The sequence below is a fragment of the Talpa europaea genome (genome assembly GCF_964194135.1).
Source record: "Talpa europaea genome assembly, chromosome: X".
NCBI lineage: Eukaryota > Metazoa > Chordata > Mammalia > Eulipotyphla > Talpidae > Talpa > Talpa europaea.
Window position 1 is genome coordinate 20,377,878 of NC_140081.1, and position 72,089 is coordinate 20,449,966.

A 72,089-nucleotide genomic window follows, 5' to 3' on the forward strand; every position below is an offset into this window, starting at 1 on the left:
CTGTAAGGTTATCATGCTCAGTGAAATAAGCCAGAAAGAAAAAGAACAATACTGTGTGGTCTCACTTACAGCAGGAATGTAGAAGACCCAAATAAGGGAGCAGGAAAAAAACCAATTATAATAAAGTAAAAATCAAAATCAACAGGCAACTATAAACCAGAGACATACTACAGGGGTAGGGGAACAAAGTAGAATCAAAACAAGGGTGGTGGGAATTTTACAGGGACTATATGCAAGATAAAAATGCATACATTGTACAAAAATGAAAAATGACGTAAAAATATATATATAATATAAAAAAGTAGGTGCTTTTGGGCCTCCCCTGGTGGCGCAGCGGTTGAGCACTGGGCTGTGAAGCTGCCTGCAGCCTCTGCAGCGCCGGTTAAATCCCCAGCTGCCAGCGAGGGTCCCACATGGCGCGCGGGCCTTTCCTGCTGCCCGCTGCTCCCCTCAGCAGCGTATTTCATCGGTCTGCCTGTTCTGTTCACCACTCTGGCTCTGGTGAATTCTCTCACCCTCCTGTGCTTCTGACTGTACTCAGTGCTTGTATAAATAATCTTTAAAGAAAAGTAGGTGCTTCATTAGTATGAATTGAAATAATGTACTGATTTTAAAAGAGAAGAAAACCTTCACTAATAACTATTAAACAAATGTATTTTTCTCTTCTGTGAATACTTTCCTGTCCTCAATGCTCACATAGCTTCATGTCTATCAAAGTGCTTCTTCTCTTTATATTCAATAGTGGCATTATGATTACTCTCCAGCATCTGTCAGCAGTCAACACCATGGTCAAATCTGGTTAAAACTAGGAATAACAGCTTTTTTCATTAATAGTCAGGAGCTTTAAACAACATAAACATCCAGCAACTACTCAGTGGATAAGCACACGGAAGGAGAGCCATGTGCTGCGATACTACTGAGCAATACAAAGAATGAAGTACAGATACATACGACATGTTGAAATTTGAAAACATCATACAAATGAAGAAAGCTAGTCACAAAATATCACTTATTCTCTGGTTCCATTCATATGACATGTTCTAAAAATGGAAAGTCTATAGATAAAGAGATTAGTGGCTTCCTAGGACTGGGGATAGAATGAAGGATTAGCTGTAAGTGGGCCTGGGGGATCTTAATGTACTGGAAGTGTTCTGAAATTTATGTAGTGATGGCTGCACAACTTGGTAAATTTACTAAAAATCATTGAATTGTACACAAATATAAATTAATTTTATGGTGTATAAAATTTACCTCAATAAAGCTGTTACAAAAATACTAGTATGAATACATATTCAAGATAAAGTTTCTGTCTATCACCATCAGCTTATGAGTTAACATACCTTTATTTCATATAAAACCTTAATGTAGAGACATTCATCTTAGAAACACTTGATATTATTATTATGGTAACTATTTGAGATTTGAGATAACAGTTTAAGAAGCACTTATTCAATGAATAAGCTTTTACCATCGGGAGATACACAATTCATTTTCAGCGTAACTGACTGTATTCTGGACTGAACCCTTTCTATTCCTTGATTTACGTATATAAAAATAATATGATGTTCCCTCTTGATAAACTATTTAAATATTCACATTCAAATGGAGTATCTTCCAAGCACGAATACCCACAATTAAACTAGCTAAATAATGTACTGAGATGATTATTACTCTAAGAAAGCTTTTTAGCAATGTTTGGTTTAAATTGATTTTGTTCAAATAACCTGGAAATGTAAAGTTACATTGCCTCATTTATAAACATGTCAAGATCCTCTTATTTAAGACAGAAGTAGATTAAAATATATTACAAAACTAGATATAGATATATAGTATAATGTATTCATTGATGATTATCTGGTAATATTTACAATGCAAATTTTATTACTAATCAGTTAAAATTTAAATTTTTTCCTAAATATGTATGAAATGAAGAAAGTCATACAATTTAGGTATGCAATAAAATCCTTCACATATACTAAAATAGCTAATTTTATTTTATTTTATTTATTTATTTTTTAAAGATTTATTTATTTATTTATACAAGCACTGGGTACAGTCAGAAGCACGGGAGGGTGAGAGAATTCACCAGAGCCAGAGCGGGGAGCAGAGCAGGCAGAAGGGCCAAAGTACACTGCTGAGGGGATCAGCGGGCGGCAGGAGAGGTCTGCACTCCATGTGGGACCCTCCTCCGGTGGCCGGGGAGCAGCCGGGGATCGAACCGGCGCTGCAGAGGCTGCGGGCAGCTTCGCAACCCAGCGCTCAACCGCTGCGCCACCAGGGGAGGCCCTAAAATAGCTAATTTTAAAACTATTTTTCATAATTCAGATATTAAGGTAGTAAAAATATATATTTTAATATAGTAGAAACAGAATCTTTTTACATATATATTTTTTAGAACGTAAAAGTGAAACTTGTAGATTTCTCACCATTCTTATGATTTGATTTTTCCTATCAGGAATTGCTGAACATGGTAATTTTTGGTATATTATTTTCCTAATACCATACTTCTCACTTGTTTTAAAATGTTTTACCATATTTTTGAGATTTTTTTTAAACCAAAGTAATATTAACTATTACAACCACCATTTTTTTTTCTGATATTCTTTAAATACTTTAAAATAAGACAAAATATCAGTCTTAAAGATTAAATAAAGATAAACTCTTCATCTTTAAAACAGTAATTCCCAGCAAAATAAGTCAAAATGATAAAAACAAAGAGCAAAAGAGACATTAACCAAAATAGAGAGACACCCCACTGATTGGGAAAAAACATATTTGCACTCCAGTCAACTGATAAGGGACTGATCACAGATATATACAAAGAACTCACACAACTCAACAAAAAAACAAAATAAACAATGCCTTTAAGAAATGGGGAGAAGAACTTAAAAGACATTTCTCCAAAGAGGGAATACAAATGGCCAACAGGCATATGAAAAAATGTTCAACATCCCTGATAATCAGGGAAATGCAAATTAAAACCACATTGAGATACCACTTTACACCAGTAAGAATGGCACATATCAAAAAAACAAGCAACAACAAATGTTGACAAGGATGTGGTGAAAAAGGAACTCTTACATTGCTGGTGGGAGTGAAAACTGACTCAACCACTATGGAAAGCTGTCTGGAGGTTCCTCAGTCTACTAAATATGGAGCTACCATACAACCTGGCAATTCCAATACTAGAGATCTACCCAAAGGACACAAAAAACATTGATTCCAAAGAACACCTGTACACCTATGTTTATTGCAGCACTATTTACAATAGGTAAAACCAGTAAACAACCCAAATGACCCAAAATAGATGACTGGATCAAGAAGATGTGGCATATATACACAATGGAATTATTATTCATCAATCAAAAAGATAAACTCATGCTATTCACAGCAACGTGGATGGAACTAGAAGGAAATATGCTCAGTGAAATAAGCCAGAAGGAAAAAGAAAAATATTGGATTGTTTCACTTATAGCAGGAATGTAGGGGAACCAAATAAGACATCAGTGCAAAAAAATAATAACAGTACAAAACACAAAAAGCAAAAACGGACAATCATAAATCAGAGACATCCTGCAGGGGAGGAGGAGGGAGAGGGATCAGAGGAAGGAAGGACCACAAGGGACTGAGGTGATGGTGCACGGGTGCATTAGTGAAGGAAACTCTATGGGGACTACAACTGGGGGGGGGGAGCAAATATTCTTTAAAAATGAGCAATGATATAAAAAATTAAAAAAATAAAAAACAAACAATCATTTACATAACAGACAATTCAACAACATAAAACACTTTCAAAATTTAGTGTCGTGGGCCTCCCCGGTGGCGCAACGGTTGAGCGCTGGGTTGCGAAGCTGCCCGCGGCCTCTGCGGCGCCGGTTCGATCCCCGGCTGCTCCCCGGCCACCCGAGGAGGGTCCCACATGGCGTGCAGACCTCTCCTGCCGCCCGCTGCTCCCCTCAGCAGTGTACTTCGGTCCTTCTGCCTGCTCTGCTCCCCGCTCTGGCTCTGGTGAATTCTCTCACCCTCCCGCACTTCTGACTGTACCCAGTGCATGTATAAACAAAAACAAACAAACAAACCAGCAAACAAATAAATAAAGCATGCCTCTATAAAAAAAAAAAAAATTTAGTGTCGACAAACATTCTGGTTTGTTTTGTCTTTTGCTTTGCAACAAAGCAAAAGACAAAACCAACCAGAATTATGAACACAGAATTGAAGCTACTAAAGGGGGAAGTTTCAGTCAGGGGTGGGGGGTGGGGGTGGGAGAAGGGGTGGGGGCCCAAGGGTCTGTGGTAGAGGACTACACTTACTACACCTTGCTTTACAATTTAGGAATCATAAGTCACAAGCTTCATGAAAAAAATATTAGACAAATTCAGCAATCTTTAAAAGACAATTCCATAGTTACTCTTTATTTCCCTATAACTTAGACACATAATAAAATATTTCAAAAAAATCCCAAGCCACTACTTGGGATTGAATGTCATGATGAAGTACTGTACATGCCCTGTTATGTGAATGATACACCTGACAACCATAAAGAAATGAGAAACAATATGCTCTCAATTTATGATCTGTTATCATAATATAGATGGGATATACACATTTGCTGCAACATTTCATGTTAGGTAAAAGATGTGTGGTTTTAAGATGTCCATTCAAATAATAGACCATTTATGATAAATGTATTTGCTGAAAGTGACATTGGTCTGAAAAATTATCCACTGTATTCAAGATTACATTGGAATTGTCAATGTGATTTATATACCCTTTATTTCTAAATTTGAAAGGAAAGTTTTCATTTTCTAAAGCAACTGATTATGATGTTTTTGGTTTAATTGCCAAGTTAAGTTTATATTCAGAGCTATGTGACTTAATTTTTCCAAGAGACTTATGGGAAAACAAATGGACAATTTCAGAATTCATGCTCTGTAAATCAGTGCTTCTACATCCTCAATGTTTATAAAAATCATCTGGTTACTTTATCCAATTTCATATTCTGGTTAAGTAGATTTGAAATAGGGCTTGAGATTCTGCATTTCTAATTAAATCTTTGGTGATGTCAAGGCAAAAGTCCACAGACTACACTTTGAATATCCTAGATCTAAGATATCATACTGAATAATCAAGACTTATAAGTGAGAAAAAACTTAGAGTTCATTATGATATGATTCTTAAATCTGGTGGGAACAGAAGTAAAATGTAGTACTGAGTGAGAGGAAACAGCACTGTATGTTAGAATGCCTGAAAAAAAGTTTACACCTTCATCTTCATTCTGCAGGTCTAATTAGAGTCTATTCTCTCCGCCTATATGCAGCCCATCTTGAATCCATTCTGTAAATGCTACATCAAGCAAGATAAAATCTGGAGGAAGGGGTATGTAAACTTAGATTGGAATCAAATTTACATCTGTACTCTAACATTTCCTTCAATTATGAATTTCGGCAACCAGCTGTTATAATAGTAGTGCCTGAAGTTTTGTCAATATAGACATTATAGACCGCACACATTTTATGGACTACCTTAAAATTATGACCATTCTTAAATGTATGAAGGTCTAGGTAGGTATGTAATAAAAGTGCATATATCACTCTATTACAATTCTTTTAATATTCTACAAACTGTATTACTATATGAGCTCTTCTATAGGTCTTTAAATATTGTTTTTTTGTATTTGAAAATATTTTTCTTAGAAGTGATCCCTTGGTGTTACCAAACTACCAAGGGGATTTATATCACAAACAATCATCTCAACATAATAAGCCTACCTTCTGTTTATCTCTTCTAACTCTGATTAGAATATAATTTTCCTAGCAGGAATTCGACGCCCTGCCACTCATTCTCAGATAGGGCAAAGTTTCTGCCCTTGATTTTCCCTTAGAGCCCTCCACTTTTATGATTAAATATCTGAATAAACCTTAACTGAAACAGATCTTTTTAAAATTATATTACCTCATCATCCTGGGAACCAATTACTCACCCATTTGCTTTATTTCCCACTATAATACTTACTAATTCCTGAGATAATATGTGTATTATTTGGCAAAGAACTGCCTTATCCTATATAAATGCAAGCTTCATCAGAACATGGATTTTTGTCTTTTATTATTGTTTACTACTTTAAGCCCAAATCTAGACCTGTACCTAGTCTCTACTGTACTGAGCATTTACTTTTTTCATAGAAATGAAGGCAGGCAATAACAGAGCAAGGAAGAAAACAACAAAGGAAGAGCTCCATGGGTTAAGCAGTGATAGATATATACATATGAGATATAGTATCTCCCTCCCCCAACTCCGAGATCAGGATTGATTATTTTAAGACTCAGAACATATACACTGGATCCTTACAATCTATACTCCATTCTGCTGCTAAATTAACATTACTAAAATGCTGAATTGTATAATTTGAAAAAAAAATAACCCAGCAGAATGGAAAGCCCAAAATGTGAATTATCCCAAATGTGGAACAACATAAATATCAATAAAAGTACAAAATTAATAAAATTATGATATAAATCTTAAAAATGTAATGCCAAAGAAGCAGATACATAAGATAATGTATTGCATGATTTTATTTTAATTATATTCTAAAAGTAGCAAATCAATTAATGATAAGAAGAAAACCAGGGATTGGCTGTGACTAGAGGGTGGAAATTACCTGCAAAGCAGTTATGGTTATTTGAGGTGATGAAATATGAGGGTGATGAAATTTTGTAAATTATTATTGTGGTGGTGATATCATATATTTCTAGGAAGAAATTGAACTATGCCTTCAAAATACATGAATTTTATATAAATTATACCCTGAGAAAACCATAAAAATTACCATGTGTAATTCCTCTCATCACTGCAAGTACACCCTTTGGCAATATGAGCTTGTACTCTTCCAATCAAAAGATGAAATTTATTTCTCCACCCTTTGCTTTGGGGCTTAATCCTATGATTTCCTTTCGTCAAAGAAAAAACAACACTGCGAGGTGGTAAGACTATTTATCCCAGCTAACATGAGATTTGTCCCTCAACACAGCCAAATAGCAAGCACAAAAATAAGGACTTGCCTTTTTAAACCAGTAAGTGTCAGGGTGTTTCTTTCCATAGCAAGCTGTGATTTACACAGTAGATATGCTGTTTTAATAATAATTTAGATATCCAGGAATTATCTAGTAACAGGTAAATCTGGCTTCTGGGAAAGAGGATATTATATCTGAAATGTGTTATAATTCACCAACATTTCTGTCACACTGGTCCATTTGTGGCCTAGGGCATTGAAGGCATCAAATATCCTGTGTAGCTAATTTCCAAATGGAAACATATCATCAGCTGATAAAATGTTACTTGAGTTTTTATGTATCTAGTAATATTTTCCTCACAGTGCCTTTTAATTGTCCTCATGGAAAGGGATTTTGGTCTAGTTAGTTCCATTTGTTTGTACTATCATGCTTATTGAAGTATAATTTACAATAAGCACTCATACTTTGTAGGTGTACACATGTGTGAGTTAACACAATATATTCAGTCCTATAACATATATGAAATTCAAGCTATAATGTTTCTACTATCATAAAATGCTCTGTATCTTCTGTATGCTAATTATTCAGCCCTGATTCCTCTGTGCTAATTTTTCAGTCCTAATTCCATCTTTTAGGAATCACTAACTAACTTGGTTTCTGTTCCTGTAAGTTTGCTATTTTTTTTCCTAGAATGTTAAGTTGAAACATACAATGTAAAAGTCTCATATCTAGATCCTTTCCTTTAGCATATTTCTGAGAGTCATCTATGTTATTGTGAGCATCCTTAGTTTTTCCCTTTTTATTGTTCCACAATTCTTTAAAACGGTTTTATTGAAATAAGCAAAGACTATTACCAAAATGTATATAACTTTTTGATTTAACACAAATGCAATAGACCTACATACATATCATTTAGGGCAAGAAAAGTAGTTATCAGCATAGCAGAAGCCTCAGTGATATAGAGCATCTCAAATTTGAAAACCATTCTCCTCTGCAAAGATAACCAAGTTACTAACATTTAAAACCGTATTTGCCTTGCAGAGTGACATCAGCAGAATTGTTGACTAAGGCTTCAGTTCTTGTTTCTCCATAGAAACAAAGTTGGGGGGTTTACACTAAACATACACACATACACATACACACACACAGTTTGCATCATTAATTCAGCTATTAATTGTTTTGATTCATACTCCAACATGGATGAATCTTCAAAACACTGTATTAAGTGATTAAGCCATCCATAAAAGGTCAAATATTGGATAATTCCACTTATATGATGTACCTAGAATAGGTAACCTCATATAGACAGAAAGTAGAAGAGATTACTAGGGACTGAGTGGAAGGGTTATAGCGATTTTTTATTTAATGGTATAGAGCTCCTGCTTGGGATGATAAGACATGGATACTGGTGACTACTGCCCAATATTCTGAACGTGCTTAATGCCACTAGAGTGTGCACTTAAAAAGGTTAATTTGGTAGATTTTATGTTACACATATTTTACTACAATAAAAAATCCTAATTGCCTTGTTTAAAATTTATGTAAATTGAATCACAAAGTTATACTTTGCTGGGACTGGATTGTTTCCGTTTGTTTGTATAGTTCATCCGTGCCAGAACATAGAGTTGCAGTTCATTTACGTTCATTGTTGTACAGTATTTCGTGCTGTGGATATAGCACTATTTACATATTAATTTTATTGCTAATAGACACTTTGGCTGTTTATAGTGCTCAGCTATTACACATACTGATGCTATAAAGCAATACTGTACCTTTCATAATAGGAAAAAAAACAGCTTGGATTTGTCATCATAAATCATAGATAAATGGAACAAAGCACCATAATCATTCTCAGAGGCAATTAGTGTGAAGAAATCTTAGAGTGCCGTTCACATAAACTATAACATACTTCAATTTAAATATCCCCAATTTACCTTTATTTTATTCTTATTTGCATTTATTAATTTGCAGTCTTATTTGTACATGATTTGCATAAGTGTGTGACAAAATGTAGATAACTTTCCTATGTACTTGTTTTTGTCCCAAATAACATACACCGTGTTCTGAAAATTTAGGTTCAAAGTTCAGGAAAATATTTCACTGAGAGAGTTTAGTCAAATTCTTTCTGATTCAAGATTCAGCACTCTACTTCCAGAAGATATTTATCTAAGTGCTATAATAGAGATTTACACATATATATGTATGTGTGTACACACAGTTTTACAGATATTAAGTAAAGACTTAAACATACCTGTCTTTTCAAGTAGAAACTTTCTTTATATGATCTGAAATTTTAAAAATTCTAACTTTTTCTTTCATATTCCATTTTGCAAGAGGTTGTCAATGCAATCCTGACAAATGTATGTATAATGACAATGTAATTTCCTTTCTTCCAGGTTGTTGTGAAATCACCTCTCTAGAACTGAGAAAGTACTAACTTCTTCGAAAGCATTTTATTCAGTTAAATTGGCTTTTGAACCTTATTGCTTCCATTTTAGGCTAAATCTGCTAAGTTAACATTGGCATGTCTTTGCAAACACTTCATTGATGATGGTTTGGATAAGATGTGTTGACTTTCAATTCTAAAGTAACTCAGCTTTGAATCCTTGATCTGCCTGGTATCCATGGTTACCATAGGCTGGCCACAGCATCTTTCACCATCTGAGTAAATTCATGTGACTGGAGATAACTACACTAATCACTAGTTCAGAAAATTTTAACCAGAGTAAACAAAGAGAACGGTAATTGTACATATTTAAAAATCAAGCTGGCAATTCATGTAATATTAGAAATTTATAAAGTGCATTGTATAGCACTAAATACACAAAACACTGAGTATGGAGGATAATTCAAAAATTTTCATTATTATTATAAGGAGGTAAAAGTGATTAAACCTAAATGGCTAGAACATGAGCTCTAATGACTTCAAAGATGAAAATGTAACTACTCTCACCTTTTTAAATTGGAATGAAATTTAGTTTCCACATATTACCTAACACTTTGGTTTGAATCAGAAAGTTTCTAGTATGGAAGACATTTTAATTGTCCACATGTTTTAGCTGTATATTCTCATGGCTGTAAGATTAATTTTAAATTTTGTTACTATACTATATAAGCTGATCTTTGCATTCCTAGTTTTGCAAGACTGAAAAAGATAGAAATGAGATTGATTATAAGCCCTTGAGCATTTTCTCAAACAGGATATTAAGTAATTATAAAAAAGGCATTAAAGAACTTCCCTAGTCTTAGAATGAACTGATTGTTTATCTTCTCTAGTATATTATTTCAAACACTAAATGTGTTGAAAAGTATATTATTGTTGAGATTGTATGATTTATTGGCTAAATAAATTTAACATCTTCTGGCACACTTTTAAAGTTTATCAATCACATCAACTATTTATCCAAACCAAGTTGTTCTGACCCCTGTGAAGTCTGTAAAATAGCCTGCAAAATATAGCTACAGAACTCACAATTGTCAATAACAGGTATTTAGTGATCAAATCAACATATATCTTGGCAATTATACCACCCTCTCCAGCCACAGTTTGTGTAAAATACATCTGTTTTCTTCTCATAATGCAACTATATCCATTGGTTTGTCATGAATGGGATGAAGAAAAATAAATTGTACATAACATCTTACATTACTCTAAATCTTGAGGCTTAAGAATTTTTTTGTATTTTGTTTTCTGTTGCACAGTACTATTTGCAGCATGCACAGTGCCTGATGTGGAAAGATCTGACAATGAGGTTTAGGGTTAGAATATGATTATTGTCCTTTGCTAAAGGACTCAAATAACTTTTATTTCTGAAATTGTGTTTAGGGAGATGTTACTAGCTATTTCCATTAATGTTAGTGTTCTGGTGTCTAATCAATTTGAAAAATACAGCTAACTCTAATTCTTGAACATTAACAGAGACTATCAGAGTCTCTCAATTGCCTATAATATGTATTTTTTTCCTAATCTATGTATTCTCAAACATATTTGACCTTTGATTCCCCCTTTATAAAAAAGCTATTATCCTTTTGAACATACTAAGGAATTCTTTGGTAGAGGTATATATCTTCTAAGTTGTTGCATTCCTTAAAACTATTAACAGCTGCTAAAAATATGAGAGAAAGTATATTCAAATACTTAGTAGCATAAAGTAATGACTGCATTTGGGTTAGCTGGGTTTCACTTGATCTGGGCCAGGATGTTTCTCTGCTTCAACTATCACTACTATTTCCTCCTCTTCTTAAAGGAGGCTAGGTCAAGAAAGAAATCAATGCAGATAAAATTTTAAGTACCATCATAGTCAATAAATATAGCCAACCAACTTTGAAAGCCACAGGGATATGGTGTAAATTATTATTCCTCTGAAATTATTCATATTCTCTTCCATATAGGTAGACTTGTAATGTTCTAGACTTTGGCATTTTTCTTTGCTAAAAAGGTTTATTTTGGTTAACAGACAGTGAGCAAACACTATATTTGAAATAGCCAAACAGAAATATTTAGAGGTATTACAAATTCCCCCCTTTCATTCTTCCTCAGTCCACTAAACAGAATGAAAAAATTCCAAATTGGAGTTCATCTGCTAGTCTAGAATGAAAAGACATATGGAGCTGATGTGATCTTAACCCAGATTCTGAAATAAGCCGAGCAAAAGGCATGTTGTTGCAGAAATAAATATCTGTTGTCACAGGATACTGAGATTTTGCAGTTGCAGAACAGACCAGTACATAAGATTAATAAATGAGTGTGTGAGGATTCTTAATTGGACTACAACTGAGTGCTAAATTAATGCAGAATAACAACCAGAGAGACCTGAGAAAACGAAAAGGAACATATATCCCCCCTTTTAACCTCTTCACTGCCAGTTTTGTTATTGGCTTAGGTTTTATTATTTTCAATACTTTGTTGAAAACTGAAATATGAGCTAAAAGGACTACAGTTGAGGATCTCTGGGAAATATCTTTTAAAAAATACCCTTGCTCCATTATACCAAAAGAATCTAAATGTATCTTACATATTCCAGTATTTTCACATTAAAATCCAGGTATTAGGCTTCTTTCTCCTAATTCAAAGCAACCCACACAGAACTCAGACTATATCTGAATTTATGCAATTCACTATCTTTACAAAGTGTATCTTAATAATAGACCCATTCCACACTTGCAGTCACTGATACCTGAAGTAATTAATCTCTCTGGCCTCTGAGGTATGACATCTTAATAACAAACAAAACATAAGATGGTGTACAACTTTCCATTTACCATAAATGTGGCTATATGAGATTTTGTAGTTTCTGCACTATCTGAAGTTGTACTGCACTCTCTGAAGGAAATACTCTAATGTACTTAGCTTTCAATTTGGGGCTCAGTGTGTCTCAACTGATTTTTCTACTTCTCCACAACATGAACTTTTTGGAGCATTCCTTAGAAATAAACTAAAGTATATCATTTGTTAATCTAAACATATTTATGCATTTTAACAAAGTACTATGTACATAGTTTACTATCTTTTTTCATTTTATTTTAGTATTGTTTGTAGTAGATTATTTATAAAATGTGTCATAAGTTATCTGTACTTAACCCTTGGATATCAGACATCCTTTTGAAAATACATTGTTTATTTCCTACCTATAGACTAGAAGCAAGGCAGAGTGACAGAGAATAGAATTTGGAAACTCCATATACACTTAAACTGGAGCACAGTAGAGATTTTCAGAATAGGGTAAATAGTGCACACCCCCTACCATGGAAGCTTAGCTGTTTATGTTACATGTGCCTATGAAAATGTACATTATTCTCCCTGCTAGAATTCTCGTATAAATCGTAAAACAGAATATTGTAATTGAAAAACACACAAATCCATGACCCATTTATCTAAAACTCACCCTTAGAGTGAACAGATAATTACTAAGTTACCAATCATTACAGCTTTTGATGCTAGGTACCAAATCCCATGCCCTAATTCATTGTCTCTCTTATGAATATATGTCATTAGCACATATTTTCAAAAATGAGTTATGGGAGATTATACTGTATTACTGCTTACATAGCTTGAAAAGTATTTTTTATCATGATTATAATTCACATAAGAAAAAAATTTAAGATTTAGCAGTATATTATTTTCTTAAAAAATTTTAAACTTTAAGAGGGCCAGTATTTAATATTCTCCAAGCACAGGCTCTCAAAATAAGATATATAGTAATTTATTCTGTGGCCCTGCCTTGCAAATTCTTCTGAAGCAAGGATTTGAATATCAGAACTCACTTTGGGATCCTCATATCAGTTACTATTGTGGTTACCAGAAGGAAATGGTTAAGAAGGTTAGGTGAATCCATCAGATAAAAGGGGTCAGCAGGATGATGAAGGACAGAATTAGAATTTCAGTGGTGAATTTAATGTAGTATATACAGACACTTAACATATATGATTCACCTGAAACTTACACAATGTTATAACACAACACAATTTTACTTCAATAAAATTTTTTTAAATCTTTAAAAGTATCTCTGCTATTCAGTTTCCCTGTCTATAAATAATGATTGTGAGGAATAATTGGCAATGCCCAGGTAAAAATTAGTAACACGGAGACTAGTTATTATACTTAGGATATTTTAAAGGAAGACAGGATCGAGTCCTACCTTCAAGTGTTTACTATTCTCCTATGATAAGGTATTTGTAGAACATGAATCAAATGGATAATAATATGTTAAGTAATTAGGTGCTGGTTGAACTATAGAATCCTTTAGAAATTGCCTGAGTATTTACTGCTTATTTTGAGATAAGTATACCTACCAAGGCATTAAATTGTTATTAAAAATAGAAGCAAAACATAGAACAAGGCCTTATAAACTGAAAATGCTAAAATCCCAAGAAAAACACCATTTTCTTTCCCATTTTTTATAGTCCCATAATTCATAGAAGCATATAATACATGATTTGGAGGAATATGAAAAATTAGACATTAAACAACTGAGACTATAAATACTTAGAATGAAGATAATGAATACATTAATAATCAAAATATCAGCATAAAGTCAATTAGGTTAGGGACATAAGGAAGCCATGAACATTAAATTAATGTTCATATAATAATCTTTCTGTTTTCACGTTCTGGAGTCCAAGTTATTTTCAATATAAAATTTATACACTTTACATATTCAATAACATGCTTAGCAATTGGCAACTATTGGAATTGTGTTATAACAGGCCTCCAAGTCTTTTGCCATCTTCAATTTTAAATTTATTAGGAAAAAAGAAAAATATATAGTACTATTCTAAAAAGGAAAGATAACCAAAGTGTGCACACAGCCAAACCCTAGACTCAAAGCTGTATTTCCTGCTTCCACACTTTTCTTTTTTTTTTAAAGATTTATTTTATTTATACAAGCACTGGGTACAGTCAGAAGCGTGGGAGGGTGAGAGAATTCACCAGAGCCAGAGTGGGGAGCAGAACAGACAGACTGACCAAACACACTGCTAAGGGGAGCAGTGGGAGCGCAGGAGAGGTCTGCGCGCCATGTGGGACCCTCACCTGCGGCCGGCTGGGGATCAAACAAGCGCTGCAGAGGCTGCAGGCAGCCTCCCAGCCCAGCACTCAACTGCTGCACCACCAGGGGAGGCCCTTCCACACTTTTCTTGATGTATATTAGGACAATATTTTTTTCATTCTTGAAAAAACATACATGAACATTCTATTATCTTGAGTGTTTAAAGTAGAGTTGCTTCAAAGAGTTTAAAGTTCATACTCATTTGCCTATTGAGCTATACCTTGGTACAAAGGTTTGTTTTGTTTTTTTTTAAGATTTATTTATTCATACAAGAACCGGGGTACAGGGGTACAGGCCAGATGCACGGGAGAGTGAGAGGATTCACCAGAGAGCAAGGAACAGAACAGGCAGACGACAGAAATACACTGCTGAGGGGAGTAGCAGGTGAGACAGGACAGGTATGCTGCGCTATGTGGGACCCTCGCTGGCTGGCCAGGATTGAACCGGCACTGCAGAGGCTGCAGACAGCTTCACAGCACTGTGCTCAACTGCCTGCACCACCAGGGGAGGCCCACAAAGGGTTTTTAACTACTGCTGATTGACAGATCACATCAAGTTTGTTTAATTACCCATGCCATTATCTATGGGCATAAATCTGCAAATATTAAAAGTTACAAGGTTATCCTGATTTCTCTTCTAAAGATTTAATGTTATCTACTTTAATCTTCTGTGGCAGTTAATTCTAAATCCTTCAAGGTAACATTCCTTCTATTGATTATACACTAATTATAAAAACACTACACTAAGCTTTCTTCATTCATATCTATAGGTTTTTTATAAGAACACAAGATGTTATTAAATATTCTGATACATTTATTTTTGTTCCAAGGATAATGATTACTGACCACTCACTGGAAAGACTTAATATAAACCTTTTGATTAAAACCAAGGATACACATATATAAATGTACATTCATCATTCATAATCTTTATTCACGCATACACATGTCTTCTTACATACATACATATGTAAATACTACAACACAAGCATTCCATTATTTCCTTAATTACTTTTTCTTTATACTCATATTCAGACAATAGTGCTACAAGATGTCATCACCCTTTACTGTAGCTTCTAATTATAGAGAAAAGTAATTCTGACTTGAAAAAGACAGATCTGGGGCCTCTCTATGGCAACTTAGAAACAAAACTGCAGCTTGTGTCCAGTAATAAATTTATTTAACGTTAACTCAAAACTCTAAAGGTCACATGGGAATATATTAAGTCTGACTCATAAAATTATCAGTGTTAGACCCTTTTGATCCAAAATGGCAATTTCACAAGATTTAATCATAAGAAAATTTGAAGAACATAAGCACAGCAGTCCAATTATGTTTTAGCCAATACTTTTTCCAAATTTGTATAGTGGTGTATGGTCTAGGACAGAACTTAACTACCTCCAAAAGTGCAGTAAACATCTGGAACAGGTCTGTGAAGAGCAACAGACATGAGAACATGTGTATGGCTTCCTGAGAGAGCTCATAGCCAAGTAGATGTGGCTTAAAATTGGGTACAAGTTATCCACCTAAACACTGGTGAACAATTTCCTTTTCTCTTTTATGTATCTATTTATTTGCTTAAAAAAATAAACAGATCCTGCCTAGAATAAGGTTTGTCTCTGACTACTTCATCTCTAGGCTTCTGAATACTACACACTAGCCCTTGCTAAAAATGATTTCAAGGCACCCATAATTTTCTTACCTAAGCTACAATAACCTTACCACAGTGACATTGCTCTAGGTTAACAAAGGATTACTCTCTATGAAAAGAATAATTTGAAAAGATAAATGTACACAACCCTGCATTCATAGCAGCATTATTCACAATAGCCAAGACATGTAAACAACTTAAATGCCCATTGACATACGACTGGATGATGTTGAAGTGTACTCAATAGAATACTACTCAGCTATTAAAGATGAAATGTTGCCCTTTTCAACAACATGGATGGAATCTGAGAGTATTGTACTAAGCAAAATAAATCAGAAAGTGAAAGACAAGAGTTGGATTCTCTTATATGGTGGTCACCAGCAGGGGAGGAAAAGAGCATGGAAAGAAAAGTTAGAGGGGGTTTAATCTGATAATGGAAATGGCACTAGAAATTTGGTGGTAGGTGAGGTGAGGCTTGTACACATACACAAGTGTGAAGCTTTACTCTTGAAAATTATATAGTATTTGAATCATTAGTAAATCAATAAAACTTTATTAACAATGTCATTCTGTATCTCTTGAAATTTCATTGTATCCCACATCATCTCTCTGAAAGCAAAACAAATATACACCCTATATATTTGTGTATAATAATACACTACATCCTGTTTTGCCTCTACCTAATGTGAACAAATGTAACCTATCATTGAGGTGGTGGGCAGAAATCTAAGATGACTCCCAATAAGTCACATATTTGCATACAGAGGTATGCAAATAGAGGGCAGGAAGAACCCATGTCTTCATTTAGCCAACAGAATATAGCAAAGTTGCTGGGATAGTCACTCCTTAGATTAAATTTCACAAAATAAAACTCCCTTTCAGCAGGAAGAGCAGTCTCCTAATGACCAAGGAGAAGACAACTGTGAGTTAGTAAATGAAGGTTGTTTTAAGCCTGCAAATTTGTAATAATTTCTTACCAAGTAATTGAATACTAATATAATTCTCAATTAAGTGGTTTTTACATACACTGCAGTCTCTAACGGTCATCTATCTTCTCCCTTATTCTCATCTATCTAGTCTATATTTCTTCCCTCATGATTCCTTTACCACTAATTTTATTAGGCATATTATTCTCATTTCCCCAAACCTCTCCTATATATTCACCCTTTACCTTGATAATTTTAGAAACATAATTTATGCATGGCTCACTCATTTCTGAACAATTTTATCACTCTACTACTAAGGAGACTACTTTGGTATGCATCAGAAACCTAATTGGAGGATGTCTTTCTCTTGAATCTCTCTTGAATCCCCTTTGCTACATTCAAACCCCATTCATGCCAAAATTCACCCTTCTTTGAGAATCATGTCAATATGCTAGTCTAATTTTCCTATTCTAGTACCTTCCTCAACTTTCCTGTATTACTGGTACCTAACTGGAGTTATCCTAGATTTTCAGAACCTGGAAAATATTAGATTTTGAGGTCCTGAAATACAAAAACACTCAATAAAGTAGACGACATTCCTGATAATCTTCAACTCTAGTTTTCTTTGCCATATCTGCCTTTCAACCACCCTTGTGATTACTTCAAAACTTTTACCCTTTAACTCCATTTACTACTTAGCTCTATGTTCTTCTGTTCAACCTATTGATTATCTAATTTTACTATTGGAATTACCTAGGAAACTCCTTATAAATCTTGATGTTCATATTCAAACTATTTTTCTCCTCAGCTAAAGAATTCTAACCTTATAATAAGATCAGATCAAAATATTTGCAGAATATAATTCTTTTTCCCTTCCATGCTTTTTAGGCATAGGCAGTTTTATTTTCTCATTATGTTCTCCCCTCCTTTATTTATCTTGCAGTATCCTGTTATTAATTCAAGGTTCACCTCCTCTAGGAAGTCTTCCCTGATCTGGTTTAGGGGAATGAAAGGCTTCCTTCCCTATGGGAATAAGTTTCTTGTCCATGGTACTGACCTTGGACCTTTCACACTTCTGTAGTACCTGCGTAAATTCACATATGCAAATATCTCCTCTTCTAGGTTGACTCTTGGTTTCCTAGTTTTAATGTTTCTAATGCAAACAATATATGCTATTATCTTACAGAATAGATGTAGCCTCCCAGTATTTTAACATTTTATATCACTTATACCTTACAAAAATGCACAGCAGTACAATGAATTAGCATTTATAAAAATGGGAGTTTGGGTAAATAATCATTCTCCTCTACCTCTAAATTAAAGATGTATATTCTTGCCTCTGATATTAGGCCTTCACCATGTGACTTACATTGGCTGATGAAATATGAACACAAATTTTAAATGTTTTGCATGACTTGGTTTCATATCACATAATTCTGTCATTTGCTTTGGGAACAGCATTGTCTGAATAGTTCCTGTATCCAGAAAAGCATGTCCCATGGAGCAGAGATGGACACTCAGTCTTTATTCAAGCCCAAGTAAGTTCAGCTGAGCATAGCCTGCACATAAAGCGCTAAATGAAAGAGCAGTGTTTGTTGCTGTAGATGATTAAGATTATTGGTTATTGTAATACAGCATTATTACAAGAGTTGACTAATACATGAAAAATAATAAAGATTGTAGAGGATCATTTAAAATTATTGAACTGAAAAGAATGACTAAGCCAGGATATAAGGTCAAGAATACCTTATCTCTACAACAGCTGTTAACCTCAACCTATATAATCCACTATGCAGGGAAACAACCTTAGAATAAAATAGTCTCTGAATAACTATTTTTAAGAAGGCATGGATGAACTTACCATCATCTGCAAAGCAAATTATCACTTACTTTGCAATGACCACCATAAACTCTCAATGTACCAGTTAAAGTCAAAATATACCGAAAACAGATTTTTATTTTAAAGTATTTGTATAGAATTTAGATAAACTTTAAGCAAAAAACTGACATGACCACATAGGTGTTTTATAAACAGAAACCTAGAAGTATGATAATGAGCACAAGAACAGAAAATTAGTGTCCACGTAAGAACTGAAACAAGATACAGTTAAAACAATAGAAAAGAGGGCCTCCCTGGTGGTGCAAGGGGTTAAGACACAACCTATGAAGCTATCTGCAGCCACTGCAGTGCAAGTTCTATCCCCAGCCAGGGAGCTACCCACATGGTGCAGCAGATCTCTCCTAACTCGCCCTCTGCTCCTCTCAGTAGTGTATTTCAGTCATTCTGCCTGTTCCGTTCCCCACTCTGTCTCTGGTGAATCCTCTCACCTCCCACAACTCTGGCCTGTACCCCAGTTCTTGTATGCATAAATAAATAAATCTAAAAAAAAAACAGAAAGGAGTTGAACAGATCCAAGAATAACAGGGAAAAAAAAAAGAAGCCAAGTCTTCAGAAAATTACCTAGAAATGAAATAGTTAAGACAGAGATAACTCTGATGTTTTGAAAGGACATCTAGGTGAGCAGTGCTGTTGTTTGATAAACTATAGAAAATAGTAAGTTTGCAGAAGGAGCTAAGTTGATAAGTACTATGCATAAAATGCAGTACTTTTGATGTTTGAATACATTCAATTAGAAATATTTAGTGGGGCATCACAGTTCTGTAGACTGTAAGAGATGAAGCAAGATGGATTTGCATAATAAAGATCATCAACATTGAATTGATAACTGAAATGGAAGTGAATGATAAAGTTTATATAGAGTGAGGAGGGTAATTAAAACATCCCTGAGAAATACTAATATCTGTAGGTGAGACCAGTAAAATATAATTAAAAAAATACTAAATGAGAACTGCCAAGACAACCTAATCAGGAGAAAGTTAGTTTTCATAGGATTCAAGAGATGAAAACATTCTCAAATAGAGTTTTGATGGAAACATATGGTGACTGTTGCTACCCTCTCTGCTTTTAAGCCCTCTTCTGGAAAAAGTGCACCTAATTTCCTTGGGGAAATTATCACCTCTTATTCTCAGGCCAGGATTTTAGATGGTGTTGCCATCTAGCAACATAATTCTAGCTTCTGGGTATATCTGATTTGCTTATGGCTACTTGAGAAACTTTGTCTTCCTGTCAGAGTTATTGATTCACGAATGATAATGTTACACAGCCAAAGCCAAAGACAGTATTATGATTCTTTATCCGAGAATTCTCTAACAGAGACTGCAGCGATTATGTAATAAGAAAGCACATTGTTTTTGGGAATCACAAGATGGAGCCAAAAAGGAGAAAAGCAGGGTCAAGAGATGATATAACCTGCCTTGATGCTACCGGTTTTATTAGAGAGATCAATGAATTCTGCTTTTGCATAAATCAGTCTGAGCTGGATTATGGTGGTTTTGCCACTTTAAAAAGGAAGGGTTCTAGAATATGCAAGGTGCTGTTCAAAAGTGTGAAATACAAACAAAAATAAGAGATGAGGACAGAGACATATTCAGCAACAAAGATTACTTGTAAACAGCCAGGTTTTTTTTTTCATTGCTGTGAATGAAAAAGTGAATTGCATTAAGTCATCGAAAACTATTCTACCAAGAAATCTAGGAAATGGGACATGTAAAGAAGTTTTACAAGGAAAACTATTCTACCAAGAAATCTAGGAAATGGGACATGTGAAGAAGTTTTACAAGGAGATAGAAATTAGGACAAAGTTGATGCCTAGAAATTTAGAGTTTCAGTCTCAGAAATCTAGTGTTCTTGCAAGAAAGCACCCATCAGGTGTTGAAGTCAACTTGTAGTAGTCAACTATAAAACATGAGTGGAAAGTATTGTGTAAATGTGATTATTTCTAGCTTGCATTCGACAAGATTCTATTTTCTATACCATCAGAAATACTCATTTTTAAAATCCCTACTACACCAGGATTTTCCTATAAATAGGATACATCAATTGCTTTATTATAAAGGATGAAATATGAAGTAATACATCATCATATACAGCAGAGCTGTTCCTGATACTGTCATCAGTTATGAATAATAGTAAATTCACTAAGATGATCTCAACAATTAACAGGTTATGATCAGATGGATGAAAAATATGATGAAAATTTAAACCATAAATTAGTGCATATATATAATTTTTATATATAGCAATAAAACACACAGAATAGAGGGGTATATCTGCATTCCTGAAAAATGAATTTATATAGAGTAACAATGAACCATATGAAAGGATTATTAGGAGCAATCCTAGTTATAGCAGCAACAAAAGAATTTAGTACTTAGGAATAAACTTAAGTAGGTAAATACCTGTACACAGAAAACAAAACATTGATAAAAGATGACACAAATAAATGGAAGACATCATGTGTCGAACATTTTATCATTTTAAATTGAGGTAAAATTGGTTTACAACACTGTATATGATTTAGGGGTGTAGGTTCACACCTCTTTCAATATATGTTACCACAACTTGTTCAATAACAAAGACCCTATAATTCTCCACAATGGTTCATTAGATCTTTTACCTCTTTACCCATTTTCCATCCTTCTCTACTGGTAGACTCAACTCTTCAGTCATATTTCTAGAGTATCTTTTGGTATAATATGCTCATATAGTGTCATCCACCACTTTTCTGCACTGATGCTGTTTTTCAGGGACCTTGCCTGTGTCCTCTCTTCTGTAGGGTCATTTTTGCACTAGAGTGGATGGAAAGAGAAATACACAGGGACCCGCCTAGCATGCTTTCTCCTATTATTCACTCCCACTACAACTGCTTTCAAGAGCCACTTTGAATCTATGAGTAGTACTAGGTTAATACTGTTCACTCTCTGCCAAGCAGACTTTTTTTTTAAAAAGGGGAAATTTATAATTTACTATATAAAGCGTTCCGTTTTAGTCTAAGACACATCTATAATACACTTAAAATGTATTAAAGAAGTGAATAAACTTGAAAGGAATTTTTCACCAGCTAAAATAGTCCTGAAATCCATTCTAATTTATTGTCTGTACACTAAAGGGAAAAAAAAGCAGTAGATAAAATATTTACCTTTACATATTTTACATGAACAACCTAAAATTAAGGATACAATTTAAAACTCAACCCTACAACTATCACAGCTGGGAAAGTCATTAAGAGGCAGCTGGTGGTTGAAACTCTGCCAAACTGAATCTATCATTTTCAGTTTTTGCTGTATTAATGGGAAATTTAGTTCCCAATATACAGACTCTTTAAATCCCACCAATTCTTCCAACTTCTTGGTCTTAAACATATTGGTAACCTATTGTCTGTCTTTTACTTTTTTTAATTGAGGTAACATTGGCTTACTTAATTAAGTCACTTGAGTTTGATTTTGATAATTTTTGGCAAGTATAATATTATGGTTTCAGAGTCATGACTTTAAACCCTATGGTCAATACAACTTAAGTTACAGTCAGATTGCTATTTAAATTAGACAAGTGTTTATTTAGAAATTGTTTGGTAAATTTTATATAAAGAATTTTATAGAGTTAATGTAAACCAGAAGATCATAGGATTATTGAAAGGCTCAGTCTTTCAAGAAAGTTCTTAAAATTATTATTTCCACAGCAATACTGTTTTAATGCTGAAGCTAGTAATTCAATTATGTAGTGATAAAGAAATGTCACTATTTAAGCAGTTTTTACTCACAAAATATATTATTTGAAAGCATTGTGGAACACTGAGTTATTCTGAGACACTACTATATTATAATGTTGATTTAAATTGCCTAATAAAAGTCAGTATGATTAACTCTGCAGATATAGTGAATAACACAGAAATCAAATAAGTATTTTATCTTTGAAAAATTAACTTGCATTATTAAAAGGATAATGGCAAAAAGGCAAAAAATCACAAATATCTACCCCTAACAATGTATTTGTTTCTATACACACATTTTTTAGGGTTAAATGGAAATCACTAAGTCATAAAAAATATGCAAATTATTTTAACGTTTGTTTTTATAGTTGAGGTTCTTCAAAAACAGCTTTACTGAGGTATAATCAACATACACAAAACCTGGGCATGATTAAGGTATACAATTTGTTTGGAGATATGCATATAGCCATGAAACCATCACCACAATCCAAATAAGCAACATATCCAACATCTCCAAGTTTCCTCCGATGCGTTTTCTTTCTGTGTTAAAGACATTTAACATGAGATGTACTTTCAACAAAATTTTACATGTACAATAATGAAATGTTTCCTCTGTAATTGTATGGTAAGAGACCTCTAGAACTTGCTCATCTTGCATTCCTGAACATTCTACCTATTGAACAGCACCCCCCCCAATTCCCTGTACCCCCAGTCCCTGACAACCACAAGATGACTGTTTCTATTAGTTTCACTATTTTAAGTTCTTCCTGTAAGTGCAAATATTTAGTATTTATCCTCCTGTAATTGGTTTATTTCACTTATCATAATGACCACCAGCTTCATCCCTGTTATTCAAAAGGCAGGCTTTCTTTAAAACAGGTTAATACCCTATTGCATGTATATATCACATTCTCTACCTGCCAAGATACTTAGGTTGATTCCAGGTGTGGCTACTGTAAATATTACTACAATGAACATGGGGGTACATGGGGGGTATTTCTCTTCAACAAACTGATTTTAATTCTTTTAGATATATACTCAGAAGTTAGATTGTTGGATAATGTGACAGTTATAATTTTCATTTTTTGAGTAATTGCTAACAGTTTTCCATAGTGGCTGTATCATTTTATACTCTCATCAGCAGTATACAATGGTTACAATTTCTCCACATCTTATTTAATATGTATCTTTGTTATTCAATAATAACCTTTCTAAAAGGTTTGGGATGATATTTCATTTTGTTTTGATTCACATTTCTGTAATGATTAGTGATGTTGAGCTTCTTTTCAAATCCCTGTTAGTCCTTTGTGTGTCTTCTTTGGATAAATGAATTTGCACCTTCAAATGCCTATATGACAAACATAATAAAAGCACAGGCAACAAAAGCAAATATCAACAAGTGAGACTACATCAAACTAAAAAGTTTCTGCACAGAAAAGGAAACAATGAAAGTGAAAAAGTAACCTACAGAGTGGGAGAATTTTTTTGCATATGATGCATCTGATCAAGAGTAAATATAAAAATATAAGCTGAGTGAAATCAAAAAGTGAAAAAAATAAAGAACTCTTACAACTCAATTGCAAATAAAAACAAAACACAAAAGGTAATAACCCAATTAAACATGAGCAAAGGACCTGAAGAGACATTTACACAAAGCATCTGTTTTAAAAAACTGGTAATATGTTAATTCAAAAATTTGTATTAACTCTACCCAAATAGATACATCATTCATGTTCCTTAGATATGAAAAAAAATACTGAATACTGTAAGATAATTACATACAAAACCCATTTTTTTTAATTTAGCAAGCTATTCATTCTTTAAAAAAATATTCACCATAGTACCGCAGTAACTAGTTTTTTTTTCAGCTTTTCTTTTTAAATTTTAAGTTTTGTTAAATAAGTTATCTTTGGCCCAACACTTATATTTTATTGTTATAGGATTAACTATTTCTGTTATCCTAATTGGCTGAATAATGACTAGAGTTTATTTTTATTAATTTGTTACTGAAATTCTCTTGAAAATCATTTTTGACTCGAACCTATGGACAAAGATGACACAAAATGCAGATTTTTCTCACATCAAAGGCTTCTTAAAACTGCTTTTTGTGTAGCATCTCTCACTCATTCTAAGGACTCACTAGGAAACAAGTACCTGGTTTCTTAAAGGAATTATCTATTAGCACTTTCGCTTTTGTGCTCTGTCAAACTAAACAACATTGTGACACCAAGTTATGGCAGACTAGCCCATGGGTTTGGAACAGTTTGACTGCTCACAAGTCTCTTCACCATTCACCTGCACCATGAACTGTCATCTAGGAAGGAGGGGGAATTCCACTGAGGTGTTCCAGCTGAATCCTGCTTAAATAATCCACGGAGGATATTATTTTTAAAAGAACTCTTCCTAAAGAAAAAACAACCATAATACTGGTTTTGCAATTTCTTTAATCACTTTAAACCAGTATAGGGCCTATACTACCATGTTAGTCACATTGTGATATTTGTGTGAGATAGTAAAAGAATTAACACATCCAGAAGGATGTATTCATTAAATGTTAACTAGGAATATCTTATAGGAAATAGTTTTGCCTCTGTAATATATTTAATACAAAGACAAATGGGGGCAGTGTACTCTAAGAATTAAGTGTGCAGGCTCTAGAAATAGACTTTTTGGGATGATAGCTATGGTTCACCACTTATAATTTGTACGCCCTTGGCAAAATCAATTGCCCACTATGTGACTCAGTTTCTTAAGAAAATGATAGACTATTTCAGCATGAAATGAGCTAAGACTAAAATATTTAGAATCATGCCGGACTGGTAGTAAATAACCTGGTTATTTATTAATTCATGGATCAGTCAAGGTATGACACTCTAAAGTTTTTTTTTCTTTTTCTATTGTTATCTACATTCTTTTTATTTTCAAACTTTTTGAGGTATAATTGAAAAATAGGAATAGCATATATTTAAGGTATACAACTTGATAATTGATACTATAATTGAAAAGTAGTTGTAAAGGGTATGCATACTACATTCACACTTACTACATATATAATGCACTACATTAACCTATTAATGGGTCCTTTAGGTGGTCACATGGATAAATGAATGAATTTGCACCTAAATTTATATTTGGAAATAATCATAACCTGAGACATTACATTGCACATATTTGTTTGGTTATTTAAATAGTCCATGAATGAGGAACTCATTTGTACATTTCCAAATTTACAGGGAATAAGTGCAACTTTTCAAATTTCTATTTTCCCTTCATTTTTACTGGATCAAGCTATTAGAAAATTACCAGATAACTAAACAAAAGGCATTTGAACTGAAAGCCTCAATCACAACATGATCAAAAGAAGCAGCAATGCAATGTCCTACACTTATTTTCTCCTGTGTGTACTAAATGCATTTTCTTATTAAGAAGTTAGTAGCATTTAAGTATCTCATTCCCCTTGCAAATGAGGAACATTTATCTAAAGGTAAATTGTGGTATACTAGCATGGATACTTCACAGAAAAGAATGAAAAGCAAACCCACTCATCAAAATATTCGAATGGGACTTGTGTTAACCACAAATTCCACTTTCCGGTTAAAAAGATTCCTGGAACAAACTGAAAAATGATGAGACTTTTAAGATTTATTTATTTATACAAGCACTGAGTACAGTCAGAAGCACGGGAAGGTGAGAGAATTCACCAGAGCCAGAGCAGGGAGCAGAACAGGCAGAAGGACCGAAATACACTGCTGAGGGGAGCAGCGGGCAGCAGGAGAGGTCTGCGCACCATGTGGGACCCTCGCATGGTGGCCGGGGATCAAACTGGCGCTGCAGAGGCTGCGGGCAGCTTTGCAACCCAGAGCTCAACCACTGTGCCACTAGGGAGGCCCGATGAGACTTTTTAAAAAAAGATTTATTTATTCATGCATACAAGAACTGGGGTATAGGCCAGATGTGTGGGAGGGTGAGAGGATTCACCAGAGACAGAGCAGGGAGCAGAACAGGCAGACTGACTGAAATACACTGCTGAGGGGAGCAGCGGGCTAGACAGGAGAGGTCTGCCGCGCCATGTGGGTATCTCCCTGGACGGCTGGGATTGAACTGTGCTGCAAAGGCTGCAGACAGCCTCACAGCGCTGTGCTCAACCACCTGTGCCACCAGGGAAGCCCAGATGAGACCTTCATATAAGATATCAGTGAAATTGCTACTTTATCTGACTTACTAAAATGCAGTTTTTATTTCATAAACTTTACTAGCAAATTCTAAGTCTTAACTCTTTGCAAGGTCAAATAATGTAATAGATGAACTCCACTACATAGCAAGTGGCCTGGGGTATGAGACCTTATTATCCAAAGAACTGTTTAAGCATTAGAAAATCAGTTCAGGTCTCAGTGCTTACTGGTAAAAGCTTGGAAGAGTTTTAAAGACAAATGAGTACAATTCTCTAACAGATGAAAGATCAGGGTCATATAAATCCGTAGATGCTCAGACAAATATTTAGAAATTATGACAATGCTGAAATTCAGTTTAAAAATATGAACCAGTCTCTGATTTTTGTGTTTAGGGAAACCAATATGAATTTCACTAAAATGCTAATGGTCAAAAATAAAATGAATTAAGGATTACAATGTTACTACTGAATATTATTTGAAAAAATGTCACCACATAAACTTTTAAATCATTTAAAATGTGACAAAAGAATATGGAACACAAATTTATTAAGATTTTAGAGATGTCTTAAAGATTTAGGAAATTTTCTGACATTCTTTCAAAAGTCAAATAGCTTGAGGTTAACTTTTAAATTCAAAACATGCATGCTTCAAAAATTTCAAAAGAAGCTGCTTTGGTTGGAGGTAAGATCAATAGTTCAGGTTTTTTAACATCTTTTCTAAAATAGATATAAACATACACAAAACTAAATCATGCCTTGGGAAGCTATGTATCCTGCTAAAATTGAACCTGAATCTGAGTAAAAATTATTTGATTAAACTTTCAAGACCATACTTTGTGAACAATGACAACTGAATGTGCTAATAAGGACTTCCTAGCAAGCCTCTGATATGAATTGAGCAAACAGAAGAAACCCTTGAAAGCCAGATGTTGATACAAAACATTAATTTCTTAAATTGGCCTGTGAACCGTCCTTTAACACTGATTTATTATGTGCATCATGGAAGGAAGGTTTCAGAATAGCAGGGTAAAGTCCAACATGTACATAAATTGACAAGATTAGATTGTTTCCAATTTATTTGGTTGGAGACAGAACTTCCACACCAGTGGTGTAGCTACACAGGTCAGTGCCAGGACCTATGCCTTGATGTAAAGGCCTCTCGTGAGGGGACATATTCCATGGGGACTTTCACTTTATCTGAGAAGTTATACTGATTACTTCCTCTTTAGACTCAGGGTTCTAGCACTGTTCTAATTTACGCTAATATTGACCCCTCATGGTGTCTCAAATCAGTTCAAAAGAAAAGGTCACATCATCCATAGGGAGTAAACAGAACCAGTACTGAGGCAACCTCAATGAGGAGTTTTTCCTCTATTTTTCTACTGCTCTGGAAAGACGATCAAGAAATAGCTTCATAAGAGTCTACATAACATGCTTTGAGTACTGCTGTTCTAGATATTTCACGTTTAACCTTGGATCTATACAACACTGGACAGGCACACGGGTGGTGAAGAACATGCACATAACATCTTGGGTCTTGGGGAATTGGTTTAACTATTTCATTATTACTTTTTTTTTTCTTTTTTAAAGTTATGTTTATTGAGGTAATGTTAATTTATTGCACAGTCTCTGTCTTAGGATTTTTTTTTATGCATACAAGAGCTGGGGTACAGGCCAGAGATGTGGGGGGTGAGAGGATTCACCAGAGACAGAGCGGGGAACAGAACAGCCAGATTGACTGAAATACACTGCTGAGGGGAACAGCAGGCGAGACAGGAGAGGTCTGCCTTGCCATGTGGGTTGCTCCCTGGCCAGCCAGGGATTGAGCTCGTGCTTCAGAGGCTGCGGATTGCTTCAGAGTGTGGTGCTTAATCCCCTGTGCCACCAGGGAGGCCCACAGTCTATTTCTTAGGGGTCTAGTTTACAGCTCTATAAATATACGTTATTTCACCACAGCCACCAACAAAGCCCAAGTAATCCTCCACTGGACTCCCCTCTCTTCTTTGTTCCTACCCCAACCATATTTCCCTTAAGAAACAGTCCTGTGCAATGCACTGCATTTATTATTAGAGGGTTTTTGGTGAGTGGTATTACCCAATACTTTAATCTTAGTATCTACAAAAATTATTACCACATAAAAAACTATCTTTAAACTCTGAAATAGTGAACCTCTGAAATACATAAATTCATTTTCTTTTGCTGCTCGGAAGCTCAAATTTATAGCTCACTTTTAGATAATGTGTTTAATTTTATGCTGACCTTACATCCAGATTTACCCATTTCGCTGCCTTCATTTTCCCTTTGTATGAGCTATAAATTTTATATATTGCCTAACATTTCAAAAATTACATAGGGTCTGAATATATAAAAAGATTTAATTTATCTTAGATAAATTCATATAAATTATATGTATATATAATATTAACAAATGCATATATAACTATAAATTCACATATTAATATAGTTCAATTTATTCAAAGAAAATAAAGACTGTCACAAAGCTATCATGGACTTAATAGGATTAAATTGATATAATGTAAAGGGATACTTTTATTGAAAGAAAATCAATAAAAACAAAAAAGTCATTCCAGATTTTATCCCTGAAGGTCCTGGTTTAAAATTCAAGTTACTAACAGAATCAATATAATTCAAATGAAAAGAGTATGTGTAAGGTATACCAGTGGGAAGTAGTTTGTGGGAAGATTCTTTCCTTACCAGAAATGCTTGATGCAGTTTTGACTTTAACCAGACTTCCTTGTCCAGTCTGCTGATGAAATTTATTAGCTAGAAGTTAAATAAAGGTCTTCCATAGGCCACTAAATTCTTTTCTTATATCCTTTCCTAATCATTAGTAAACATAGGACGTTCAATCAATCCATCCAACTATTCACCCTTCTCTTCCCATCCATTCATCCAAAAGAGATAAGATTTAGAAAATATTTGAGATACAATGAAATGAAAGCAAATTAGTGAGACATGGGCTCAAAAATATAATAGAAAGAAAATATGATGTAGTCAGATAAACAGTACAAATCAAGCTGTGTAAACTTGGGGATGTTATGTAAACTTTCTGGGTCCCAATTTCAATACTTGTTAAGGGGGAAAATAAAATACACATAGTAATGTCACAAAAATTACTTAATACATAACTGAAATGCCTAATAAAAGTATAAAACAGACAAAAATGATAATATAATCTCAGTTTAGCAAATAGAAAATACAGCATATTCTCAGAACAAAATTAGAACAGAAGATTAATATAATGCTCATATAGTATGGCGCTAACCTGAGTAATAAAACTAATATTTGCTATGTGGCTTTTAGAAGTGGAATGACTCCTTCAAAGTCATTTCAGAAATACCTGACCTGGTGAGTAATTAATAATAGGACAAAGTAGATTTATATCTCTATTCAGTATTAACAATGTCAATAACATGAACAAAGCGTGACAATGAATGCACAGTTGGATCAGTAGATGCATTTTCAATTATAAGCAAGCATTTTAGATCAAACATTATATTATAAATGTCAGCTGAAGAATAAAGACAGTATGAATGATATGCATATTATAATTGTAAAATGAAATAGAAAATTAATGATAGCTTTAAATTTGCTGGTCTGATGTACACAACAAATTGTTAAGTCATTTTTAAATAGCTAAACAATTAGGGAAATAAATTGTAAGTTAATATGCATTATTGAGCAACTATATTACCACATAACCTTAGGTAGCTAGGAAATATAATTTTTTTCAATTATGTTTAGTGAGGTAGGTATTGTTAGTTTACAACACTGCATATGTTTTAGGGGTGTAGGGTTACATTTCTTCGGATGTATGGTATCACACCACCAAAGCACCCATAGTCCTTTACCATAGTTCAATGGGTTACTCTCCCCTACCCTACTGCTCTACTCTTTTACCACATCCTCCCGCTCTGGTTTCATCAATTCTACAGTCAGATTTCAAGGGTTTGTTTTGGTCTGTTCCTTTACTTTGTTTCTTAACAGTCCTCATATTACTGAAATCATCTGGTATTTGTATTTCTCCTTCTGGCTTAATTTGTTTAGCATAATCCTCGCCAGTTCCATCCATGCCACAAATGGCAAAATAGTATCTCTTCAGAGCCGAGTAATATTCCATCAGGTATACATAACACATCTTTAGCTACTTATCTGCTGGACACTAAAATTGTTTTCCTATCTTGGCTGTAGTAAGTAAGTAGCGCTGCAATGAACATAGGAGTGCATCTGTTCCCTCCATTTAGTGCTCTTACATTATTCTGGTACATACCTAGGTGTGGAACTGATGGATCTTAGGAGAAATTTATTTTCAATATTTGGATAACTCCCATACTGTTTTCCATAGGGACTGCAGGAGTCTACATGCCTATCAAAAGTATATGTTGGTTCCTTTTTGAAATATCAGATTATGACATAACTGTAATGCAGATTTTCTTTTTGCTGTATATGTGTTTCTTTTGTAAACCTAAGGACTGATATTCATAATATTAAAATACCAATTTTAAAGGGTGAATTTATTATTTTACTGCATTTAAGCCATGCTTCTAAGAAAAACTACTATTAAAGAATTCTGTGTATCTTTTAAAGATGAATTAAAAGCAGACTGTCAAATTTAAGCCTTTTAAAGCAAAGGAAAATTATCTCAAAAATCATGCACAGTGTCATTGAAAAATTACCTTCATCAAGCCAAAACATACAAGGAATATCAATAGGTATATGTCACAGAAAAATTAGGTTGCCCCAAATTCCTTTCTTCTCTAATACCTGGGTTGAAAGTAAATACCTTGATATTATATTGTAAGTAAAAGTGACTATAAAAAGCAAAAGAGGGACTAACAGTCCTGAAAAATACCATGTCAAATTTAAAATTGAATTGTAAAATGGTTAATGATAAATTATAAATACATAAAAAGCACATTGTTAGAGACATTGTGGCTTTGACTTACGTTTCAATGAAATATGGATTTCAGCACTCAGCATTTAATAAAATGTGTTAGGTACATCTCTAAGAGGGATTTCAATATTCATTTACATATAATGGAAACCTCATTCTGCTGAGTCCATCTGATGATGTCTTGCCTATTTTACTACAATTGCAACTCAGAAACTAAGGGAATCAACAGGGGAAATACTTAATTGCAATTTAGTTTTTATTCAAAACAACAAAAGCTGATGGACAACATGGAAGCTATAAAAATTTTAAAATTTCTTGTGCTGCACGAAGGAATGAAATGCTAAAATCAGAAATGTATTAAGAAAACACATTTAAGGGGGCGGAGCAACATGGCCGCGAGAAGACGCTGCGAGTAAGATCTCCCATTAAAAAAAGTTAATAGGGAGGAAAAGCGGCAGGTCCCAGTGAGAACTGGGACACGGAAGATAAACGGACGACTCCAGCAAACTGCCCAAAGAAGAAAGTTGCCATAAAAGAGGACGAGAAGGGAGGGAAGCGCAGAACCCTGCTCTCCTCCCCCGCCCACAGAGGCGGCACTCTCTGACCGGCAGAGAGGAGGAAAACAACAAACCAAAACGCCCAACAAGAAAAACGGACGCAGCAAGTGGGACTGTGAGTGGAAAGGAACTATTTCAGCCACCACACCCCGTGAACAGGAGCTGAGGCGAACCCTGCAGGATCCGCCGCGGAGGTGAGCTCCAGGCGCCATTAAAGAGAGCCCCGCCCCCCAGGAGGAGACCAGCACCAGCACACAGTGCCGGCTGCCCGGTAAGCTTGCGCGAAAGCCGCGCTCGGATTGCAGCTGCCCAGGTCCCCGCACCTGCGACCTAGGCTTGCGGGGAGATGGCGGAGGCCCTCCCTGAGTGAGCAGGAACAAGGTGCCCAGGCAGGGGAGCGGGATTCAAAAGGCGCCATTCCCGCGCCACTGATCTGGGCTACAGCCCGCGTCCTGGAACTGAGGGCTTTGGAACTGAGACCCGGAGAACGAAATTAGGGGCGTGGGTTCCCCACGATGGTGGGGCACAAGGCAGACACAGCACCCCAAAGCCATTGAGGTGTACCCTACCATCCCCGCTCTGCTCCCTGTCCCACGGGGTGGAAAATCAGCTCCCCAAAGGCTCTAGGAGAGATCTCTGGCGCCACCTAGCGACTTGACCCCAGCACAGTCTACTGAAGGAGCTAGTGGCCAGCTGGGGAGTTATACCACACCGGGCCCCCTCCGAACAAGTAGTCTGAGCCCACAGGGAGAGCGAGCACCCACAGCCGGGGCAGACCAGGCGCGCAGAAGAGTGTGCCTGAGACCAGAAGCGCAGGGAGTGTGTCCCACATCACCATTTTAGAACAGGGACATTTCTTCAGTAAAGACTACCTGCAGAAGGCTTCCTCAGGAGCCAGAGGTGAGCGGGGGAAGTTCGCCCACGCCAGACCCCCTCTGGCCTGCAGTCCAAGCCCAGAGGGGATCAGGAACCCACCGCCGGGGCAGACCAGGCGCACAGGGGAGTGTGTCCCCACATCGGCATTTTAGAACAGGGACCTTTCTCCAGTAAAGGCTGCTTGAAACTGACAGATGACTCCTGGAAGAACCAGAGGGGAACAGAGAAGCCCACCCAAGATGCCGGCCAGTCCCAACAACACAGTGTCCCAACGCATACGGCAAATTAGAAAACAGACAGTAGGGAGGAGAAGAACCACACGCAACCTAGCAACTCTCCAGAGAAAAAGCACACCACAAAAAGAAAGCCAGCCCCCAGATTGCAACGACAATAACTTGGAAGAATTTCTGAGCCTTCCAGAAAGAGAATTTAAAATTGCCGTGATTAAAAAACTGACAGAAGTCATAAAGGAAAACAATGATAAGGGAAAAATAATCAACGATCAGAAGAATGCAATTGAGTCCCTAGAGAGGGAAAACAATGGTCACAAGAAAGAAATTGAGTCCCTAAAGAGGGAAGTAAAAGAAATGCAGGAGATCAAAGAATTAATGGAAGAACTAAAGAATTCTGGGAAAAGCAATGAAAGCAGAATAGATGAAATGGAAGAACGAATAAGTAATCTTGAAGACACAGAAATAAAAAGAACCAAAACAGAAAAGGAAAGAGAAGTACGAAGGAAAAAGAACGAAGAAAGACTTAGGGAACTATCTGACTCCATGAGGAAAGGAAATATAAGAGTTATAGGAATACCAGAAGGAGAGGAGAGAGATGTAGGAACAGAGAAAATATTCAAAGAGATAATTGAAGAGAACTTCCCAAATGTGAAGAAGGAGCTGAAAATTGATATACAAGAAGCAAGAAGAACACCAAACTTCCACGACGAAAGGAAAAATACAGCAAGACACATAATAGTAAAGCTCCCAAGAATCCAGGACAAGGAAAAAATAATGAAGCTGGCAAGAGGGAAGAAACAGATAACATTCAAAGGAAAACCAATCAGGCTGACATCAGACTTCTCCGAAGAAACACTACGGGCAAGGAGAGAGTGGAGGGACATAGTCAACAGACTCCAAGAAAACAGATGCCAACCAAGAATACTCTATCCCGCAAAGCTCTCCTTCCTCTTTGAAGAAAGAATATGGACCTTCCCAGACAAACAGAAACTCCGGAATTTCATTGCAACTAAACCCCCACTCCAAAAAATACTACAAGGAGTCCTAAAGCCAGAACCTCAGAGCGACGAATAACAATGAAAGAAGGCCAAAAAAAAAAAAGTTATTAAAACAATAAATAAATAAAATCAAAGGAAAGACAAACACAATGGCAAATACAGATGTTAACATATCAATATTAACTCTAAATGTAAATGGACTAAACTCTTCAATAAAAAGACACAGAGTTGCAGCCTGGATTAAGAAACAAAACCCAACCTTTTGCTGTCTCCAGGAAATACATTTAGCTACAAAAGATAAAAATAGGCTCAAAGTTAAAGGATGGAAAACAATCCTACAAGCAAATGGACCAAAAAAGAAAGCAGGAACAGCTATACTTATATCAGATAAAACAGATTTCAAACTCAAAAAGATAAAAAGAGACCCCAATGGTCACTACATTATGATCAAGGGGACAATACTTCAAGAAGAAATAACACTCATTAACATATACTCACCAAACGAAGGAGCACCAAAATATATCAGACAACTGTTGTCCTCTCTGAAAACAGACATCAGAGAAAACACATACGTAGTGGGAGACTTCAACACACCACTATCAACAATGGATAGATCAACAAGACAAAAAATAAGTAAAGAAACCAAAGCTCTAAATAAAGACCTAGAGCAATTGGGCTTAACAGACATCTATAGAACACTAAACCCCAAAAAAATGGAGTACACATTTTTCTCAAGCACACACGGATCATTCTCCAGGATCGATCACATACTGGGGCACAAGACAAACATCAACAGATACACCAAGATTGAAATCATATCAACCATCTTTTCTGACCATGAAGGCATCAAACTAGAAATAAACCATAAAAAGAAGGCAAGGAACTTTCCTACCTCATGGAGATTAAAAACCACACTACTGGAAGACCATTGGACTAATGAGGAGATCAAAGAAGAAATTAAAAAATTTTTTGAATTGAACGACAAGGAGGACACCAATATCCTAAATGTATGGGATGCAGCAAAAGCAGTAATAAGAGGAAAATATATAGCAATAGAAGCTCACATCAAGAAACAAGAAAGAACGCAAAGAAACAACCTAATCTCGAAGCTCAAAGATCTAGAAAAAGAACAACAAAAAAACCCCAAAACCAGTAGAAGAAAAGAAATAATAAAAACCAAAGCAGAAATAAATGAAATTGAAACTAAAAAAACAATCCAAAAGATCAATGAAACCAAGAGCTGGTTCTTTGAAAAAAATCAATAAAATAGACAAACCCCTAGCCAGGCTCACAAAGGAAAAAAGGGAGAAAGCACAAATAAACAGGATCATCAATGAAAGAGGAGAAATCACAACGGACACAGCAGAAATCAAAAGAATAATCAGTAACTACTATGAACAGTTATATGGAAACAAGTTTAACAATCTAGAGGAGATGGACAAATTCCTACAACTCTACAATCACCCAAAGCTAGATAAAGAAGAAATAGAACACCTAAACAGACCAATTACAATTAGCGAAATTGAAATGGTAATCAAAAACCTCCCCAAAAACAAAAGCCCAGGACCTGATGGATTTACAAATGAATTCTACCAAACATTCAGAGACGAATTAATGCCTATCCTTCACAAACTCTTCCAAAAAATTGAGAAGGAAGGGACAATACCAAACACGTTTTATGAAGCCAACATTACACTAATACCAAAACCGAACAAGGACAACACAAAAAAGGAAAACTACAGGCCAATCTCCCTAATGAACACTGATGCAAAAATCCTCAATAAAATTTTAGCTATCAGAATCCAACAATGTATCCATAAGATAATCCACCACGACCAAGTTGGATTCATTCCAGGGGCACAAGGATGGTTTAACATCCAAAAATCAATCAACGTTATCCAACACATCAACAAAAAGAAATATAAAAACCATATGATAATATCAATAGATGCTGAGAAAGCTTTCGACAAAGTGCAACACCCATTCATGATAAAAGCCCTTGAAATTCTTGGGATACAAGGAACATACCTCAACATCATAAAGGCCATCTATGACAAGCCAACAGCCAGTATCATTCTCAATGGTGAAAAGCTGAAAGCAATTCCATTAAGATCTGGAACAAGACAAGGATGTCCACTCTCACCATCGCTTTTCAATATAATACTGGAAGTCCTAGCCAGGGCAATAAGACAAGAGAAAGACATACAAGGAATCCAAATAGGAAAAGAAGAAGTCAAACTATCACTATTTGCAGACGATATGATATTATACATAGAGAACCCCAAAAACTCCACAGAAAAGCTAATTCAACTCATCAATCAGTTCAGTAAAGTGGCAGGATACAAAATCAACACGCAAAAGTCAGTAGCCTTCCTATACACAAACAATAAATCTGAAGAAGAAGAAATCAAAAAGACCATCCCTTTTGTTATTGAAACAAAAAAAAATCAAATATTTGGGAATAAATCTAACAAAAGAGGTAAAGGACCTATACAAAGAAAACTATAAAACACTGTTAAAAGAAATAGAAGAAGACACAAAGAAATGGAGAGACATCCCCTGCTCATGGATTGGAAGAATAAACATTATTAAAATGGCCATCCTTCCAAAAGCAATATACAGATTCAATGCTATTCCAATCAAAATTTCAATGTCATTCTTCAAAGAAATAGAACAATTATTGATGAAATTCATATGGAATCACAAAAAACCCCGAATAGCCAAAGGTCTCCTGAAAAAAAAAAAAGAAGGGAATGGAGGCATCAGACTCCCAGACTTCAAACTATACTACAAAGCCATAATCATCAAAACTGCATGGTATTGGAACAAGAACAGACATACAGACCAATGGAATCAAATAGAAAATCCAGAAATAAACCCACAGATTTATGGTCAACTAATCTTTGACAAAGGAGCAAAGAATATGCATTGGAGCAAAGAAAGTTTGTTCAATAAATGGTGCTGGGAAAACTGGGTCGCTACATGCAAAAGAATGAAGCTTGACCACCACCTCACACCATACACAAAAATCAACTCAAAATGGATTAAAGAACTAGACATAAGACCTGAAACCATAAAATATATAGAAGGAAATATAGGCGAAACACTACGTGATTTGCACATCAAAGACATCTTTACAGACACATCACCCAAAGCAGTGATAGTGAAGGCAAAGATAAACAGCTGGGACTACATCAAATTAAAGAGCTTTTGCACAGCAAAAGAGACAATAACAAAAACAAAGAGAAACCCCACCAACTGGGAGAACATTTTTGCACCCAACAATAATGATAAAGGACTGATCACAAAAATCTGCAAAGAGCTGATGAGACTCAACAACAACAAAGAAAATAATCCAGTCAAAAAATGGGCAGAAGAGCTTAAAAGAAACTTCTCTGAAGAGGAAATGCAAATGGCCAACAGGCATATGAAAAAATGTTCAACATCACTTGTCATCAGGGAAATGCAAATCAAAACTACCATGAGATACCATCTTACACCAGTGAGAATGGCACATATTAAAAAAACTAGCAACAACAAATGTTGGCGAGGGTGTGGAGAAAAAGGAACTCTTCTGCACTGTTGGTGGGAGTGCAAACTGGTCCAACCACTGTGGAAAGCTGTGTGGAGATTTCTGGACCTACTAAACATAGAGCTTCCATATGATCCAGCAATTCCACTCCTAGGTATTTACCCAAAGGACACAGAAACATCAATTCCAAAGAACACCTGCACCCCTATGTTTATAGCAGCACTGTTTACAATAGCTAAGCTTTGGAAACAACCCAAATGCCCAAAAATAGATGACTGGATCAAGAAGATGTGGTACATATATACCATGGAATATTACTCAGCATTCAAAAAAGATAAACACATGCAATTTGCTGCAACATGGATGGCGCTGGAAGGGATCATGCCCAGCAAAATAAGCCAAAAAGAAAAAGAAAAATACCGGATGGTCTCACTCATAGCAGGAATCTAGAAAACTTAAATAAGGGACCAGGAAAATGAATAACTATAAGAACGTGAAAATCAAAATCAACAATAAACTATGAACCAGAGACACTTTTAGGGGGGTGGGGGCGGGAGGGGAGGGATTGGGGTCAGAATGGGGGGCTGCAATTGTATGGGGAATATAACAATAAAATTTATTAAAAAAAAAAAAAGAAAACACATTTAAGAGACAGATTGAAATAACATTAGAGAAAGTCAATCTACTATTTAGAGGCAGAATTATAAATTTTTAGCAGCCACTTAGAAAATCTGCTTTGTTTAGCCATTGCATATAAAATTTGAGAACTAATTTTAACTGTCATGTATAGAAATCAGGAAGTTAAAAGACTGTGGCCGATAACATTGGCATGCTACCCAGAAATTATAGTCACTTCCCACCACTACCACCTTTTCTCCCGTAATGAGAACTAGAATGTTCAGGTACCACCAGCCTCTTTTGGAATTGAAATTGATGTCTCTCCTTAACATATGGACTGAATCTTTATTAGCCCATTTTAGTCAAGGTAATTACATTCCCCTTATCAGTTATTAGCTTAGGAAAGGGCACGTGACACTATTATAACAAATGAAACATAAAAGAGACTCCTCTGGAGGAGTTTCTGGGAATAGTTGCATTCTGGTCTCTAGAAACTGTTGTGTGAGGATATGATGACTGAATCTATGACAACTATTATTTGTAAGCATGGGAAATAAGCCTAAAAAAAAATACAAAATGAATGGGGGGGGGCGGCGAGGAGACAGAGTAAGGGGGGGTTGAAAATATGAAATCCTAGGCCTCTGTTATCTATGAACCCCTGTGTTAAATGGTCAAATAACCTTCCACATGATTTTGTAGGTCCTGGAATTAAATCTATCTGTCCCCTTCCCTACTGAGGGGATATTTCTAGGTAAAGAAGGCAAGTGGCATGGTCTAGTTCCTTGAAAATATACTGATAACTAGACTAACTTGTAAACACACTAGTGATGCCTGCTATGATGAAGCACCCTAATATCTAGGATAAGCATAGTAGGAGGGCCTCAGATAGGATCATTTGTTGTATATAAACCCATAATGTATAGAATTATGAGGCTTAGCATCCTTGAAAATTTTACTTATACAAGGGTATAAACTGGAGATATTTTATCATCTTACTACTGCATATGTAAGATAATTTATGAATCTCATTTGAAACATCCTCTTTTACTGCGTATGTTCAATGTAGGAACTGAAGACATGGGGAGCCATACAGGATGCTCCAGACTTTCACCGCATTTACCTCATCCTCCTTTTTGTCTGTACCTTTGAATGTAATAGTAATACCAACACTGGGTAAGACCCTTGACTTGGGTGATTCTGATTTCACAGTCTTGTCCTTTGTATAGGCTCATCTTATTAGGTAAGTTTCCGCTTTGTTCAAGCCATTTTGAATTGGGTCTACTGCATATAAACTGGGATGCGTCCAGAGGAAAGTAACAGAATTACAATGCCAGTGAAAACAGAAATGTTAATGAGAAATACAAGAAAAATAAAACTCACAGAGAAATCTGGACAAGAACCTCTTCTAGCCAAGAATTCCACCAACAGCAAGTAAGAAGAGAATATTAACTAGCACAATAACCATGTCAACATCATATCCATGATTTCAAAATTTACTATTAAGTAGACGCTCTTTTGAAATTCCTGCCTGCTGATAAGCACATGAGTTATTTTTCTTCAGCTCACACAGATGGGTTCTCATTGCCTTGGCCAGAGATCATCAGACTATATCTGGATATCTGACAAGTGGTGGATTGATCAGATATTCTCTGAATTTTTAAATGGGGCTAAATCTGCAACCAGTCCTTGTGCACTGGAAGACCTGCAGCATGCAAATTTGGGAGCTACAAGGAGGAGAGTTTTCCTGCTACAGGACTTATCAGAGAAAACTAATATGTTGGGGAAAAAATCAGGTATACCATGAGAAGGAGCAATAACTAATGGACAGACATCTCAAGCAGCTTTGGGCTGGTTTCTATGTGATACATGTCCACAATTCTAATACAGCTGTATATATTTATGTAAAACAAAAAGATATGAAATAGAATGTGTTGATTCAGTTAACTCACTATAGTTTTCAGTTCTCCTCAACCAATCATTTAGTTTTCACTATTAAGCACTGATTTCAAATTCATTTCAAACATTATGTTGGAGAAATGACATTTGAGTTCATTTTCCTGTGAACCAAAATCAACCAGGCAATTTCTAGTTCAAAAAGGACTTAACCAGGCAATTTTTCTTTATAGACAAGGACAATTCCTGTTTGCATAAACTAGTCTATGCAAAGTGTTTTGACTCAAAATTAAAATGTATAGAAATTACCATGTGCAGATTGTGCATAAATTCTTGGATATATTTGCAAAATATCAAAAAATAAGGGGATGGAATATTGGAACTATGAAGGAATAAAAATCTCCTGTTTAAGAATATTCTCAGCATTTGTGTGTGTATGAAAGAGAGAAAGATTTAAGTAGATCTTTAAGTGGAAAGAATAATGCTAGAAGCTGCAAATAGAGACAGGAAAAGCATCAAGATGACAGAGTAGTTGCTTCTAAGATCAAATATTGTGGTTTTGCAAACTCAATTTATTGCATTAAAATAGACTTTAGCTTTACTCCACATCAGGGAAGTAACACAATGTCCTCTATCAGCCCTTCATTTATCTCCTTGGTAGAGAAAATTACTTATGAGACTCCCTTGGTTCTAGTTTGCATAAATTCACAACTTTAGGGAAATACACTGGAGCTCCAGGTCTACACCTGAGCTACAAGTTAATACTAGTGCCTTAACATAAGGACATAACAAGAATGCAAAAGTAGTCAAGGATCTTAATCATTATATAAAACAAAAGACATAATGCTTGGAAGAAAAATGTTTTAATTAAATATAGTAAAATAGAAAAATGACCTAATGTGAATGGAGAAAAAAAGGGAGAAAGCGATACATATGGAGATTGATGTGTTGTACTGTTGATTTTTTAGGTTTTGGAAAACTGCAATTGAGTCATACACTGTGCTGTATTTGCATTTATTTTGATTTCAATAAAACAAAGGTGCGCCACCATATATATTAGTTGTGTATTGTAGAAAAATATTCGTATTCTAGTCATCATGATTTTTTACCTATAGAAAAGCACAATCAAAGCTAATATGGGTCTATCTTTTAATTTTATTCTCTACCTATATTATTGGACAGTGATAGAAGTATAGAGAGGTATAAACCAGTAAGGGTTACGCTGCACATATTTTAGTTCTACAAAATGTATCACAGAGCAATACTGTACATGGATTGTGTGAGAAAATTTAGTTTAAGTTACATCCTATTTAGGTAAATAGACTGAATAATTTATAAAGCCACTGTTTTGAAAATAGCTGAGTAAGATCTCCATCTTGATAACTCATAAACCAAGATCAACACACATGCAGAAGGTCAACAGTGATTTATTAACAGTTTAGACTACACATGTAAACACCTCAACCTTAGTTTTATTTTGTTCTTTTCTAAATTTTACTATACCTTTTCTCTTGTCATGCCAATTATCTAATGACCAATCATACATTCCAGTATTTGATTTTAAGGGGCTTATATTTTTTCATGCAAGTCACCAATACCAGTACCCTTTTCAAAGTTATTCTCATTTGGGAGTACCCAAAACATTTCAAACAAGACAAAGACAGACTTAGCTTGCTAGAACTTTGGAGATTTTGTAGGCCTCTGGTCATTTGCCACAACAAAAAAGCAACAACACAGTAGAAATACTTTCCTAAGAATTGCATAGATCAAGACAATTGAGCAAACAAACAGCCACCAAGATTCCTCCTCTTCGAAATATTTTATTATTCCATTCAATTCCCAATTCTTTCCACCAAATATTGAGCCACACATACAGCATGACAGGGAAATAAAGGAAGTAACATTAGGAGAAGCAGAGCAGTAGCTTAAACTACAGAAAACTTTAGTCTTTAACCTGGGAAAACTCCTTTCTATATTGTGAATGAGCTCCAGGATTCCTGAGACACTTGGTCCCTGAGCTCATAATGATATATTCTTTAACCCACATTTTTGGGTTTAGATTTCTTGCCTATAGATGAGTCAAGCTGAAACATACTGTCAACTAGGATCCTGAGTTTGAATCCTGGCTCATGATTTAATAGCTATGAGACATTAATAACTGATTCATTTGCTCTGTGCGCCAATCATTTTCCTGTAAATTGAGAAGAAAAATAGTATGCCTATCATAAAATATGTGAAGAATGCAAAAGGTAAAATGGTGTGAACAGTACCTGACAAATTAAGAAAATGTGAAAGCTATTTATAAGAAAGAAATGAAGGTCACCACATGGTAGATCTGTCTGACATGTATCAGGGACAAATTATCATTTAAAAGTTCCCCACTACTTCTGCCTTTTAATTTAATGCTGACACACCAATACTGAAATCTGTCTTTGGAGAGATACTTTCCTTGTGTTGGAGGTTCATCATTTAATAACTCTTGGCCAGGCAGATCTTCAAGAACTCCAACTGCAAGTAAAGGAAGAGTAGGCAACAGCAACTAAACTGAAGACTAAGAGGAGAGCCCTTTCGTGATGGGGCCTGGTCTAACGACTTTACCAATAGAACTGTCACATCTCATGCTACATGTTCTCATGTACTGTGGCTACTACTATTTGTGAATCTCCCACCAACATTAATCACATCCTGGTATTAGCTGTAATGACAGTAAAGGAAGGGGACCCTGTGTCCCAGCTTGGAGGGAAGCACTTTGGGGGAGAAAAAGCAACAGTCTACATTTCAAAAAAGAAAAATTGTGACCAAGAGGAAAACTTAGAGCAGAAATCTGGAAAAAGACAGACAAGAAACAAACAAGGTAGATTTGTCAGAAGCCTGGGTATGGGGCCTCCCCAGTGGTGCAAGGGTTTAAGTGTCAGCACTATGAAGCTACCCACAACTACTGCAGCACAAGTTCGATCCCCAACCAGGGAGGTGACCCACATGGCACAACAGACCTCTCCTGTCTCGCCCACTGCTCCCTTCAGCAGTGTATTTCAGTATATCCACCTGCTCTGCTTCCCACTCTGTCTCTGGTGAATCTTCCTACCCCCCACACCTCTGGCCTGTACCTCAGTTCTTGTATGCATAAATAAATAAATCTGAAAAAAAAAAGAAGCCTGGATATGTGTTAGAATTACTAGGGGTGAGTAAGCTAATAAGAGATCAAAAGAGACTTCCAGAATCATATTGCTAGGGAAAGATGTATACTTTCAATTTGGATATTGATTGCAGAATGTTCCCAGAGGCTAAAAACTTCAGGACTTGGAATGAAAAGTGGACAAAGAAATGCAGATTGGAGGGTTAGTGCAATGTTAAATCATGTTTATACATTTTACACCACACAAGCCTCTGTGAACATATGGCAAAATATGCCTAACTGAATCAAAGTTAAATGTGTTCAGTTTACACATAATTTGGGTTTCTCTATAACACTACCCTTTAGAGAATACACATGCAGTAATTAAAAGTATGAAGAAACATCTAAAAATTCACCCCAATGTGTTATCATATGGCAAAAAGTTTAGATTTCCTCATCATATACCTAATCTTCCATCTGAAAACTACCATCTGAGTATTACACTTGACTCTGACTAAAAGATTGAGAAGACTATAAACTTATTTATGATTTAAACATGCCTGATTGTACATACATGCTTAGCAGCTTCCCCCAAATGCAATTAAAACAGAAGAAAAGGAAAAACACAAGTTATTAAAAATATCATAAAGACAAATGAAAACAGAACAAGAAAATGGATAATGAAATCTTGTCAGCCAAAAGCACTTTAATAAAATTACCAAAGGGGTATAGAAAAAAAAAATAATCCATCATTTGGTAAGGGGGCACTATAAGAAAATAAGAGCAGACAGCAAGAATCAAGCTAATTTGCACCACAGAGTTCTCAGAAATTTGATAGAAGTTGTACCTGTGAAACCATGGGCATGTACAGTTGAGGTTGAAAAGATGACTCTGTGAAAGTGCGTATTAGTATCTGCTCATTCCCAATCTCTTAACAACTTCACCTATATCAACAGAAAACAGGAGTTTACTTCTCTGGAAATGTTGACCCAAAGAGAATTTAGATGGAGCAAATGGCACACACTTGAGGTGAAATTTAAGGGACTGAATTGAAAAACGGGAGAATATAGATAATACTGAATGGTGAAATCACCAGCTACCTTCCCTGCTGGAAGTTCAGAATACTGGTAGTCGGAATTTTATTCACAAATCCTAACCCCTAACAGGAAACCAGAAGGTTTCCCTCTGGATAAGTGAATGTTCCAACAAAAAGACCTAAACAGGGAGAGATTTGGGGGATCGCCTAAGGAAACAACTGGAACTACACTCAGTCACTCTATAGTAAAATATATCTGTTGTCAAATGCAGCTCACATATGTGGAGATACTAATTACTACTGTGTCTTAAACCTACACAGGTAGTCAAACAAAACCAGGCATTGGAGGAGATCCTCAACCTGAAAGAATAATCAAATCTCATATCAAACACGAAATGTATTTGTGAAATTTGTGAAATTTTCAAATGTGAAAATTGAAGACTATTTATAATACAAACAGAGAAATTAAATAGATATTACATAACAGAAAAAGAATATGAAACTATGAAAAGTAAGGTTGAGAAAGCTAAAATAATTCCTGGACATTATATATATGATAGCAAAATGAGACAAATAAAATCAAAAGAAAAGTTAAGAGGGAAATAAGAGAGTGCCACTCAGGATGTAAGATAAAACAATTGGAAAATAGAGAAAGATTAAAGTCCATGTGCAGACACAAATTTCCAAATAATGGATATTTCAGAATGAAAGAGGAAAATGTAGGCAAGAGAATTTACTCAAAATTAAAAAATGACCATGAGTTTCCAAGAACATAAGTTTGTAGATTAAAAGAGGCCCAAAGGGTCCAGAACAATGACTGAAAGACAGCCACTCCAAGAAACAATCATGACATTTCAGGACACTGGGAATAAAAATTACAACCATAAAGGATAATCATAAATCCAATCCTCTTCTCCCTTTGAAGTTATGACCACTATCTAACTTCTGTCTTCCTTACAAAGTAAAAGCATCAACTCTTTAAAAAAAAAGAGATCTTTCTAAAATATTACCTGAAGATTAATATAAATATAACCTTGCCAACTTTATGATTCCATAGAACTGCTACATCCTCAGAATTTCGTAGTTAATCCTCCCTAAAATGAAATAACTCTTAATGGCCTATGACCAAGGCAGTATTTTTAGTTTGGTCCGTTCATCGACCTCTTACTCAGCGAAGAAGCTGGTACCATATACATATAAATTATATCTACTATTTATATTCAGAGGAACAATCTGGCCTATCTTACTGTTTTGCATTTTTACTTGACTACTTTTGAAGTCTGGATATGTACACATTTTCTCCTAATAATTGAGTAAGAAATTTCCATTTCTCAATTGCTATGAGGTCATATATTTAATTTCAATTTTATCAGGTTAAGAAAATCACATTTGCTTTTCTTCTGAAGAGGTTTAAAACTATTTTATATCATTCCAATATATGCATGGCATAGATGACCACGGATACCAATTCATCATCAATGTGAGAAGCAATGAGTCATTATTTGTTCACAGAGCTTTACTCTGAAGACCAAAATACAGACTTAGGCCAAGGTGGCATGAAAACATTTGTCTACAGTAAATCGCATTTATTGACTATCTGTTATGCCACTATTCTCTGATCGAGGCATCTTAGGAAATTTCCCTATAAGCAGGACATAGTTTCTGTAGCTATAGAAAGCTCCTACTTAAGATTTTCTTTTTAATGTAAAGTAACAAGCACGCGAAAATTGTAACGGACCATTTATACTAATATTTATCCAGCCAGAAACACAAGTGGCAAGCTTTCAGGTGAGTGGAAGATCTGACTTTATCAAAATAAAGTTTAAATACAACTGTTCGGCTACAGGAAACCTATTTTCCAAACCCACATCTAGACGCATGGTCTGACAGTAGGAATGGACGTTTAAAATTGAATTTATCCCAAAACATTCGGAAAGGGTAATTACCCTATCTGTAGCTATAAAGCAAGCTCGCAGACAGTTTCCCAAATAACAAGTCGTTTTTAATAGTGAAGATTTCAGCAAGCCTAGAAAGTGTAAAAGGACCTGAAAAAAGAAAGATACACAGAACTCTTAGGTTCAAGTAGTTTCCTTATCATAAGCTCCAGATGTCTTCATTCTTAGTCCTGGGACTTGCTCATCTTTTTGTGCTATCGCATCAGGACAAAGACGGGAACAAGTTTATAGAGAAAAGAAGTGGCCGTGTAATGGCTCTGCAGCCAGATAATGCAGAGATAGCAAGCCATGTTCACAGTGCAAAAGGACACGCATTTTCTAAAATAGGAATTCTAATCCTACTGGGCTTCTCTGTGTGTGAATTTAACCTTTAGAATTAGAATTTTGAACCCCTGGAAATGAACTAATGCTTTGTGTAAACTACAGAAAACAGATGGGATGTATTCCAAGCAGCACATTTAAATACAAAGACCATTTCTGTACCTGTAAAACCTGCTGTACTGCCTCCAAGGATAAATCCAAGTTTAACAAATCAAATGAAGCTACCCCACAACACAACTCAAATTCAGAGGAGACAAGTACTTCTGTGATAGCCAAACACATTATCACAGAAATGAGAAACATACACTTGGTCTGACACAGGAATAGTTTATTTTTTCTATTCTAGAAACATTAAACTTGATCCTCCCGGTGCTACAAAATTCTCGATCTTCCTGGTGCTATAAAAAACTTTTAGATTGCTTTATTTCCAGATTAATTACAGGTTTTTGCAGTTTTCAGTACTGGAGGCAATAGAAAATAGTTACTTGAAAAGCATCTTGAGTTCAATGATTTTTGTTCATTTTTGTATTTAAAAGTAATATTTTAGATTAGTAAGAAATTATGTTATAATTACAATTTTTAACCTGTTTACTATAAAGTATATATAACAAAATTTACCGCTATAAACATTTAAAGTAATTCAGTAAAATTAAGCACATTCACACCTTGTGTTGCCATCACCACTAGTCATCTCCAGAACTCTTCATCTTACAAAACTGATACTCTGTATCCATAGAAAACGATAATTCATTTCTACCCCAGCCTCTGACAATTACCCTCTACTTTTTGTCTTTATAATTTTGAGTACTGTATGTATATCACATTAGTGGAAACATAGTATTTATCATCTTCTGGCTGATTTATTTCACTTAGCATAATATCCCTAAACTCCATCCATATTGTTGTATGTGTCAGAATTTCCTCCTTATTTTTATTTATTTATTTATTTTTGTGTGTGTGTGGGACCCTCGCCGGTGGCCAGGGATGGAACTGGCACTGCAGAGGCTGCAGGCAGCCTCGCAACCCAGCGCTCAACCACCACGCCACCAGGGGAGGCCCAGAATTTCCTCCTTAAGGCTGAATAATATTGTATTGTATACATTTACCACATTTTGTTTATCTATTCATCCATCAACTGACTATTGAGCTACTTCCATTTTAGGTATTGTGAATAATACAACTATGAACATGAAAATCATATTGAAATGTATGTATAATGCAACTTATTTTCTAAAGAGAAGCAGGTTCATGTTCAGGTAGAATTACCAGCCACTTATAGATGTACCTTCAAATCTCCCAGTTTTTGTTAAACTTCAGAAATGGTAACTGTATTAACCATAATTTACACTGATAATCTTAACTGGAGATAAGGTAGGCACAGCAAAGGGGACAAACTCCAAATAAGCAGGGTTAAAATTTATGGTTTATTTTTTTTTAAGATTTTGTTTTATTTATGCATACAAGAACTGAAGAATAGGCCAGAGGTGTGGGGAATGAGAGGATTCACTAGAGACAGAGTGGGGAGCAGAACAGGCAGATGTACTGAAATATACTGCTGAGGGTAACAGTTGGCAAGACAGGAGAGATCTGCTGTGCCATGTGGGTTAGCTCCCTGGTCAGGGATGGAACTCATGCTGCAGTAGCTGGGGATAGCTTGATAACACTGAGAATTTAACCCCTGCAGCACCAGGAGGCCCTGATGGTTTTATTACTTACTAAGGATGAGAATCAATAAATAAGGGAAATTGGGTTTAAGTTAATCACTGCATTGTGTGGACACCCAACACACATACACATGCACACACATGCATGCACACACACACATACACACAATCTTAGGCAATGGAAGGCCAGATACATTTGTCTGTATAACAAACCTTAAGTTTGACCCTGTGGTTAATTACATTGTCTTTTTCTGGACAACTTGGGCCACATAGTCAAGTATCACAGAACTAGGTACCATGTTGCAGTCACAGTGCCATTTGATTTTTTAGTTATCACAAATAGATTTCTAATATTAACTTTCTGAATCTTATTGACGGAAGATGGTAAACTTAAGATGGTAGATGTACAATTTATTTTTGGACTCTTTTTAAGGCTAAACTTATACCTCAAGTTAGAATTTTTCTCCATTTTACTGCTATTGAGTCACTCGGTGTAAAGGCTAGGATTTGCCAGATTTATTGAACCATTTTAGATAAACATGGAAAATTTTATGTTCCTAAAAATTGCAACTCATTATCTCCTCTCTCTAGCACTCAACCTAAAACTGTAGTACTAACTTTAAACTTCCCTGTTATTTAAAAAAAAAACAAAACAAAACAAAACAGTAGGGTGTTATAAATGGCATATATTTTTTTGTTTTTGTTTTTTTTTAAAGATTGATTTATTTATTTATACAAGCACTGGGTACAGTCAGAAGTGCAGGAGGGTGAGAGAATTCACCAGAGCCACAGTGGAGAGCAGAGCAGGCAGACTGACAAAGTACACTGCTGAGGGGAGCAGCGGGTGGCAGGAAAGGTCTGCACGCCATGTGGGACCCTCACCCGGCGGCTGGGGATTGAACCAGCGCTGCAGTGGCTGCAGGCAGCTCCGCAACCCAGAGCTCAACTGCCGCCCCAGCGGGGAGGCCCTATATAGGTTTTTGAATCAAAGCTGCCAATTGACAATTTCTACTCTACCTTAACTCTTCACACTCACAAATGATCCATATCTCCAAAAGTTTAAGAACTAGAACAAAGTAAATATCAGAACTCATGTATCACTTCAAGTTCAATCTTTTAAATTTAATGACTTAAAGTTTAATGTAACAATTTATGTACCAAAGACTGAAACAGTATTAACAGAATGCAGAAGTCATAGGCTAGGTATATGTGTGAAATGTCACAAACTCTGGCAATTACCACCTTGCTCTGAGTTGTTGCTGGCTGAATTTTTAAATTCCCAATATATATTAATCTTGGGTTCTGAGAGTGAGAAATCACAACTCCCTGAAATATTCATAAACTCCTATATATTCATAAACCACATTGAACATGATTAATAAATGAAAATATTATGTTTATAAAGAAACATAGCAAATACTAAAATCTGAAACATTGGGAAATGTCAATGAACAGTATTGCGTAGACTTTGACAGGTAAGAGGTAGACTTCCTAGCAAGGTTTACACCATTGTCATTACACAGAATCATGCGCTGAAACTGCCAATTTGAGAACTTACTGGTTCCAAATGTATTATTCCTTGGAGTAGGATTCTTAGAATTTCTGTAAAGTATACTATGCATATAAACCATTAATATTTATTTTATTTGTAAGACTGAAAGTGTGACTGACTGATTAGACTGTGAACACATTTCTATGCAAATTCTGAACCTAGTTCCTGGAACTGTCAACCTTACCATTGGACTTCAAGAGTTTGTGTTTCTTGCTCGTGCTTGATTTCCACCAAGTTACACATCTTTCAAATGTGTAATGGTTTTATATTTTTAAATTAATAAATTTATTATTAATTGAGTGATATTAGACAACCCCATCAGGTATTGTCTGCCACCACAGTGCACCCACCAACCACCAAATCACTCATAGTATATCACTAGACTCCATTTTACTTTCTTCTCTCTTTGTTCTTACCTCTTCCTGACCCCTTCCTGCTTTGATGCATCAGTTCCGTAGCCAGATATCAAGGGCTAGTTTGTAAACTTGTCTTTATCTGACATCAGCCCTATGTTAAGGAGGATGGAGGTGTCTCAAAACATTAAAAATGGATCTGCCATTCGACCCAGTAATTCCATCCCTTGGCCGACTACCCTCAAAATTTAAAAGCACTAATTCAAAAGGTAATCTATACTCCCATGTTTACTGTAGCTCTATTTACTATAGCTAAGTTATGGAAACAACATAAGTGCCCCAAAATACATGAATGGATCAAGAACATGTGGTATGGAATATTACTTAGCAATCAAAAAAGATAAACTCATGCCATGTGTGGCAACACAGATGGAGCTGGAAAGGATAATGCTAAGTATTTTTATATCCCTTAAACTTTAATCCTCTAAGGTGAATCATAATACATTTTTTCCCAATCTGATAGACTTTTCTCATGATTTGAGATTCACAAGAACATAACTTCTGAAGAAATGCTGGGATCAAATTCACAGATGGAAATACTGAGAATCCTTTTTGATTTTTGGGAAAGGTGTGGGTACATTTTTTCATCTCATTCAAGTATAAAGACAGTCCTGTGAATTCCACTCACCAAGTTGAGATTTTAGCATTGCTATATAACTCCATTACAAAACACAAGTCTGTAGAAGAAAGGAGGATACATTTGAAGTATAGTTTTTTTTAAAGTTAATAATAGATACTTAATCCATATTTCCCTGAAAACAGAAATAAAACTGGAGAAAATAGTATTGAATCACTTATAAACTCATTATCTATAAACTGTCCACAATTATTTCAATCTATAACACACTTGATGCTTCATTCCTCAAAGACACAAAAGTGTTAAACTTGTTAATTCATCATCAATTTTGTTAATAAATTCAGAAATACATCAACTGCTTTTTTTTTAACTTTGCCCTTTTTTAAAGATTTATCTATTTATGCATACAAGAACTGGGGTACAGGCCAGAGGTGTGGGGGGTGAGAGGACTCAGCAGAGACAGAGTGGGGAACAGAACAGGTAGATTAACCAAAATACACTGCTGAGGGGAGCAGCGGGTGAGTCAAGAGAGGTATGCTGCACCATGGCCATGTGGGTTGTTCCCTGGCCAGGTATCGACCTCGCACTGCAGAGGTCGCAGACAGCTTCATAGGCTGCGTCCCAATCACCTGTGCTACCAGGAAGGCATCATCAATTGCTTGTATGATTACATTGTATTTTATTGCATAGACAATGATTGATATTTAATTTTCTAATATTCATTATTCAGAATTTGAGAAAAACTTGTATATGCAACTTTTTTCACTTTCCACACAACTTTCCATTGTGTGCTGATGATATGCAATAAAATACAATTGAAGTATTTTTAAATGAAACAAAACTTAGTAATTGTCAATTTTTCTTGATTTTTATTCCTGTTCTAATTATGTTTATTGTTTCTCAGATCAAATTCATCATTTCTCGTGATAAAACTATTTTGTTTTATTTTAATTTTGACAATATGTCTAAATAGTGAAAAAAAATGCTTCATTAGGTAATGAGTTGGACTATTTTACCTATCACTGTTAATTGACTTAATGTGATCTGTGAAATATGCTAATGATTTATATCATTATATTTAGCAATTATGATTAACATTTAAGGAAGAGATCATTTCTAACAGGAAAAAATCTACCTCTGGGTATTTCCTTCATCCTATTTCTTTAATAATCATTATTGTAAAACTATATCACATGCAAGAATAACTTCACTTTTAGACAAAAGGCAAAGAGCCATATTTGTATGAAACAACACAAACCGTAAATTACCATATTTATTTAGGCAAGCAGGGCCAATGAAAGTTATTTATAACTAGAGATTAATCAGTAATAACATTTTTAAGATGTCTGAGCATATGCTTGATATTATAGGTCTGGGCTGTCATGAAACTTTTATTGCCTATAAGAAATGCTAGTAGTTTTCCAGGATATAAACTTTTGCTTCCTAGAGAGTAGAGCACATTATGAACATGTTTTTAATAGGACTTCATTTTCTGATGATGACTATAATGCAGATGTGCACTTCCACTTTTTCTGCCCTAGGCCAGGCACCTTTGGATATTACAGATGTTTCATCCTGGAAAATTTTTCAACTGACTTTTAAAAGTAGATGATATCTAATTAAATCGCAGATCTTCTACCATTTACAACATTTTAGAGTTGTGCATAATGAAACAAATAAATGCTTTGAGAATTGGGATGGGAAAGAAAGGTTGTAGTTTACTAAGCTCCTATAGTGTGATATGAACTCCATACACAGGGCCTCTTGATGACAAGAAACCTCTCAATTCAGGAAACATTAAGAAAATGCTTTTAGGAGGTGAGGGTCAATCCTAGGTCAATAAGGAAACAAATAAATGGTCAAAAACATGTGCATTATAATAGCAAACCATCCAACTTCATCATTTCATCCAGGAGAGCAAAGCACACAATGGGCTGGTCTGACACAATATAGAAGATTAAATTTCCCAGGGTCTCCCTGGTGGTGCAGGGGTTAAAGACAGCACTATCAAGCTGTCACCAGTCACTGCAGCATGAGTTCCTTTCCCAGCTGACCAGGGAGCAACCCACATGGCATAGCACACCTCTCCTGTCTCTCCCACTGCTCCCCTCAGCAGGGTATTTCGGTCAATCCGCCTGTTTTGTTCCTCACTCTATCTCTTGTGAGTCCTCTCACCGCCCCCACCCCTGGCCTGTACCCCAGCTCTTGTATGCATAATTTTTTTTTTAAAAAAGAAAATCTACAAAGCCATAATCATCAAAACTGCATGGTATTGGAACAAGAACAGACATACAGACCAATGGAATTGAATAGAAAATCCAGAAATAAACCCACAGATTTATGGTCAACTAATCTTTGACAAAGGAGCAAAGAATATGCATTGGAGCAAAGAAAGTTTGTTCAATAAATGGTGCTGGGAAAACTGGGTCGCTACATGCAAAAGAATGAAGCTTGACCACCACCTCACACCATACACAAAAATCAACTCAAAATGGATTAAAGAACTAGACATAAGACCTGAAACCATAAAATATATAGAAGGAAATATAGGCAAAACACTACGTGATTTGCACATCAAAGACATCTTTACAGACACATCACCCAAAGCAGTGATAGTGAAGGCAAAGATAAACAGCTGGGACTACATCAAATTAAAGAGCTTTTGCACAGCAAAAGAGACAATAACAAAAACAAAGAGAAACCCCACCAACTGGGAGAACATTTTTGCACCCAACACTAATGATAAAGGACTGATCACAAAAATCTGCAAAGAGCTGATGAGACTCAACAACAACAAAGAAAATAATCCGGTCAAAAAATGGGCAGAAGAGCTTAAAAGAAACTTCTCTGAAGAGGAAATGCAAATGGCCAACAGGCATATGAAAAAATGTTCAACATCACTTGTCATCAGGGAAATGCAAATCAAAACTACCATGAGATACCATCTTACACCAGTGAGAATGGCACATATTAAAAAAACTAGCAACAACAAATGTTGGCGAGGGTGTGGAGAAAAAGGAACTCTTCTGCACTGTTGGTGGGAGTGCAAGCTGGTCCAACCACTGTGGAAAGCTGTGTGGAGATTTCTGGACCTACTAAACATAGAGCTTCCATATGATCCAGCAATTCCACTCCTAGGTATTTACCCAAAGGACACAGAAACATCAATTCCAAAGAACACCTGTACCCCTATGTTTATAGCAGCACTGTTTACAATAGCTAAGCTTTGGAAACAACCCAAATGCCCAAAAATAGATGACTGGATCAAGAAGATGTGGTACATATATACCATGGAATATTACTCAGCATTCAAAAAAGATAAACACATGCAATTTGCTGCAACATGGATGGTGCTGGAAGGGATCATGCTCAGCGAAATAAGCCAAAAAGAAAAAGAAAAATACCGGATGGTCTCACTCATAGCAGGAATCTAGAAAACTTAAATAAGGGACCAGGAAAATGAATAACTATAAGAAAGTGAAAATCAAAATCAACAAAAAACTATGAACCAGAGACACTTTTAGGGGGGCGGGGGCGGGAGGGGAGGGATTGGGGTCAGAATGGGGGCTGCAATTGTATGGGGAATATAACAATAAAATTTATTAAAAAAAATAAAAAAATAAATGAACTGGAGACTGTTATTTAATGTAAGCATATTGTGAATTTTTGTCAGTAAGTGATAAATCATTGTATATAAAAAAAAGAAAAAAGAAAAAAGAAAAAAGAAAATCTCCCAACTTAAAAAAAGATTAAATTTTCTAAAGTCCACTTTCTATGTTTTGCCTCACGTCTAAGGGAAAACCTAAGTAAGGGACCAGGAAAAAGAGTAACTATAAGAAAAAAATCAACAAACAACTATGAACCAGAGACACTATGGGGGGGGGTGGGATTGGGGTCAAAATAAGGGGGGTGCAATTGCATGGGGAACATAAAAATTAAAAAAGTTATTTTGGAACATATGACTGATTTGTTTTTTAATATCTCAGGCTAGGTTCATTGTAATCCAACTCTGAGGGAACTAAGGATGTTTACTAAGAAGTCCCTTTGGATTCAACATGTATAAAGAAAAGAGGAAATATACAGGAGTGGACAGAGAGAAATCCATTACATGATCAGTCCAATAGCAATTTCTGACAAACTTACAAGAAGCTCTGGAGCATGACTAGCCCTACAGAGAAGTCTTAAGTTTGAGATGAAAAGGCCTTTATATTCCCCCATGGTTCAGTCACTGAATGAGGTCAGTCCAAGAAAGCAGCATGACTCAAGGTCCTTGGCCATAGCTGTCTACCAACAGCGGCTCAATCAGTTTGGCTGAAATATCCTATGAAGGGGAATCTGGATCATGTTTCCGCAGCCCCCACCACACTGAATTTATTGTCACAAAAAGAGGATATATTTCTTCAGTGCCTTCACAGGTAATATTTTTTTTTTCAGAATGACAGTATCAAAAATAATGATAGGTGAAAGGCATTCATACTTTTTTGACTCTATAAGGTGAGAAAAAGTTTTGGTTATTGACATTTAAATCATACTCTCTGAAAGGACTTTGAAAATCATGTAAAAAAGAGGTTTTACATTTTGTTTTTTAAATATGCAAACTTCAGAGTAAAACACGTAAGTGCATCCCATAATATATAATATATAATATAATATATATATATATTATATATATTTAAAGGATCAGCGCAGTAAAGAAAAGGAGAGCCAGGACAAGGATCTCACTTGAGGGAAATTTTATTGCATCCCCAGGCAAGGTTCACGGACCCAAGGTGGGGGTCAGTGAAGTTGAGCCCATTGCCAGGGGCAGGAAGGCTTTTATAGGATGAGGAGAGGTCAGGTGGGAAACTGGGTTTGCATGGTGGGAAAAGGTATGTAGGGTGGGAAAAGGTTTACTGTCTGATTTTTTCTAGGTGGGCTTCCTGGTAGGCTTTTGCATTACTGTCCCCTGCATCAACCTTTCATGTATACATTAATTTATATATATTTGTACAAGTATAAATTACAAACCTTACTAAGCAGCTAAAAAGAATATGCAAAAGTGACAATCAAAATGAAAAAAAAAAAAACAAATTGCAACTTTTTCTAGCACAAATCTCACTTGAATACCTATCTGGATTCCTCCCTTGCTTCAAAAAGGTAAGCCTTTTAAACTTGCTCAGACATATTTCTGTTTTTCCTAAACTCCATTAAATAAAACTTCAGCAATTGATCTGCACCTATCTCACTGTTACATGATGTTCTATGCTGTGCTTTTTCCATGTTGGCAGAGCCCCTTCTTTTCATGAAACCTCATGACTATTTTGTCTCTTTCCATCTCTGTTGCCCACATCCATTGCACCCAAAGAGTATTCTTCATTTTTAGGCACACAATGAAATCATTTAGAGTTGCGAATAGAAAGCTTGTGATGTTAACTAAAATCCAACAATAGAATCAAATTGCAATATAGCCCTGAAGGTGCCCCAATTCCTAGTTTGCAGTTATTTCTGCAACATCATGTTGGAAATGAATGTGTTTGTCTCAATTTGATAGGAGGGATGCTGTGAATGTTTAACAGGGACCTTATTTATTGATGCTTCAAAGCAGTATGTATGGAAAGCTTCATGTTATCTTGTCTTTAATGCCAAGTCGTTCTACTCTCTACATATGACCTCTGAACTCTTATTAAATCAAATTCCATGACAAATCAGAGAACACTCCAGTGACATTTTAGTCTGAGTGCCACAAGAATAAAAAATATGTGAAAGGAATGAGACAAGAAAAGAAAGCATGGGGAAGCCAAATATGCAAATAATACTTCAGAACAAGAGAGAAAACATAAATTCTTTCAAGGGTTGTAGGAGAAGCAGGATTTCTTTTGAAGAGTTGGTGGGAACAGACATGAGACCAAAAAGTTTCCTATGTAATTGGTATCATTAGGGTTTCATCAACCTACTCAGCACATCAACTCTCACTCCCAGATAGATGGAAGGATGTGAGTATGTGTTGTAAGCCATGGCTTATTATGTACCCTTCAGGTTTAAGACAAAACAAGTGAAAAATCTTTATTCATCTTAAAAATATATAGTGTTCATTGAAAGAAAACTTACAACTCCAATAAGCCACCAAGAAGAAAAATTCACTGAATAGGTAACTTAGTGTCATGCAAGGGAAGTATTTTGGAGGATCTTTCACATGTGTTAATTTTGTTATATTCCTTAATTTCTGGTAAAATTACAGTTACCATAATTGTGATTTCCATAGACTAATCTGATTAAAATATTCAAGGTTGTGTTCCTAGTCTCAGATTTCACATGGACATCTTGATTGCAATTTCTTCATTGGTTTTAATGTAAACATTGCTTACCTAGTATTAGAAGGAATGAAAAACTGGGAGAAATAGCAAGAGAGTGTATAGGAGACATTGATACATTTTGTCTGAAAAATAATTACTGCCACCACATGTCAGTTTAAATTTTGGTTCTTAAGAACAGGAAGAAAACACAAAATAAAAATATGATTTATTCTGTAAGTTAGCATACCCTGTCTTACCTTTCTGTAATTAAAGCACATCCAAGATGCAGATTTTCAATTGCTTTTTAATTAGAACTGTTCAAATATCCATCATTTTAAAAAATTGCTACTGTTTTGATTGATACTGATTTGAGTAAATTCAGCTTTATATCTAGAATTTTAATCCAAATTTGTAAGAAATATCTGTAGTATGACCATTACTCTGAACCAAATTGTAGTTGACTTAAAATGTTAGAGAATTTAATAGCTGCTCTATTATGAATCATGTATTTCTATGAAATGAAAAAGTAAGCTTTTCTCACATTTGACTAGCTATAAATAATGCATTTTCTTATGGAGCTCATTTTAGAATGTTCTTCATAAGAGATTTCCATTTGTGATTCAAAACTAGCCTATTCCCAAACTTATGGTTACATGACATTGGTAAATTGCCAGGCATAAATTTCAGCATTAAGAGATTTTATGCTGATTAATACACATTAACTAATAATTCAATGTATTTTATACTATATGTAACTTAGGCCATGGCAAATATTGTATTGTCAAGCCTGCTTCTCAATTTTAGAATAATTACCTAATGTCATTACATGTGTGTGCAATGATTGGGTTTAACAATATAACAGAAACAAAATAACAACTAGACTTATTTATTTTTTGTATTTGTAAGTCAACTCTCAAAATCATATTGCAATTTTATAAAACTATATGTAATAATTACAAAATATCCTCCAGTTCAAATCCCATGGCCTATGTCTCTACGGAGCATGCTCTTCTACAAAGTTTCCACAGACACTACCTGCATCTGCATACTCAGTTAATGTTTATTCCACTTAAATACCTCTGGTCAATACACTATAGAGTTTAGACTTTTACCCCCTTTAATTTTCTGTCTTTCTACTTCCACATGTCTAGGCTAATATATACTCTTCTCATTCACTAAGTTTATTTTGTAGTGTTTTAGATTTAAATATTCTATATATAACTCTGAATGACCAAGAATTAATCATTCCCTCTTTGCATTTTAGGAATAGAACCTTTAACCAAGATTTAATCGATCCCCAAAACTATATAACCAAGTCAGAGTAGAAATTACATTTATGAGACATTTTTATGGAAAACATTTTTTCACGGATGATTTTGAGAGCTCATTTCCAACTCTCCCTATAATATCACATGGAATGGCTATTCCATGTAGTATCAGCTGTTCCATGTAGTATCAGCTGGGAAACTCAAGTTCAATAGTAGAGGGCAATTTAAGCGTATTCTCATATATTGTGGCACATAGTAAAATATTGGTTAAAATCGTGAAGTGATTGTCTGATGATATTTCTTTTGAAGAATTCTAGGATTTGTTAAAAATGTATTCCATAATTATCTGCCTTTCGTGGCTGCGTTTGGGAGACCTTGGGATGAGGGGAGGGGGCTTTACTACAGTCCTGGTAAAGCAGAATAGCAAGGCAAAATACTTGATATGAGCAAACATACCAAGACCTTGGCTGATACGTAATATCCGTTCATAATGCCATCAAATACACACACAAACACACACATACATGCTCTGCCTGTATTAGATATAATTTGTAAGTTCCAATTAATGTGTTTGTATATAGATATTTTCAGTCATTTCAAATGCCTTAGCCTTCTCATTTCAATGTGCAGGTAGAGCTTAAACCAGAAATGATTAAGGGCTGCTCATATTAATGTCACAAGGGCACAGACTAGGAGGAAGGACTTCATCTCCAATAGCTCCGAACAACCTTATGCCATCAGTTTGGAACAATCTGATACAATTCCTTGTTTCCTAAAACAAAGAATTCCCCACTTCTTTCACTTATGCACAAGTGAATGCATAATAATTTCTTCCTAACTTTTATAATGGAGCAGTATTTCTCAAAACTGACGGTCAGAAAAGCAGGATCAGCAGCACACTCAAGTTTGAAAACCACTGTGGTGTAGAAGTAAGATTTATGTATGTCCTAGATGTTTCCAATAACCATATCATATAGTCATTCTACCAACTCACAAACCTAATTTTAAACGAGGCAAAAATTTTAAACACAACAATTATGTTTTAAGATAGAGTGCTAGAAGTCCAAAATTTATTCACATTTCTCCAAAAATTAAATTCAAAGTTGTCTTAATGAAACTGGGAACATATTTCCCAGTGGGTCTAATGCTACAAAATTGTGGCAAAGGAATGAAACCATTTCAAAGAAGTCTATTTATACTGTAATTTAATTGTGCTACAGTACAGATGGCATTAACTTTAGTTCTGAAAGGAGTAGCAATGTGGTTCAAGAAGGAAATGAGAAGGTTAAGAAAGAAAGGAAACAGAAGACAAATAGTCTCCTCTCTCACTTTTGCTGTAGTGATAACTACAGTTATAATACAAAAGATAGCAATTTTCTTTAACAACACTTAAATTTGTCACATTTTATCAAAATTTTACCTTTACCAAGTCTCCTCTTTGACAGAGCTTGTCTTTCTCCCCAAATCCCCTACATCATGATAACAAAATATGTATTTTGCCTATAGATTTCTCTTGTAAAGTTCTGAAATTAAATAGCAAGGGAAGCAAAAAATACTTTGTCTTCAAGCAGAAAATATGAGTAAGAAATATAATAATAGGTAGTGGCATATATTGCTCCAATATTTTAGGAAGTATTGGAACTCTAGTGAATAAGAGGTGCATGGTCTAAGGAAGACACTCTTTTTGACACCACATGTCAAACAAAACACACCGTTGGACTTAATTTTCCTATTATCTGACAGTATGTGGCTTTTCTAAGTATATCTCTCTTCCACCTGCCCCTTCATCCAGAATTCCAGTTTTGGCAATGTACATTCTCCCAGATGAATGATATGAGGAATACAAATGGAAATAAATTTGTCATTCATAGCTAAGTGTGGAAAAACTTTTTTTTATTTTTGTGTAGAAGAACTGGGGTATAGGTCAGAGGTGTGGGGCTGAGAGGATTCACAAGAGGCAGAGTGGGGAGCAGAAACGGTGGATTCACTGAAATACACTGCTAAGGGGAGCAGTGGGAGAGACAGGAGAGGTCTGCTGCACCATATGTGGGTTAGCACCCTAGCTGGCCATAGCGGTGATAGTGCTGAGCAAGTGTGGAATAATTTTCAGACTATTAATTGTCTAGTAAATTCAGGTAACTACTCCTGATTTTCATCTTATTCTCCACCCTTCCTCTAATTCATGGGTCCACTTATCGCTGACCTTAGCACATTAAGTATAATAGATATTGAGTAGCATTTTCAGAGTATTTAGAGCAAGTGTAAATCATTGTAAACTTGTTAGCTTAGAACTGCCAATGATCTTGTCATATTATAATGATGGGAAAAAGAAGGATCTTCAACAATCACCACAGAAAAAAACAACCCAGGAAAGGCCCTGCAATGATTAAAAAACAAAAGCAAAGTAGGAGAAAAAACAGAAGTTGGACACAAAATTATTCATCGTCACTTAATGTCAGAGAAATGCAAATCAAAACCACAAGATACCATCTCATACCTGCAACAGTGGTCCATATCAAAAAGACCAGAAACCATAAGCATTGGTGAGGTTGTGGAGAAAAAGGAATACTCTTACACTCTTGGTGGGAATATAGACTTGCCCAGTTCCGGAGAAAAACAATGTATGGGTTTCTCAAAAGATTAGAAATGGGTCTGCCATACAATCCCACAATTCCACTCCTATGTATCTATAAGAACAATACAAAAATACTAATAAAATCTTGCCATTTGTAGCAACATGGATGAAATTGGAGGGAATTATACTGAGAAACACAAGTATTAATGGCTTCACTTACATGTGGAATATAAAGTAACCAAAGAAAGAGTCAGAAGTCAAATTGAAAAAGTCCACACTTGAACTCTGACTATAGAACAAGGGGGAGAGGCAAGAACAAAGGGGTAGGGAGAACACTGTGGTGGAGGACCATATTGTACTGCTGGAGGATTAGGGTGTACGGGTGGACGGTGCAGTGTGGTAACAATTCCTGAAGGGGGAGATCCTATAGTTCTAAAACACAAACAACGATGTAAACCAATGTTACCACAATATAAATAAATAAATAAATAAATAAATAAATAAATAAAATAAACAAACAAACAAACAAACAAACAAACAAACAAACCCGAGCTTCTCACAACTGGCTGCTCTAGAATTCCTCATGGGGACTCAGTATCCATTTCCAACTGCCATACACCTCCCAAATAAAATAAATCAGAGTGCTATAGGAGGAGCCAAGGTATTCCTATTTTTCATTAAAGGAACATTAGACTGTAAAACTATATAAATGCATCACTGAGAAAAATTGCTCAGGGTGGAGAATTATTGCCAGCAACATCAGAGTTACTTTACCCTCTAAACCCAATTGTGCGCCAACTTTAATTCCTGCTTGTGATTTTTTTGAGGAGCCTGATTTATAGTCATCGACTTAAAATGTGTAACCACCGACATCCGGTGACTTCACCAGATCAAACCTACTGTCTTTCTGCTCCTTGATTAATATTCAGTTCCCTTTTAATCTTTAGCAAACTCATTCCATGGATTTCATCCTTGTTACCATTTGCTTTGAGTCAGAACGTCTTTAAATACATTGATGTGAAATTACTACATATGAAATATATTCAAGCCACAAAATAATGTCTTCTTTTCATTTTCTACTCATTTTTATGATGCTTTGACAAGATAAAAACAATTATTCTCGGCTAATACCTTATGATAATAGTACTCCCAGTACTTCAAATGATATTCCAAAAGGGTGAGAACAGGGTAGTATGGAGTAGGAACAGGACAGATGAGAGCATTGTACAGTAAAAACAAATTGCTTCTCAAGAGGACCAGTTTTCAGTTACCATAATGACAAAAAAGTTCACAGGTATTCATTCTGGTTAGATTTCTAGATAAAAATATAGCCTATATCATTTTGATGTATATACTATACTTGTTTTGAGCATGGCCACAGTTGCAGCTATTTGTCAGAGTGAAATTACACCCATTTTCAAAACTGCATGTCAGTTTCATGGAATTAGACAGGTCAGGTTTCAATGGAGAACAGAATTGAAAGGGCGACTTAATATCCCTAAACCAGGGACACAGCTAAGCTATTAAATCTAAGTCCATGTACCATAATGGGCTTCACTGTTTTAAGGGAACAAGAAGTGAGAGTTCACAACCCACATCCAACTTAAATATATGACTGCATAAACAGGAGCACCAGAGGGATTAAATTGTAGTAGGTGCTCTACCATCACAAAAGCATCAATGTTAAGAAGTAAACCAGTTCCTACAGCCAGATACCCTACAACCATCCCTGTTTCCTTAACACAAATTCATTAGAAGTTATAAAAGGTTAATATCCACAATTTCAGCATCATTTGCATCTAAGGACATCCATGTAACACAGTGTTGTGAAACATGAACAGTAGTTTCCTGGATGGAGCCTGGAAGAGACACAACTGGTGGCTTTCTTTTCCTTTCTTCTGGTCTCAAGCCGTCCCTGAACAGTGGTTATTAACTATTAATGAGAAACCAAAGGGCCAGAGACTCAGGAGATACCAGCCTTGCTATCACTGAGATGCAAACCAATGCCAGAATCAGTCTACCTCCAGATACCTTGCTATGTAAAATTTAAGGCCACAACTGATTATTCAGTCACTTTCAGTGAAATGCATACCTGATGACAGGCAGCTTCAACATAGTGGGTTAATATTCAAGTCTTTATTTCTCCCATCATTAATATTTTCACCATCGTGCCATTAAAAATTTAGTAACTTCCAAAAACACAAGCCCTGATTAGTAGCATTTGTTGATTTCTATGGCAAAAAATAATCCCATCACGGAATTTAAGAGACCAACACGATGCCACTGAATGTGGAAATAGGAACAGATTCACACAATCAGTTCACAATCCAGTGCAAACCAGTTCCTGTACATCACTGGATATTTCCCTAATAACTAATGAAATTCTTACAAAACTATTAGAGTTTATTAATGCTACTTTCATTTTCATTATAATTGAGAACAGAGTTTCTACAGAGCTCAGAATTGCTGAATGTCAAGATAAATTGGTTAAATTTATTAAATTCAAAGCAGTTATCAATTTTATGCAAAACTTAAAGTAGAAACTTAGAAGTTGTTCTCAGTCTTAAGCCAAATGTACACATTAATTTAGTATGAAAATTTCCCATTTTCTTCACTGGAAGAATAGGAACTCATTCACTCTCATATCAGAGCAAGTTTAATAGATTTAAAAACAACTTTGGTATAATGTTAAATAACTTGGATGAAAACGCATTTTAGCTTCCATAAATTTTCATGGCTCTATCTGTAATTCAGAATGAGAATGAAGTTTCTCTAGTCTTCTGATCCTTGGATCTGTATTTTTTCAATAGGTCTGTTGTCATACCCAATTACTGGAAATAGTAAAATTTACAGTATAGAGCAACATACTTCAGTGGCTGTTATCTATGAAAAGTGTCCCCTACAATTTCCTTGGCAATATGTCTATGGAAAAGAATCCTTATATGCTAAATGCAATTTTTTATCTTTTTTATTTTATATATTTTTACATCATTTTTCATTTTTGCACGATGCATGCTAAATGCAAATTTTTAACACTCAAAGTTTTATGGGGTTTCTGAAAGCACTAAAACAGGTCTTCTATAAGCATATACAATGAATTACCCTTTCCCTCAGGATGATGAGCATATAATTTTCCTGAGATGAATAAGCACAAGCTTCATTACCAAAGTGATTCTTTAGAGACTAAATGACCTAAGAAAACAATTCCAGTTGAAATAATTGAGAGCTCTGAAAGAACGGCTACTCAAAATGTCTTCTGGCCCCTTATTTTTTCCCTTATAAAATTTCCAGTATCTTTGTCTTATATGATTTTTGGTTTATTCTGGGAATATCTAATTGTTAGTAGTATAGTACTATAAGGGTATCACTTAAGCACCTTAGCTCAAACTGAAAACTTGAGTTTAATCACACTAAACTCTTGTTTTTTGTAAAGATAGCTAAAATATTACAGACGTGTTTTCAAAGAGTCATTTACCGTAAGTTTTTTAATAGCATCCTTACAATAGGTTCTTTATAATCACTATCGATGGATAAAATAAAAATACACCAAAGTTTTGATATCACAATCCTTCATAGTTAGAATTTGGAATAAAACATGGATTCTATCAATGTGAAATTGGCCACCAGGAAAGCTTGACAGCAGACTCCAAGATCAAAGAATAGTAAGACAATACAACAATCAAAAAAGACAAACTCATGTCATTTGCGGCAACATGGATAGAGTAGGAAGGGATTATGCTAGTCAAAATAAGTCAGAAAGGAAAAAATATATATCGGATGGTCTCATTTATATGTGGAATATAGAGAAACCTAACAAAGGGTCAAGAAAAAGTCAAAACTTGTAAGCTGACCATAGATCTGAGGCATACAGCAAGGGGGTGTGGAGGGGTGTCAAAATACAGGAGGGAATAACACAAAGAAATATGGTGATAGTTGATGGTTGATACTATGGGGACTACAATTATGTAAGAAAAAAATAAACATCTTTGAAAATAAAATAGTATTCAGAGTTAAAAAAAAAATCATAAGAATATTTATTCCTTCCCCCCTACCCCAGCAAGAATTTTGCTGTCATCTGAAGAAAATATCTAAATTTATTTCTAGTGTTAAAGAGGTTAAAAAGTCTTTGATGACATAAAATCATAGGTACACTTTACTCAATTATTCATATATTATTCTGTGCCAGCAAATATCTAAACAATGTGCCAGGAGATGACCAATGAATAAAAACCACAAATGGTCAAAACAGTAATCAGGGCTAGTTAAATTTACATCTGGTTTAAAAAGATTAACAACATGGGCCTGTTTCTCTTTCATTGAGCTACCTCTAGTACAGGAAAGCACACCCCGTCAATAGGAGATCAAGAGCCCATAATTGTGGTATCAAAATGAAAAAGCAATTGTAAGTGCCCTGTCCTGAAATACTTTTAAATGCTAAGATTTCACCCTTTCTTATATCTCAAGTTTATATCTGAAGGAGTGAAAGTTGTGGTTTGGATTATTCATTTCATAACAAAGTTTTCAACTGAGACACTTCTAATGGGTGGTAATCACATTATGATTATTGAGATCATGTATGTAAACTGTAATGCTGTAAACTGTATTCATGTCAAGGTACTGTTGTGGAAATGCATCAAGAAAATGCAGTCCTAGTGGGAAAAAATAATAAATGATACTCAAAGTTCCACACTGGTGTTATTTCAATGATGAACCAAGAACACTGTATAAAACTCAATCTAACGTGGCACAACTTTATATTATAAATGTATATAATAATCATGCTTGTGTCCTCGATTTTAAAAAGAAATTTCTGCTTATTACAGTGCAAGAAACCATCTCCAATAATGCTACTAAAAATATAATTAAACATCTTATGTAAAGTTTATTTTTGTATCCTTTGAGGCATTGTAATATCACACACTAAAATTTCCCTTGCCATTTAACTAGGTCTAGAAACAAGCTAATATATGAGAGAGAGGAGTTTGGGAGAGAAATTGGTATTGCTGGTTTAACAAGTCCTTAGGTTAAGTTTGGGTTTTTTTGCATCATTGTTAGCCCTACCACATTTTTTTGCCATGCATTGGCAATTGCTACAAAATCCTTTTTTTAACAACCACCAGGCAATATACATAAAAGTTTAAAAACTAAATCAAAACCTAAAAAATATAAAACAAAACCCCTAATTTCATAAAGGAACAGAAACTAAATATTCAGAGCAAATATTATTGTATATTTTATTTAGTGACCTCAACACCCTTAAAGAGCGTATCAAAAAAAGCAGACTCTGAAAATTAGGTAACCTGTTGGAACTATCATTCACCATAACTGAACTTTTGTAAAGTTGTAATAAAATAAGCTCACAAATGGAAAAAAAAAATCACTGCATTTTTTTCAAAGGTACTCTCAACAGTAGCACCTAATATGGAGCACAGTTATATAAAGGTAGATTGAATTTTCTTTAAAGATGTACTTAAATTGCCAAAACATAGACACTCACATGACCCTTATTTTAAGAATGTATTTATGGATCATTTTCTCCTTCTCTCAAGCACTGACAAGTGTAAAAGCAGCACAAATGATAAACAGAATTACTTTGTAGAAGAGATCCTTAAATTAACACATTTCCCCCAAAATACTACTCTCTAACAGATTTATAGTAGGTATCCTCCTACATATTTCAGATAATTATAGCTACAAGTTACTGTCTAATAAAATGTATAAACAATAGCAATTTTAAAGCAATGTATGAAACCATCCCATACAGATTTGCAAATTATTATTTTAGGGAAACTATTTAAGGCTAATTTTATTATTCAAGGTGCTGAAAGACAAGGACATTTCATTGAAAAATTCCTTTCAAAATCTAAGAAACAGGTTGTTAGGAGAATGGAGAAAAGAAGTTATGATTTGAATATTCAAAATAACTTTCACTCAAGCATTGTCAAGAGGCACCATTGTTTTTTTGACTTGTAGACATTTATCAACCAGTACTACTTGTGAGGATTGTGAGGAGAGACCCTGCTCCTGAACCATCTCCTGAACTCTGCTGGTCTGTACTTTGCCCAACCCTGTGTTTCTTGCTCATTTTTGTTTTCTGTGATATTCCTTTTAACCTCACTTCAGAAATACACTTGGACAGCGAGTCACCTCTGTGCTCTTCCACCTCCAGCAACGTATGTGAAGTATTTTACCTGGAACAGTTTTGTTATTTTGCTGTCCACAATTTGGTGCACTTCCAAGAGCAAGAGGAGCGGATTCGGGCAGCTGAAGCTTCATCCACTGGGAAAGCTTAACAGCTGCTTTCATTTACAGCTTAAAAGACCAAGCCTGCTTTACAAGCGTTTGCACATGTTGGCCAAACCCTAAACACCAGAAGATTCATTAGGAGTGAAATTTATACATGGGGGGAAAGTGCACTGTGGAAGCGCTGCAGAATCTACAGACTTTTCATCGCTAATGCTTCACTGCTTCTCGTCTCCTGGGGTTCCACCGCCGGCGCACGAACCTTCGTGTCACCCCTCTGACATTTTCCTTCAGCACAGTTGGAAAGGGAGGTGAAAGTTCCATTTCCTAACTGTGAGCTCGGCCACACCCAGACAAGGCAAGTCCTCCTCACGCCTCTCCATCCCTCCCTCCCGCAAAGCAACGGCGGCAATTTTGCTTAGGAATCGGTCTGGTCATCCATTTATATATTTTTAAGCAAGTAATCGCGCCCCAATAAAACCGACCGATCCGTAGCTTTCTTCAGGGAAAAGGAAAGGAAAAACAAACAAACAAACAAACAAACAAAAAAACAGAACACTCCCCCCCCCCATATCTACGTAGCCAAGAAGGAAAACTTGAGTTTGTGCTTTCCCGGGGAGCAGCACCCCCTCTTCCGCGGACGCGCCCTGCGTGGTTCCCCGCCTTCCCCACGCGCACGCGGGGGCGGGTGACAGTCCCCTGCTGCTTCTCCGCGCACTGCCACAACTTTCCGAAACCCTGCACTAACTTCCAGGACACAGGCTCTGCGCAGAGTAGCGGGGTACGCGGCGTACCCTCCCCCCACCACACGCACACTAAAAAACAAGAGCGCGAGGTCCTACCAGCACGGCTCTTGATGACGTCGGTGAATCCGTCCCCAGCGACATCTCCCCGGGTCTCCTCCGGTCCTCCGGGCTGAGCCATAGCCACTCGCCACGTGCCCCGGCTCCCCCACGCCCCAAACTTTGGGCGGCAGGTGGGTCCGCGTAGTCCGCCTGAAGCTCTCCAAAGCAGGTAACTGCCTGGGGAGCTGGTGTGTCTGAGGGCGGATGCCTCTCTCCTCCCCAGGCCTTCAGCCACGGAAATAGGGATGCGGGGCGGGGGGGGGGGGGGGGGGGGCAGGGACAGTGCGCTGGAAAACACAAAAACACCAACACCTGAGCAGATGGAACCCGGATGCCGTCAAAATGCCCAGCCCACCCCGGGAGAGGAGGAAACAGGTGCTGCTCCCAGCTCCTGACTCTGAAATAGAGTGGGCGAGGCCTGGAAGGTGAAAGCTGAAGAGGGACCCGGTGGTCAATAAATCCACAAGCAAGTTGGAGACTCACTTTTCCACGATGCGCAGAATCGATGCAAAACAGGAGCAATTAGGGAGCCGCTTGCCAAAAGCAGCACATGAGGTCATGAATGATTTAGCATTGCCACTTATAAGATGACTACACTGAGAAGATGGGTCACCTGCACGTGTGCACCCCACCATTGTATCCTGATTTGAATACACTGACCAGAAAAGGAGAATATAGGTGGGGCATAATAGCATTTCTTAGGAAAGCTACCTACCCTTTTTTTCAGTGTGTATAGTCACTCTGACTGCCTCCTCCATCCCTTCCTCCCACCACTGAGGCTAGAATTAGATTGGACTATAAACAGCTCATATGACTTTATTTTCTAAAAATTTCAGATGTGATTTTCATTTGGTTAGTATCTTTACTCCTACTCCCTCCACCCCACCCCTACACGCATAAAATCCATCCTGCACCTCTTCCCGTAGTAGCCCAGTCACCTTAAATCCTGTCCATTACCTACCAAAGAAAAAATAACTTTACAAGAAGAACTTGGCAAGGGGCCTAGCAACAGCTAAGGATTTTCTTTGCTTGTTTTCTTCTGCATTTTCATTCAAAATAGATTCTGATCCTCTTCTGAAACATTGGTTCTCTGCCATTGTTAGACAGTAGCATCATCTGGGGAGCTTTACAAAACACCAACGCCTGGCTTCTACCCCTAAAGATGATTAATTGTTCTGGGCTTTCACCTGGGCAGTGGGACCGTCAACAGCTCCCAGGTGATTCCAGTGGACCACAAGTTTGAAAACCAATGTGATAAAGGACATGTAAGCAGTAAATTTGGTGCCTTATCAAGACTGTTTTACCAGCAACTCTCTTCCATTCCTTATTGTAATGCCTTAGATTAAAACGGTTATATAAAAACATGTTACATATAAATAAAATATATTAAAATCATATATTTAGGCAAAAAGATTTGTTTGTTTTCTATTACCAAGTTGGACTTTCACATGTCCGAGGACAATTTTTGATGAAAACACAGTAGTTATGCTTTGTTCCAGAATACCTTTAGGTTAAACAGAGAGTGACTCTCAGGGTGGATTCTCAACTATGTACCTCTCAATTAGCTCCATACTGAAGTTATACCCATTGAATATCTGTCTTAGTTGTTCTTTACAGGCAGATCTCTTAGATTGCCCAAGTGCCTATGTTTTTTAGACATATCAGTTCTCATTATAAAAGTTCATCATGTGGAAAATGATCAGAGACATAAAATAGCTCCTATTCCAGAAAATAAAAAAAAAAATGTGAAATTGTCTAGAATTTTTTCATTAAATTGCGAAGGTTGTGGCATGCTATATTTTGATACTCTAATCAGGACAGTATGGTATTGGTGCTAGGATAGAAAAAGATGGTGGGACAGATTAGAGTCCAGAAATAGATCTAGCCAAAGGGAAGACACTAAATATGACATTTCAATTTAGGCATTAAAAATGAAATATATATAATGATGTTTTCAGTAAGTTACACTACTGTAACTTAAAGTACATAAAAAAATCCCAGTTTTCTCAAGGATCTGAATATACAAAGTGAAGCCAAACAAATGAGAGATATCTAACAGGTTAAATTAGGGGGGCATTCTTAAACCAAACACTAATCCCAGATGACTTTAAAGAGAAAATTGTCACTTTCAAGTACAGAAGAGGTAAAAATATAAAGCCAAAGACATTATATTATGGTGAAAATACAAACTGAGAGAAATAAATTTAAAATACCCATAGCAGATAAATGTACAATATCTCTGCCTTAATAAAATTCTACAAACTTATTTTAAAGAAACAAATAATCCAATAAGAAAAAAATGAATAAAGAATATGAACAGAAAATCCACAAAAGAGGACATGCAAACAATCAATAAACTTATGTACAGCGTTCAAATTTCCCATAGTCAAGAAAAGGCAAAAAGAAATAATTTCTGCCCATCAGACAGAAGAAAAAAGAAAGTGATGCATGCAATTTGCAGCAACATGGATGGCGCTGGAAGGGATCATGCTCAGCGAAATAAGCCAAAAAGAAAAAGAAAAATACCGGATGGTCTCACTCATAGCAGGAATCTAGAAAACTTAAATAAGGGACCAGGGAAAATGAATAACTATAAGAAAGTGAAAATCAAAATCAACAAAAAAATATGAAACAGAGACACTTTTTGGGGGTGGGGGGCGGGAGGGGAGGGATTGGGGTCAGAATGGGGGGGTTGCTATTGTATGGGGAATATAAAAATAAAATTTATTATTTAAAAAAAAATAAAGTGATGGAGGGGGGAAAAAAGCAGTTTGTATTTCCCACTAGTGAAGTATCAATACATCAGCCAAATAACCTGAGGGTAGTTATTAAAATGTGCATAATCTGTTGCCCATTAATCCCTACTTAAGAGCCCATCTTACAGAAATAAAATGTGTCGCTATATACAAGGTTTGTTTGTTTTTTTTAAAATCTTACTTATGAGAACACATTCACTGAACGCAACCTAAATGTCTTTTAATTGGGAACTCATGATGCCAATTATATTATCTCATAACAATATGTTATGCAGCTACTTTAAAAAAGAATGTAATTTGTACCCTAAACAAGTTATTATTAAAACAAACCAAATGCAGTGCTATAATAAGCAACAAATATATCACAACAAAGATGAATTTATTTGGGTAAGGTCCATTTTAACACTTGAAACCCAATCAGTGCAATTCATCACATTAAAAACATGAAGGGTAGAAGTAAATGCAGAAAAATTAATTCATACTCAGAAATAATAATAAAAAATACAAAACATCCTGGCAAATGGCATAGAAGGAATTCTTTTAATCTGCTAAAATGTCTCCTTAAGTAGTCTATAGCAAACACCATATTTCATTACTATGCTAGCCAGAGTAAGAAGTTAAGAAAACAAAGTACAGATCTTCTTTGACTTATGATAGGATTACATCCTGACAAACCCATTCTCAACTGAAAATACTGAGAGCTAAATATGCATTTATTATACCTAATCTACATCATGGCTTAGACTCATCTACTTTAAACTTGCTCAGAACACTTAGATTAGCCTGCAGTTGCGAAAAATCATCTAGCCCAGTCCATGTTTTAATAAGGTGGTGAACACCTCATGTAATATATTGAATATCTCACTGAAAGCGAGAAAGAGTATGGTTAGATGGATTCTTACTATTAGCCTACAGTACACTATAGAGTATGGGTTGGGCTGTTGACCCTCATGATTATGTGG